The sequence below is a fragment of the Sorex araneus genome, chromosome 1 (assembly GCF_027595985.1).
Source record: "Sorex araneus isolate mSorAra2 chromosome 1, mSorAra2.pri, whole genome shotgun sequence".
Lineage (NCBI taxonomy): Eukaryota > Metazoa > Chordata > Mammalia > Eulipotyphla > Soricidae > Sorex > Sorex araneus.
In genome coordinates this window covers 272,954,977-273,027,065 of record NC_073302.1, presented here as the reverse complement: position 1 = coordinate 273,027,065, position 72,089 = coordinate 272,954,977, and the positions used below count along the sequence as shown (strand labels likewise).

General features: G+C 40.6%; 1 protein-coding gene across 1 annotated transcript; it reads left to right on the top strand.

Moving 5' to 3' along the window:
• The first annotated feature begins 17,811 nt into the window (after positions 1-17,811).
• EDNRB (endothelin receptor type B) lies at positions 17,812-42,239 on the top strand. The gene is made up of 8 exons (XM_055132090.1): positions 17,812-18,125; positions 18,963-19,488; positions 34,559-34,671; positions 34,791-34,995; positions 36,121-36,270; positions 36,901-37,034; positions 37,745-37,853; positions 39,496-42,239. Exons 2-8 carry the CDS (start codon positions 19,024-19,026, stop codon positions 39,628-39,630), a joined length of 1,311 nt encoding a protein of 436 aa, XP_054988065.1. The 5' UTR covers positions 17,812-18,125; positions 18,963-19,023; the 3' UTR covers positions 39,631-42,239.
• Positions 42,240-72,089: the final 29,850 nt, after the last annotated feature.

Genomic DNA, 72,089 nt, shown 5'->3' with positions numbered 1-72,089 from the left:
GCTCCTTTTCAAAAGCAGCATCTGGAAGTTGATTTTCTGTTTCTCTTTGGCTTGCAAAACTCATTTTGTTGCTAAACATAGGCCTATGTATAATACACATTTAGAGTTTGGGTCTTTTCCTTATAAGGTAAAAGTAGGTGTGGAAGTGTCATAAAATAGATAGTGCTACAAATTCCACTGGCACCAGTAACAAGTCCCAGCTGTGCCTGCTAAACTCTTCAAAGACCAAAATTCAAGCCCTGCATGAATTCAGCCAATTCTCATTATTTTTCTGAACATTTCAAGTTTGCTAAAAGTTCTATTTGGGCACATAACCGATGTATCAATAAGCGGTAGATTTTTCAAACTATTCACACATGTTATGAACTGAAATTATTGCCCTATCACAACAGATAACTGAGAAAAACCAAGCAAAGAATGAAAAAAATCAGGTATGATCATTTGTGGCACCATCTAATCAATAAATACAATTAAATATAAAAATTGTTAAGTATTCTAAAATATTTTTTTTAATGTCCTCTTCAAACATAGCTTACTGGTAGAGCAATTCTTTTGTGAAGCTGTCTCTTTTTTATTTTTGATTTTGGTGCCACGCCCATCTAGGTTCAGGGCTAATTCCTGTCTCTGTGCTAAAGGATCATTCTTGGCAGTGCTCGGGGAACCATATGTGGTGCTGGGCTTCAAACTTGGATTGGCCACATGCAAGGCCAGAGCCTTACCCCCATACTACCTCTCTGTTCCTTTAAAAATCTTTAAAGGAATTGTTAAAATCTCTGTCACTGATAGATCTTCTTTATACATAGATAATTTTCACTGCTTTCAGTTTCTTGGTTTTTTTTTTTTGTTTTCATTTTTTGTCTCTTTACTATTGAATTGGTCATGCAGACATTGATCATGTCTCAGAGGAGCCATGAAACAATCACTGAACTGGCAAGTCTTGCTTACTCTGGTCATCACAGAGTTGACAGGTACAGGAGGCAATCCAGCCCAGGAGCCAGTACCCGTTGAACATTTTTTGTTATTAGTCAATATCCATATTAGAGACAAGTCCTTGATAAACACCATCACTCAGACTGATGGTGTTTCCACCTTTTAGTGTTTACCTTCCAAGAGCCAGAGAACATATTAATAAAAGTAATCTGATATTTTCTAAGTAGTTACTTTATACCAAGCACTTTATTGGGCATTTTAGAAACTTTATCAAATACCAATTTTATAATGGAATTACCCTTCTTATTCTTTCTTTTATCTTTCTTTTATCCAGCCATGCTGGAGGCTCCTCTCTACACGTTCAAACAGGCCTCATACATGAAGGTACCAGCAGAGGAACCCAGGTGTGTGTGATCCCATCAACGGCCAACATTCAGAGAAATGTAAAAGCAAGCTCTCAGGAGAGAGTGATGCAGAAAGTCTCTTGCCCGCACGCCTGGCTGTCTTCCCCAGGGCCCCTGGGAGGAGATGGGCTCCAGCTTCCCTCCCCACCCTGAGCAGAGCTCCCGGCGGCCGAAGATCACCAGAACCTAGCTGTAGCCATGCTGGAGGCCCCTCTCCACACGTTCAGACAGGCCTCATGCATGAAGGTATGGGCAGAGGAACCCACGTGTGTGTGATTCCATCAACAGCCAACATCCAGAGAGAGACTTAAAAGCAAGCTCTCAGAAGCGATATCTTGTAGCCTGCCCCCATGGGACAGCCTTGCAAGCTTCCCATGGTGTATTCATATGCAAAATCCAGTAATAAGCTGGATCTCATTCCCCTGACCCTGAAGAGCCCCCAGTGCAACATCCTTAGGAGGGCCAAGTCGAAACAGACTTCTAAGATCTCAGGGAAAGGACAAAATGAGATGTTACTGAGCCTGCCCAAGAAATCGGTGATTAAAGGGATATTGTGATTGTGTGTGTGATCTAAAAGATATATTGAACTAAAATCATTCACTCATATAAAATCTTCAAGTTGGGTAAATTCAGAGTTGCTGAGGTTCACCTCTTCTCTTTTCCTATCTTATTTCCCTTGCAAAGGGGCTTATTTTTTTTAATTCTACTGTAGAGATTTACAAGAAAGGCTGTTACAGTGAAGCATAGGAAAATGTGTCTGTCATGAGCAAACCAGTCTCCAGGGTCTTGAAAAGTATTTAACCAACATAAGAACTGATATTTCATATTTCATTGGTCTAAAGCAGGTTTTAGCCCTCCAAATAATATATCCATTTATCACAAAAGGGACATTTTATTATAGCTTTTATACCAAAGAAGGGTTACCCAAAGAGAATAGAAATTACATCAAAAGGAAGCAAATAAAACTCTCTTTCAGAGACAGACATAGAAAGATCGCACTCATCTGTGGAATATAAAATAACAGAGTGGAAGACTAACACCCAAGAGTAGTAGAGATAAGGACCAAGAGGTCTGCCCCACAGCTTGGAAATTGGCCTCACATGCTGGAAAAAAAGGCAGCTGAGATAGAGAAGGGAACAGCAAGGAGAGGATGTTGGGAGGACGCATTCGGGTTGGAATATGCGAACTGAAAATAGACTATAGACTGAACATGAAGGCCACTCAATACCTCTATTGCAAACTACAGCACCCAAAAGGAAAGAGAACAAAAGGGAATGCCCTGCCACAGAGGCAGGGGTGGAGGTGGGATCATTGGTGGTGGTGAATGGGCACTGGTGGAGGGATGGGTAAATGATGACTGTATAAGTGAAATGCAAACACGAACATTCATAAGTTTGTAACTGCACATCACAGTGATTCTCTAATAAAATTTTTTTAATTCTCTTTCAAATTTCATCCATTAACATATTGAATGATGAAAAGGTACCAGGACCAGACCTTTGCTAACCCTCTTTCTCCTCCATCATATTTGTGACGGGAACGACAGTGTCTTGTATGCTTTGGTCTCCTCGCTCATATGCTTTGAGGTTTCTAATAATGAAAACAATCCTCGTTGTTGGGCATTACCTCATAGTAGCACATGTCACATAAACAAGACCTTTGCATGATGATTTCCATTCTCAGTCATTTCCAGAAATCTATTGTGACAAGCTGTGGAGTGACAAGGACAGGAAATGAATCAAGGGCCTTTTGACTTTTACCAATACCTACAACTAAAATTTAGGGCTGATACATGATTAAAATTAACAGAGGTTCTTAGCTGAACCTTCAATTGAATCATCCTTTATTGCTTTGGATCCTACCTTGTCTTTTGCTAATGTCCTTGTTTCCAAGTAAATTAGATGCTTGCAGAACTTAATTTCAAAGTTGGTTTGGGGAGATGAAGGTTAATTTTACTTTTTTCCCCCTGACCCATCTTCCCAGTGATGATTAGTTTAAAAGTGTGCATTAGAAATATTTTTAAAGACTTAAATTTTTATTAAATGATTTGGTTAAAATATTATGAAAATAACATTTTCCTTTTGTTTCTCATTCTTACAGCAAATTAAACTTTTCCCTAGAATATGACAACAGCATTGTTTTCAGACCTGATCTTTGCCTGACTTCTAGAAGCAGTGTTATGTCTGGGTTTCCAAAGGGAAAAAGGCCATTTTTGTTTTTTAGTCAAATCTTTTGTATTTATACTTCCAGATTAAATAACTTAAATGTGTTTTTCAAGCTAGTTTTAAACCAACACATTGTGGATGGTTACAGTGGTAAACATTTTCAGGAAAAGACATTCATTCCTTTTGAAAACAAAGTTCCTTAAAATATCATGTGCTGTAGCTAATTTTACACGGAAAACACTGTCATAAAAAATATATAAAATATTTGGTAACAATACAAAACCACCCTGTGGTAAACAGAAAGGAATGAGATATTTCTTCAGTGCATTTCTTTGGTATAAAGGAGGCCCACCAAAAATCAGGTCACTTGGTTTCCCTGACATAAGAAAGTACTGGTAATGACAATTTTGAAAATAGGATGATATATTAATGTGGAATATTAAACCCACATATGTATTGACAATAAAAGTTGTGATATCATCTGAAATTTTATAAGACAAAAGATATAAATATTTGATTGCATACACAAGATTGAATATACAAAATAAAGTATCACTTTTTCCTACAAATACTTGACACCTTTATAAGATATGGATTATTCATTATTAAAATATAGAGGAATAGATAAAAGTGAAAGTGAAACGAAATTGTAAACCTCTAAAAATGCTATAGCTCTTTCTCAGGATAAATTTTATCCAAAGCATCCTGGTGATAATAATCTTTCACTGAAGCCAGGAAGATATCACAACATCCTAGAGTGTATGTTTGCATGCTAGAGCCTTGGGTATGATTTTCCACACCTGCAGGAACAACCCTCAAGCCAGAAGCAGTTCCTGAGCACCTCCAGGTGTGGCTCCAAACCAAAAACTGCTTATGCTGTTATCATCAGTGTTAACATCATCTTTCATCTACTTTGTCAGTTTCTTGAATTTGTGGTGTTTTTGTTGTTTGTTTTTAGGGGTACTTTTTTTTAACATCTAAAATTTTTAATTCAGACCAGTATACTAGAGAAATTCTATTTTACTTTTTACTTAAGGTAATAGTTGTCTATATGACTATATGTTTGAAGGATTCAATCTCACAAATATGATAAAAATATTTTATGCAGTGTCTGAAAATGTAAAAGCCAGGCTACTCTCTTTAGAAACTGTCAAAAGAGAATTTGTACTCAATGTCTCTGGATCAGCTCCTCTCCCTCTTTTTGACCTTTGACAAAGTTCCTAGACTCAGATTTCCCGGATTGCCACACCCTACCCCCCGCCTCCCTTCTTGCTCAATTTTGGACCATGTATTTCCTGCACCAATTCAGAACCATGCAGGTTATAGTTCAAAGGCTGAACCCTCAACTTACCTCAACTTGAGTAGGACTGAACTCATCCTGGCCAAACAAGAAAACAGAACCAGATGCTTCCATCCTGATCCTTGAATCTTAGATTTCTTCCATCAGGAATGGGGAAGTAGATAATTCAGAATGACCTTTCTGGGCTGGAAATGTGGTTATGTTGTGTGAAGCCCTGGGTTCAATCCCATGCACAAAAACAAAACAATAACAAAAAAAAAAAGCAGAAAGTTGGTGACAAGTAGCTACTGGAGGTGTTCAGGGAATCATACATTGGGTCAGGGATCACACTTGGGTTGGCTGCCTGCAAGGCGAAGAGCTTAGCTACTGGCCACCAACTTTCTGCTGGTCTTACAGAGCTAAGATGATAAGACACTATGAATGGGGGTTCCAATAAGTGTTTTCCATGTTGGTCTGTGATGCAAAAGTGTTGTCTCTTTAGAGTAAAGGCAGGTCAGAAGGAAATGAGTTCCCAGCCAGATGGAAACTCAGGCACCACCAACGGGGCTCCCAAGTTCTGGAAACTTTCCGTCGTGTTGAGTACGTGGCTCCTCCTCACCAACCTTGCTCTAGAGTTATCTGTTCAACAGATCCAATTTGTGTTTCCATCCATGCCAGCCTCAGCTGGGTAGGATGCTTCCTCTCCTTAGCCTACAATTGTGGGTCAACTCTGACCCAGAAAACTTAGTAGTGCTAAACTTTATTAGCAGCCAGATAGTTCCAACCCCAGCTTAGGGGAAGGAACCTTCTTTCTAAATTCTTTCCTGTCTGTCCCACAGGTTCTCCACTATTCCTGGTTTGGTTTGTTGGTTTGGTTTGTGGCTACACCTAGCTGTGCTCTGGCATTGCTCCTGGCTCTCTATACCAGATATCATTCCTGGTAGTGCTCAGTGGACTGTATGTGGCGCCAGGTACCAAACCCAGGGTGGCCATGGGCAAGGTAAGTGCCTTAACCCTTGTGCTATCTTTCTGGCCCATAGAGTACTTTTAAGGGAAATCACATGGCGATTTCCAAAACAATCCTGAATCTATCTACCTCCTAGTCTTTAAACTCCTATTAAATCTCCTTCCCTGGAGCCTAGGCTGGACTCTAATGATTAGAATATGGCAAAAGTGATGGGAAGGCACTTCCAAAATGAACTGATAGTGCTTTGCAGGTTAGATACTCTCTCTCACTCTCTCGCTTGGACTTTCATGTATTTGGTGGCAAGTAGTGCCCATAAATTGGCCAGTGATGACGTGGGGCTGCCAGCCATCACATGTGACTACAAAGAGGGTCTTCTGAGTGAGCTGCAAGAACGTTCTCCTCCATTAAAGTCTTTAGATAACAACAGTTCCAACTGACATCTCATTGCAGCTCATTTGGACCACCCTCAGGTTCACCTCTAATATATTCATCTCATCTGCCAGGTACTTGAAGCCAATTACTGAAGCATTTCTCTCAAACAACATTTCTTATCACCCACAGCATCTTATCACTTAACTGTTGTTAGTCTCCAGAGTGAGTGCAATTCTCTCTGGCCTGACCCACTCTGGTAATTTCTTAATTTCCCAATAGGAAAAGGGGCCTGAACCTATTAATTTGAGTATATATATATACTCAAATATATATATATAACAATATATATATATATATATATAACAATCATAGAAGAAGGAATTTCAACCAGAGGGAAAGGTAAGCATAAGGGTAGCAGCAAGAAGTAATAAGACTTCTTGGAAGTTCTGAGATCTTCACGTATTATAAAATCATTAACACTGGGCATTGTCCAAGTGATAATCCCTTCCCATTGCTACAACCAAAGGCCTTTCCCTTCTCATGTAGAATCCAGAAGCAAAGGATCAAAGTATATGTGGCAATTTGCATTAGAAAGAAGACATTTATTTGTTTGTTCAGTTTAGAGCCTCTCTATTTTATAGGGGTTAAAAACAAAGGATAAAAATAAAAGAAATCAATACATATTGATTCCAATACCAACACATATGTAGACAAATAAAAGACTTTTGATAATTTGACTTTTCATCTTTTTGAATGCAAAGATATTATGAACTATCTTCTGAAAACTCACTTTCAAATGTAACTAGTTGAATATATATGTCCAATATCATGATTATAAAATGGTATCACTGCTATGGAAAATAGTATGCTGGTTCCTCAACATTAAAAGTATAAATGCTATAATAATTTCGAGCAACTACTTCACAGTATATAGTTGAAAGAATTAAAAACAAGGTCTAAAAAAATGTTTGCATATCCATGTTTGGAAACTGCAATAAAAATACCAGAGGCTTAAACAGCAAACACCTACTTCTCACAGTTTCAGAGATAGGAAGTTAAAGATCAGTGGCAGGTTGGTGAGAACCTGCAAGGTGGGGTTAGTCTTCCTGAATTTTGTCATCTAGGCAGATAGGCAAGAGAGCAATCTGGGATCTTTTACCAAGTCCCTGACTGCCTCTCTAGGACTGTGTACCTCACAGTGACTCCTCCTCCAAGTACCATCATACTGGGGATTAAGTTTCAAATAGGAATGTGGAGGATACAAAATTATTCAGTCTGTATCACATGTTCTTAGTCATAGGTGGAATCAATCCAAAATGTCTATGAACAGATGTACAGATACATGAAGTGTGGAATACATATAAATATAATAGAATATTATAAAATATTATTCAGCTTTAAAAATAGAGAAAACTAAGCCAACTGCTACACCTGGCTGACCCTTGAGGATATTGTGTCAAATAAAATAGCCAGTCACAAAAGTTAACGCAAACACTGAGGCTGCACTAACAGGAGACAGTAAACATAGTCAAACAGAATGGGGCTCCCAGGGCCAGTGGGAAGCAGAATTGTTTTCACTGGGTATAGTTTTCAGTTTTGCAAAATAAAAAAGTTATGAGACTCTAGTGCACAACAATATGGAAAATACCCAACATCACTGAGCTATATAAATTATTAAGCTGGTAAGTTTTAAATTGTGTTTCTTATGCCACTCCCCAACTGACACACATAAGCAATGTAGATATCCAAAGAATTATTACCATTTTCTGGATTCCCTACTACTATCTTCCCACCTACTTCTCTGCCTGCTATGTGGTATCCACCATCTCTATTGAATCCTTTCCAATACCACTCTGGCACTGCCTGGCTGCCTTGTAGGAAGCGTATTTCCTGGGAGAGTAGGTGATTGGCCTCATATGGTAAACTTATAACTGATACAGCTTTTCAAAACTCTTGTCTCCACGGTTAGCAATAATGATTCTTCCAAAGAGGCCTAAAACAGAATTAGCACTTTTCTTTTTACCCCAACTGTGTGTGTTTGTGTGTGTGTGTGTGTGTGATCCTAGTAAAATTGGCCATAGATTTAAAATTTTCATTCTTAAAAAATATATAAAACAACTTATTTTGATATGATATATCTTGTAGCCTGCTTCTCCCTCTGGGAGAAACTGGCAAGCTTCTGAGAGTTTCCTGCGCACATGGGACAGCCTTGCAAGCTTCCCATGGTGCATTCATATGCTAAATCCAGTAACAAGCTGGATCTCATTCCCCTGACCCTGAAAGAGCCTCCAGTGTGACATCTTTGGGAGGGCCGAGTAGAGAGAGAGACTTCTTAGATCTCAGGGAAAGGACGAATGGAGAGGTTACTGAGCCTGCTCGAGAAATTGATGATTAACGGGATTTTGTGATTCATGATTTTGATATAAAAGTGATTTGTTATATCACTTCTCTTTCTTCTCTCTAACTTCCTTTGACTGTCTTCCATCTCTTTTATACAGTCAGTAGGCTATTAAAAGAATGGAGATAAAGAAAGATGAAAACTAAAGAAAATACACTTGGAGTTAGAGGAGAGATATAAAAATTCATCAGCAACTGGACCCCATATAAAATAATAGCTACCCAAACAATTTCTTAAATATGATTCCATTGTTTGAATACAAGTAATGAGAGAGCTTCCTCTATGACTAAATCACATCAAGAATGCATTGACAAGGGACTGGAGTGATGGTACAGCTGGTAGCATGCTTGCTTTGCACATGGCCAACCCAATTTTCGCCCTGGAAATCCTATATAGTCCTCTGAGCACAGCCAGGAGTAATTCCTAAGTGCAGAGCCAGGAGTAACTCCTGAGCATCACTGGGTGTGGTGGCAAAACAAAACCAAACAAACAAAAATAAGAATATATTGACAAATATATTTGACGAGGACAATTTACTCAAGCGGGCATCAGTAACGTCTCTATTACACTCAACCCTGAGATTTTAGCAGCTTCTCCTTACTCATCTTTCCTAATGATTGAAGGATTTTTCAGGGTTAGGGGAATGAGACCTATCATTACTGTTTTTGACATATCGAGTACTCCATGGGTAGCTTGCCAGGCTCTGCGGTGAGGGTGGGATACACTCGGTAGCTTGCCAAGCTCTCCGACAGGGATGAATGGAGACATTACTGGTGCCTGCTTGAACAAATAGACAAACAACAGGATGACAAGTGATACAAGTGATTGACAAAATAAGAAAGCACAGATTTTATTGTTTTTTTTATCTAAATTTACTTATTTATTTTTTTAATTTAACCACAGTGAGATACATGGTTAAAAAGTTGCTCACAATTGGATCGCAATCATATAATGTTCCCACACTCATCCCTACACCAGTCACCAGTGCACATTTCCCATTACCAATGTCTCCACTCCAGTTTCCCTCCTACCCCCACAGCCTCTTCTGTGTCAGGTTCTCAGTTCTCTCTCTCTCTCTCCATTTTTTTTTAAATTTGAAAGGTGGGCCACACCCTGTGGTGCTCAAGTGCTCTTGGATCTGTGCTCAGAAGTGCTCCCTGGAAGTTCTCAGGAGACCATATGTGGTGTGGGGGATTTAACAGGGTTAATTGCATGCAAGGCAAATGTCTTATCACGGTACTATCTCTTTAATCCATTTCTCTTGCCCATTATTTTTCATTTTTATTGAAGTACAGAGAATATGGTTATAATAGTGTAAAGGTTTATGGTTTTGATGTACAAAATTTCTGCATCTTCACCATCATCAAAGTGTCTCATTACAGATCTTATGTCACTTCTAGTCCTTCTCTTTCTATCTGCATACACCCCATCTCCCATCCTACTACTTAGTAATCTCAGTTTTGTAATACAAAGTCAAAGATTTATCATATTCAATATTGTCTATTTCCTTCTCTGATTTCTCTATATGCAATGGATGTGAAGGATCACTCAATGGTAATTCTCTACCTTCTGATTTATTTTGCTAAATATCATATTCTCAAGTTCCCTTCAGTTCAGAAAGTTGCAAATTTTTATTTTTTTTTTATAACCACGCAGTAGCATTCCATTTTGTATATACACCACAATTTCTTTGCCTACTCATCTGTCATTGTAATTTCAGGTTGTTTCTATATCCCGGGTATTGTATTTAGCACTGCAATGAACATAGGTGTTCTTGTATTTTTTTCAAATCATTGTTTTTTGCGTTTTGGGCGACGGCTGCCAAAAAGTAGAATTGCTGGATTACATGGAAGTTCTAGTCTTATTTTTCTTGGAAGTCTTCAAAATGTAAGAAAACACAACTTTTTAACTTCCACTTAGATAGGAAGTTCTGATACTTTTTAGGGTTATGCCAAAGAGTTCTTGTGAATGGTTTTGGTAGTTTATAAGCCAGGTAACAGTTTTCTTTTACTGATGTACTATAACAAGTCAAGATATGCTGTCTTGAGACATGAGCAAGACAGTATATCTTTTAATTAAACTTCTTTCATTAAAGTATAGTATAGCCTAAAATCACAGAAGAGCAAGTTTCCCATGGTTTAGTCAATATGCCAAATACAGTAACAATAACAGTCTCATTCCCATTACCCTGAAAAGAGCCTCCAATCATTAGGAAAAACAAGTAAGGAGAGGCTGCTAAAATCTCAGGGCTGGGACAAACAAAGATATTATTTGTGCCTGCTCAAGTAAACTGATGAACAACGGGATGACAGTGATACAGTGATACAGTGATAGCCCAAAATATCTGAACTATACAAAAGTCAGATCAAAATGGATTAAAGACCTCAACATTAGACCACAAACCATAAGGTACATTGAAGACAAGGTCGGCAAAACCCTCCACGATATTGAAGATAAAGGTATCTTCAAACGTGACACGGAACTAAGCAATCTAGTAAAAACAGAGATCAACAAATGGGACTACATTAAACTAAAAAGCTTCTGCACCGCAAGATATACAGTGACCAGAATACAAAGACTATCCACAGAATGGGAAAGGATATTTACACAATACCCATCAGATAAGGGGTTGATATCAATGGTATATAAAGCACTGGTTGAACTCTACAAAAAGAAAACATCCAACCCCATCAAAAAATGGGGCGAAGAAATGAACAGAAACTTTACCAAGGAAGAAATACGAATGGCCAAAAGGCACATGAAAAAGTGCTCTGCATCACTAATCATCAGAGAGATGCAGATCAAAACAACCATGAGATACCACCTCACACCACAGAGACTGGCAAACATCCAAAAGAACAAAAGCAACCGCTGTTGGAGAGGATGTGGGGAGAAAGGGACCCTTCTACACTGCTGGTGGGAATGCCGGCTAGTTCAGCCCTTTTGGAAAACAGTATGGACGATTCTCAGAAAACTAGAGGTTGAGCTCCCATTTGACCCAGCAATACCACTGCTGGGAATATATCCCAGAGAGGCAAAAAAGTACAATCGAAACAACATCTGCACATGTATGTTCATCGCAGCACTGTTTACAATAGCCAGAATCTGGAAAAAACCCGAATGCCCCAGAACGGATGACTGGTTGAGGAAACTTTGGTACATCTATACAATGGAATACTATGCATCGGTTAGAAAAAAGGAAGTCAAGAATTTTGTAGTTAAGTGGATGGGCATGAAAAGTTTCATGTTGAGTGAAATGAGTCAGAAAGAGAGAGACAGACATAGAAAGACTGCCCTCATCTATGGTATATAGAATATCAGAGTGGGAGACTAATACCCAAGAACTGTAGAAATAAGTACCAGGAGGTTGACCCCATGGCTTCGCGGCTGGCCTCACGTTCCGGGGAAAGGGCAACTCAGAGAAGCGATCACCAACTACATTGTAGTTGAAGGCCATGTGGGGGAAGGGAGTTGCGGGCTGAATGAGGGCTAGAGACTGAGCACAGCGGCCACTGAACACCTTTATTGCAAACCACAACAGCTAATTAGAGAGAGAGAACAGAAGGGAATGCCCTGCCACAGTGGCAGGGTGGGGTGGGGGGGAGATGGGATTGGGGAGGGTGGGAGGGACGCCGGGTTTACGGGTGGTGGAGAATGGGAACTGGTGAAGGGATGGGTTCCCGAACTTTGTATGAGGGAAGTATAAGCACAAAAGTGTATAAATCTGTAACTGTACCCTCACGGTGATTCTCTAATTAAAAATAAATAAATTATAAAAATTAAAAAAATAAATAAATAAAACTAAATATTTATATTAAAAAAATATATCTGAACTATATTGATTTTCTCAAACAGAAAAAAAAGGAACTGTTGTCTCCCTGTTTCTCATATTTGCTGTAAGCAGAAAAGAACAGATAAGAACAGATAATTTCTAGCTACTACAAACCTCTCAAATTTTTCTCTTTTTCTAAGAGCATGAACTGAAATTAGACACTATGAAGTTATCACTGGTAATATTTCAAATCCTAGATTTTTTCATCATAAGTACACCTCCATTTATGAATGATTTTCAGTTATGGAAGATAGTCATATAAATAAGTTGATATGAGGAAGAAGCAAGATCTTTGGAAAAAATAATAAAAATTGTGTCCTAGTGCAATATATTCCAATTTTACTCTAAGAATAAATGCATTTTCAAAAAACACTATTGAGGAGACAGCATGTAGAGTACTTCCATACTTGCCCGCATGCAGCCAAACCAGTCTGAATTCTGACCAATACTGCCAGGAGTGATCCCTGAGCACAGTGTCAAAATGAGCTCTGAACACCACCCAGTGTGGCCCAATGCCCTCTCCCCCCTACAAAAAAATTATGTATGGGTCACAGAGTTGTGCATAGTTGCTAATCCCCTTCCAACTATGCACTTAAGCCCTGTAGATTTAGCAAAATATTAATTATAAGTTGATTTTAAAGGGAAAGAATTCTTAATTCCAAGTCTCAAATACCTTTAGTCATTTAATATAAAAGGTAGGGGAGAGAGAATTAGAAATGTTCAAGGAGTTGGCTATTGATTTGTGCAGTCACCTTCAATCTTCTTGAAGCTCCTACTTCAGCCACTGTTTGGTGAGTGGATGTGTCCCTAAGGGACTTGATGGGGAGAAGCACTGAACTGCTCTTTGCTGTGTTCTTCACACACCTTGTCCCTTAGCATTCATGATATCGGAATCACGAGTTAGGTTTTTGAAGAATACATTCACATCAAGGGGATTACATGAAAGTATTAGCCCTTTTTTGTGGCTGAAAGGGCTTTTCTTTGCTCTTCTACCCAGGAAAAGAGATTGCTTTGGGCAATCTCCCCCTGGCAAACCTCTTTGAGGTGTGAATTCTGCAGGGCATTCAACCCTATCTTCAGGACCTTCTAGTTAAGGCATTTAAAGAGATGGCTGGACAGTGTCCTTTGCAATACTTTCTGTCTTTGAAAAGTGATTTTAGTCAATGTGGAATTTTTATATACACTCTGGGGAACTTCAAAAACTGTCTTTATTAAAGTAAACTTTAAATGATTTCACACTTATTAATTTTTTAATTCTTCACAAATTCTAAATAAAAATTGATGAAAACTAAAAACTTAGAGGGAAAGAGTCTTAATATGAGACACTGTTTTGCTCCTAGTTACAAATGAAATGTACACAATTTTTACTGGTACATCTATAAAGTTTTTCAATAAGAAATTTAAAGTTACAGGTAAAAAGATTTATGTTAATACATTATTGTTCAATGGTGGCACAAAGAAAGATACAAGAAAAAAGAAGTCGGGCATAAGATCTGTTCTAAACCATTTTTCATTTGGCTTATTAGTATGTTTGCCAGACTGTCTTAGTAGAGCAAGAAGTTGAGTAGAGACCATCTCTTCCTCTTTACCAAAAAGAAAGATGAGACTCAATTTCTTATGACTTAAGATTACTAATTAGGATCAAAATAAATCTTTCACAATGTTACTTTTACATATTCACTCAATTTATGGTTTAACTTTAAGTACATCAATCTGATTTCTAAAACACTGCTTTTTCAAAATAGAAGAAGTAGGAGGAGGAGGAGGAAGAGGAGAAGAAGGTGGAGGAGGAGGAAGAGGAGAAGAGAAGAAGAAGAAGAAGAAGAAGAAGAAGAAGAAGAAGAAGAAGAAGAAGAAGAAGAAGAAGAAGAAGAAGAAGAAGAAGAAGGAGGAGGAGGAGGAGGAGGAGGAGAAGGAGAAGAAGAAGAAGAAGAGGAGGAAGAAGAAGAAGAAGGAGGAGGAGGAGGAGAAGAAGAAGAAGAAGAAGAAGAGAGGAAGAAGAAGAAGAAGAGGAGGAAGAAGAAGAAGAGGAGGAAGAAGAAGAAGAAGAGGAGGAGGAAGAGGAGGAAGAAGAGGAAGAAGACGCGGAAGAGGAAGAAGACGAGGAAGAGGAAGAAGAAAAAGAAGAAGACAAAGGAGAAGGAGAAGAAGAAGAAGAAGAAGAGGAAGAAGAGAGGAAGAAGAAGAAGAAGAGGAAGAGGAAGAAGAAGAGGAAGGAAGAAGAAGGAGAAGAAGAAGAAGAAGAAGAAGAGGAGGAGGAGGAGGAAGAAGAAGAAGAAGAGGAAGAAGGAGAAGAAGAAGAGGAAGGAGGATGAGAAGAAGAGGAAGAAGAAGAAGAAGAAGAAGAAGAAGAAGAGGAAGAAGAAGAAGAAGAAGAAGAAGAAGAAGAAGAAGAAGAAGAAGAAGAAGAAGAAGAAGAAGAAGAAGAAGAAGAAGAAGAAGAAGAAGGAGAAGGAGAAGGAGAAGGAGAAGAAGGAGAAGAAGGCGAAGAAGAGGAAGAAGAGGAAGAGGAAGAGGAAGAAGAAGAAAATCATCATCATCTACTTTGACTCCATTTGGCTGTTCAAAAGTGCAGTGTATGGATCAGAGTCTGGGATTCAAAACCTGGTTCCAAATCCTAGTCCTATGACCAATTAGCCTCGTGTCCATGAGAGTGAATTTCTAAGATGCTGTTTTATGCCCTACCAAATCATAAAGACAAGTTATAAGGCACTCAGATTCTTGTCTGCAATAAGTCAGGACTGCAAGCAGGAGACAACCCAAAATGAATTTAGAAACAGTTTTACTTAGAAGAGAAAGAAAGGGAAAAAATCGTGCTTAGCACCCCAATCTTGCTAAGCAGAATTCCAGAGAAAGGCAGAATAAACTTTTAAGTACCTTCTTAACTAGGGGGGTGAGCAAACACTTTTCATTGGATTTAAAATTGGGATGAGGGATTGGGAAGAGCAGAAAATATTGCCATGGGAAAGAGCCTTGGATACTTGATGGCTTTGCATATTCTCATCAAGACCATTCATTTGGTCTCCCTAGAAAGTTTACCTTTTCTGAGGGATCCACCCTTCTCTGGGTGGTGCCTCAGTTCCCCTTTACCCACCCAAGCAGCCCAGCATTTGAATTTCAAAGGGATGTGCCCTTCATGTCTCAGGCTACTTCAGGTTTGCCACTTCACTTAAAAATTTTGCCACTTCACTTAAAAACATTTTGCATTTATTACTAAAACCATGTTCTGGGAGACTCCCAACACTTATTTCAAAGGTGGCTGTAAATGAATAAATGAGATTCTGAAATTAGATGCCCAATATACATGGAAGTCTTATAGTAGGCAGCCAGCATTTGATTTTATTTTATGTTATTCTTTGGAAGGGGAGGAATTGTCGGACCTAGTACTGTTCAGGGTCTACAGGGCTACTTCTACTTCTGTGCTCAAGACTCACTCCCTGCAAAGCTTCAGTGACCACCAGGTAGTGGAGATCAGACCAGGGTCAACCACATGCAAGGCCAGTGCCTTAGCCCCTGTGCTTTCTCTTTGGCCCTAAACCGTATTTTAGATTCCAGATGAGGAATGGATGGCATGTTAACCTTAACATTATTTGGTTTTGTTCCTGAGTCCTATGATTAAAGCTATAAAATGTAATTAACATAAGATATAATTATCAAAACTATTAAAAAATTTTTTCCTTGAGCTCAACCTGTCAGGTCATATGATGGTGCAGAAATAAGAAATGGGCCCCTGAAAAAGAAACGAATTCCATGAAGCGGTTGTGACCCATGAAATCCTGTGTGATCCAGTCCTCAGTTACATTTAACCGTCACAACGAGTAGCGAGAAAAGGGAGTAGACAATTCTAGGGAGGCTTAGAGCAGACACCCAGAACTGGGTGAAGGAAGTTAGGAATGAACAAATGAAAGTGGTGGTAGACATGAAGAATGAAAGGGGAGGGAGGGAGGAGGAGAGAGAGGGGTGAGGCAGAAAGAGACAGAGTAATAGAGAGAGAGCTTTATCTGTATGTATGATGGGAAGATCATGGGAAGAAGACTTGTGCATAAGGGTTCAGAACTAAACTGAACTATATGTAGTATAGTCACACTACACATGCTTTGATAGGATTCCCTATTCACATAAGGTTTGTCTCAGCTACGGAGCAATTAAATGTTGACCTTATTTTTACTGAGACAGGGAGGATAAGTACCATGTTCAAAATAGACCATTTGGAATTAGCGCTCACAATCCTAGACCATATTTCTCATTCCTGCAGCCTTACTCCTCAACCATACTCCGTCAGGCCATATTTCACACTTAAATTCACCTTTTAAAATATAAATGGAGTTTTCTACTTCTACTTCTCTCTGAAAGTGTGCCATACATAAGTGACTATAAATTCAAGTTGTTTGTCCTATCTATGCCTTTAACTTGTTTTGAAGCCAAACAAGCACCTCTTTTCTATCCCCCAGGTCTCCAGAAACAATTGCTAGGTGGGAAATAAATGTCACAGATCCAACAGAAATAGATTTAGCTGGCGGACTGTCTTGGACTCAGTGTATACCACTTGGCACTAACTTGTGACTAATTTCGTACAATCTTCAGGTGAAACTGCTGACCACGATGAACTCACTCTTGAAGGGCTGAGAAACAGTACAGGAATTAAGGGTCTTGCTAGATATGGACCTGGGGGCCATCTCCCGTCCCCCATGATCACTACCAGGAGTGACCCTTGAGCACCGAGCCAGGAGCAAGCCCTGACCACTGCCAGGTGTGGCTCTAACTTTCTCCCTCATCCCAAATTGAGTTCTAGATGGGCTTGGATGTTGGATGTATTTATTTTATGGCTTTGTCTAAGAAATCTTCTAGATCTAATGGCTGTCTTCCTCATCATTTTCATGGCCCCTGATACCTATCAAATCCTCCTCCCCCCCACCCCCAGCCCCTAGAAAAATCGCTGAGCAATTGCGGGAGATGTGGCTCAGCTATAGAACATTTGCCTTGCAAGTGTGAAGCCCTGGGTTCACACCTGGGTATCTAACCCGGCACCCCAAAATAAATAAATCTCTGGCATGGCCTAACACTTTAGAACCTAGTAGATAAGAACTACTTTAAACACTGTTTTTCAAAATTTCTCCCTGCGCAGTGATAGGACTTGAAAATCTAAAGGGTCTGGCTTCTTTTTTCCAAGAGGGATCCGAGTTGAACTTAAAACTTTCAGGGCAAAACAACATCTTTTTAAAAAAGGAGCAGCACCCGCAACCCAGTTGGGTCTTAGAGATTGTCGCGGGAATCTTTAATAATCCGGAAAGGAAAGACACCCCGAGGCACTAAAGTCCAGAGTTGCGAGAGACGCAACAAGCTGGCGCTGGGTCGTGCTGGCTGGCTTTCGGGGGAGAGCTGAGAACTATGACAAAGGCACAGCCTCCAGGGACTCGTGGACTGCCGGGGACTGCCCTCTCCCGCGGGCAGCGCCTGCTGACGCTATCCAGGCATCGCCCCCGGGGAAAGGTTGCGGCTCGGTCGCAGGGCGCGGGAGGAGCCTGGCAGTGATTGATGGGGAAGGGACGCCTGAATAAAAGTTCTTGTCAAGGGACTGCAGAGACCATGAGCCAGCCGCGGTGGAGGCTACTCCGTCTGGAATTCTCCCAGCGTTTCGTCAGCGTCAGACCCGCCTGCAGCTGAAGGGAGGCGTGCTCTGCCTCCCGAGCAGGCTGCAAGCCAGCCGCCAGCCGCGCGCCCCGGGAACCAGGGTCCCCCAGCTCAGCGCACAGCCCCGCGCTGCTTCCGATCCGCCAGGTAAACGTCCTGACTCGGGAGGGTGGAACCCAGATCCGTCACTGGACCTTGTCCTGGAGCTGCTTCTGGAATGCCTTAGTTTGGGAAACTTTTCTTCTTCTTCTTCTTTTTTAAAATAAAAACGGGTAGATGCTGCGAATTGAGTGGTAAAGGAGCGAGCACGCGTGTGGGAGCCTTTTGGAGGCGGGGGGGGGGTGGGGAATAGACGATCCTGAGTTAAGACGGACGGTTTCCCAAGTCTGACCGACTCTGGTTTATTTCCCGAGCACTGGTAGGGGGACCGGGAGAGCCGGGCGCAGGCTTTCAGAAAAATAGGGGCTTTCACCGTGCGGGGCGCGGGGGAGTCTTGGCGGGCGGCCTGCAGACACCGGTTCCTGGCTCTCTACGTGCAGATCTTGACGTCTACCCTGGGGATCCAGTTGCTCTGATTTACCCCCGTGCCTACGCGCCTTTGACCAGGTCATCCTGGTTTAGCTCCAGGCACAGCGAAGAGGCTCAGACCTTTGTCTTCTTTGATTCGCATCTTTCCCTCCTGGCCGGACCCACCCCTTCCAGGCTGCCCCGCCCCATCTCACTGCGAGTCTTTGAACCCTAGCTGGGGGGCGGGCGGGAAAGACGCTAGAGGAATAAATTACATATACACGAGGAAAGCTGGTGGTGGAAGGACAGAGCCAGGGCGCAGACGGGTCCCAAACGCCAGCGTCCCCCGACCGGCGCGCTTCCTTGAGTTACTTTTGCAAGTCGGGCCGTTGCGGAGCGGCCGCGCTCCGAGCTAGCGGTCTGCAGGGGCGTGTCTGGGGGAGCCGAGACCAGTGTCCCGTCTTCCTCTCCCTGCAGATTGCCCAGGCGCCGAAAGCTGCTGAGCGGCCACCCGGAGCCCACCAGAGCAGGCAGCAGCATGCGACCTCGGCCGTGCCTGTGCCCACGCGCCGCCGTGGTGGCGCTAATCCTGGTGTGCGGCGTGGCGGCGGGCCAAGGGGCAGCAAGGGGCTTCCCGCCGGCCGCGACCGCTTCGCCACCTCTGGGAACCGGAGAGATGATGACGCTGCCCGCCAATGCCAGCCTGCTTGGATCCTCCACACCTCCCAAGGTGCCTCCAGGAGGGAGGTTTGGGGGAGCCCCACCGCGCAGGCAGTCTCCTCCCCCCTGCGAAGGAACCATCGAGATCAAGGAGACGTTCAAGTACATCAACACCGTGGTGTCCTGCCTCGTGTTCGTGCTGGGCATCATCGGAAACTCCACGCTGCTGAGGATCATTTACAAGAACAAGTGCATGCGCAATGGCCCGAACATCCTGATAGCTAGCCTGGCCCTAGGAGACTTGCTGCACATCATCATCGACATCCCCATCAACGTCTACAAGGTAAAGGGCGCCCGGCACTGCTGCAGGCTCGTGGGAGGGGGAGCGGTTAGCAAGTTGGCCTTGGAAAGGCGCTTACTCCCCAAGAGGCAGTTCCCTCCTGTCTTAGATCCCCCTCAAGCTTAGAAACATTGCAGTTCCTCCAGTTGGGATGGGAGATGCCTGCGGAAAGTAGATAATGGACCAAACATGATAACCTCTCAGTGTCTGTGTTGCAAGCCATCATGCCCAAAAGTAGAGAGAGAGTATGGGGAATATTGTCTGCCATAGAGGCAAGGGGAGGGTGGGAAATATACCCAGGATATCGGTGGTGGGGAATGTGCACCGGTGGAGGGATGGGTGTTTGATCATTGTGAGATTGTAACCCAAACATGAAAGCTTGTAACTATCTCACAGTGGTTCAATAAAATTTAAAAGAAAAGAAAAGAAAGAAACATTGCAGTTCCCAGACCAACAGCATCAATGGCACCTTTTGGGAAACCTGTTGGAAATGAAATCGTATGGCCCCTTGTCAGACTACCGGATAGAGGAACTCTAGGGAGGAGCAGTAAGTTGTACTTTAATGAGCCGGACAGGCAAGTTTGAGACTTTCTAGTCGGAAGGATCTAGTCCTTTCAATCCAGCTAAATGGATCATCCTCTTTTCTGATTGTGGTCCACTAGGGTTGAAAACACCTGGGGGGTTGTTAGAAATGCAAGACCACCCCACACTTACTGAGAATGTGTGTTTTAAGAGGCCAGGGGATGCATATGCAAACCACCCTGGGGAAGTATTGTCTAGGAAGACCAGGAAAGTAGAGGGGCTGAAATAAGATTTGGGGGAATAAATAAATGGCCTAGAAGACACTCTGGGCCTGCTGAGTAGGGCAACAGTTCACCTGCTGTGAATGACTTTCTCTTTCTTTCTTAATCCTTTTATTGAATGACTTCAGGGGGCAAACGCTCAGACTGGTGTGTTACTTCCCTTTACTCCTTCCCTATTGCCCCAAAGCAGATGTTGCTCCATTTTATAGATGATTCATTGAGTGTTCAAGTTCTCTTAAGAAGGTGAAGGTGGGAGATAGAGGAGGGGATCAGGCTGGAGCTCCAGAGTTTTGGTTTTTTGTCCACGCCCAGCAGTGCTCAGGGGTTACTCCTGCCTCTGCACTACTCAGGAGTCACTCTTGGCAGTACTCAGGAACCATTTAGGGTACTAGGGATCGAACCCAGGTCGGCAGTGTGGAAGGCAAGTTTCGGCATATTCTTGAGTTCTAAGTGCAATCTCTACTTCATCTAGCACATTGTGGGTCAGACCAAGAGCACCCATTTATAATTTCCATTTAAATCTGGAGCAATAGCACAGCGGGTAGGGCATTTGCCTTGCATGTGGCTGACCCAGGTTCGAGTCCTCCATCCCTCTCAGAGAGCCCGGCAAGCTTCCGAGAGTTTCCGCCCGCAAGGCAGTGCCTGGGAAGCTACCCATGGTGTATTTGGTATGCCAAAAACAGTAACAACAAGTCTCACAATGGAGACATTGCTAGTGCTTGCTCGAGCAAATCAATGAACAACGAGACGACAGTGCTACAGTGCAATAATTCCAGGAGTTTGCACCATCTTGTGATTGTTATCGGTATCAGAAAAAACCAGGCCTGGAAAGTTGGAAAGTGAGCAAGGGCAAGATCTAAACTGCCACACTGTTGGGCTCCAGGCTGCTTTGGGACTCTGTATGCAGCCCAATAGGTTAGGTCTTTGGTAGTGAGTGCTCACCTACTGGCATTTTATGATAGTTAAGGAAAAAAATGCAAGTGAAATCAAAAGAAAAATTTAAAGAAGTGCCTATGTATAAAAAGGCTTCACTATCATGAAAAGAATTGAAAATCACACATCAAAACACAACCAACGTGTATGGGAATAGGAAAGTGCTTTGGGGATTTGCTGAAAGCTGATGCTGGTACTGGTATAAAGAAAGATGGGGCTGGGAAGAACATTATATGGGATGCTTAGTCTATCCCAGGATGTCACTGTAAGAAGTGACTTTAAATTGTCCCTTGTCAATCTCTGGAAAACCTATTCCAAAAAGCTATGCTTTCAGGGAACTGTAGAGTTTACTGAGGTTTGAAGCTGGGATTTATTTATTTATTTATTTGCTTTTTGGGTCACACCTGGCGATGCACAGGGGTCACTCCTGGCTCTGCACGCAGGAATTACCCCTAGCAGTGCTCAGGGGACCATATGGGATGCTGGGAATCAAACCTCGGTCGGACATGCAAGGCAAACGCCCTACCCTCTGTGCTATCACAGCCCTGAAAATGGGATTTAGACAAAAATAAAAACAAACAAAAAACAGACCCTAGAGGGAAACACCTATAGAAATGAGAAGGGAAAAGGAGAATCCTAAGATCCTGCTTGGCAACTGGACCTTATGAACTCTGTGTGTATTCTGGGAGCAGCGCAAACTGAAATGGGCTCCTTAATTGAACTCACGGTTTCATTAAGGTCACAAATGACCTTTTTTCTGAAGAAATTTCTGAAGAAATAGTCAAGTCATACCCTGACTATTCAAATCCTCAAACCTGGTTTGAGAAACTTTAGAGCGCAAGTAAGGTGCTGTAGGAATTTTAAAAATAAGTAAAATCAGTTCCCCCTCAAATGGGAGATTATAATCTAGTTTTCTTAGATGGGCACAGGATTTTGTAAATTTGGGGAAATGCTCAGAACCTTCTTGTGGACAGCCAAGTTAGAAACTTTCTGAGATTAATATGATGGGGTAATAGAGATGTTTACTGTCCCTAAGAACCAATCAGAACACTAACTTGTAGTTCTATCAATGTCAAAACTGGTTAGGAAGCAAAAGAGCCGAGTGTACTTGTGAATGCTGGAAAAGGGTTTACAATATTGATTGATTAGTTAGTTGGTTTTCTTTAAGGTGATATTTAAAAGAACTTGGTTGGGGGCCTAAGTGATAGCACAGTGGGTAGGGCACTTGCCTTGTACTTAACCAGTCTAGGTGCCATCCCAGGGACCCCATAGGATTCTCTCAAACCTACCAGGAGTGATCCTGAGTGTAGAGCCAGGAGGAAGACTGAGTGTCAACCAACCATGGCCCACCATTCTCCCAAAACAAACGAAAGATTTGGCTGCAAGCTGGGAAAAAGTTAAAAACTCTTAAGACAATAAAGACTCTTAAAATAAATTCAGCATTTTATTTAATCATTTAACACTCTTTGTCACACGCCCACCTATAAATGAGTTAACGTAGTTAATTATCTAATATAATTGACTTGGGTTCTGTTAAGCTAGTTACATTTATAGACAAATCTGTGAATAAAATGATAAGATAAATATTGATATAACGTTCAGTTAGATGAGGGTCAAAGTACAACCAGATGCCCACTGTTTTTTGAGACAGGTGATCCACAGGAGTGCCTTCAAGATGCTTTTTCTTTTAAAACCATGTCAGCTACTCTTAAAGGCAGGCAAACTGATCTTTAATGTTTAACTAGTGAAGGCGGGCCTTCTCTGACATTAAAATTCCGGCTTGTCAAAATGGGGCATTGCTTCACTGCACCCACAAATTAGTTTTCAGTAAAGTGACTTTGTTAGGTAATTAGACATTTTCTGCTTGTGCCCCTATCAAATGATCAGAATAAAATCACCTTTCTCACTCTCTGATCCTAGACTCCCTCTGGTATTATAACAAGTTTAGTATAATCAAAGGATTTCCTAGTTAGAAGTAAAAGTTAATGGAATACCACCCAACTGAACATTTGAGGTTAGAATTTTCCAGTCAGTACACAGATGTTCTTACATGTATAAGCAATACCTGATATAAAGGAACCATTGCAAGGGTGGCTGCTTTCTCCCAAAATAATAGCAGTGCTCTTATCACCAGTTAAGAAACTGTGATACCTTAGCATCAGAAGTGTTTTAAGCCAAAGAGATAACAAATTTAAAGAAAAATGTTTAAGCAAATTTAAAAATTAAGTTTAAAATGCACTAACGACAAATGAGCTCTGACCCAGGTCCAATCAACAAAACTAATACACCTAGATCTGCCTAAAGGCATCCCTTTACCAGTTTATAACAGAAAAATGCTTATTGACAGTAGATATACATATGATAGGAGGAAAGTAGGGTTTTTTTTTTTTAATACGCTTGTGTTTTTATAACTATCCAAATGAGAAGAAAGGGGAAAAGTTTGATCCCAGTTCAGAAAAAGATAATGATAGTAAATGCTAATGATAGAAAGTACCCCGTTCAGTAAAAGAATTCAAAAATTCACAAACTCAAAACTTGGTATTTTCAGTTGACTGTTTCATATGTTCGGCATAAATTCATAAGGAGGAAAAATGGTTGGCCGGTGCTTGGCCCTGGACAATGAAAAGTTCTCCAGGTAGACTGGATGGTTTCTTGTGTTTTCTTCTATCTGGCACTTGGTCACTCCATAAATCCAAGCATCTTAAATGTCAAGGCAGTGTTTTCAGCATGGCAAGGCTCATGTATCAAAAGCTTTATATTTTTTTCCTTAGCTCACTTTAAACAAGTTGTTCAAGACTAAAGATATTTCCAAAGTCTTTTATAAAAAAAGGCTACTCTAGCCAAGACCCTGTTGTGTGAATGCCAAAGAGCCATGTCCATCTCCCCAAGAAACCATATAAGGTTATCTCGGTGTGGCTAATATGCTATAGTTGATTATTTTTGAAGAAACATGCCAAATGTTAATAAATGATTAAGTGTTTTATTGGGTGTTGACAGAGAAAGCCTAAGCTGAAATAAGATTCAAGATGTAATTTATGATGTGAAACATTCTCTTTTTGGACTTAGCAAAGTTAAGTTGGTTATGTTTGGGAGATGGCTGAGTGTGGTATATGCTATACAATTTGTGTAATCGTAGACTTCTTTCTTTCCAGTGCTTTTATTTTGGAGATTTATTACTTCTCTTTTCCTATACATCCTTTGTTGAAATTACAGAAGAAAAGGAATATAGTAAAAATGTGGAATCAAAGAGATCACAGAGGTTTAGGTGCTTGCCATGTATGCAGCTGACCCTGGTTTTATCTCTGGCACTGAATATGGTTCCCCAAGCACTACCAGAATGACACTTGAGCGCAGAGCCAGGGGTAAGACCTGAGCACCATTGGGTGTGATCCACTACCTTTTCTATCCCCAAATGTCATGATAGAAGAAACAGTGGGGAGGGAGGAAAAATGGAAGGAGAAAATAAAAAGGAGGGAGGCCAAAAAAGAGACAGGGAGAAATAGAAAAAAAGAGAGAGAAACAAAGAAACAGAAAAATAGAGAGAAATAGAGACAGAGAATGACTCAGACTTGAGTCAGAAATGTTTTAGCAAAGTTAACTGAAACATTTCTCAAGTCATTGTATCTCCCTGAGTTTCATCCATTCTCATGCCTCCTGATTTATGTCCCCTTCCTCCTTCTCTCCTAGAGCTCCACAGTAGATTCTAGAAAGGGAAAGAATCATTCTCTAGATATTAACATTGTACAATTCTTCCCCTTCACTTAGTTTTCTTAAACCATTAAAAGGGCTTTTGGATTCCATAGTAATCAGTCCCTTTAGATATCTATAACTACAGTTAGGTTTAAATAAGATATCAAGTTTACTTCATAGGGTTTGTTGGATTCATTAAGTAGGAAAATCTCTTTCTTAGCCAAGAGACCATTATGCTATAATTTTCAGCTTCTTCAGATGTCAAGGTCATCTTAGAAGATCCAGTTCAAATAAGTGATTCTAATAATAGGCTAGGTTTACAAATAGCTTTCTTAATTTTCTTAGTTGGATACTTTTTAAAATATGTAATGTATCAACAAAAGATTTAAAGCACAAGCTATGGATAAATTTTCAAGGCTAGAAAATAGAGGATAAAAATCCATTTCTTTATTGACCTATTATAGAAATCTCCCTCTACTAGGGAAATCTATTTAAGGTGAATTTGAATTTCTCCTAAGAAATAATATTGTTTTCTCTGCTTTTAGAAATTTTGTTTCAAGAAAGTTAATCTCCTTCTTATGAATCAATCTTTATGGAATTAGCATTCCCTTTTACCAAGGCATAAGAATCTTTTCACAGCTATGGGGTGCCCTCTGTTTTGTGTGTATTCACACAACAGATTCTGAGAAACAGAAACTCTCCCTTGCACAACTCCAGAAGACAATATTCATTATGGCGTATACAAATAGTGCCACTAGAAATAGATTGACATTATTTCTGACCCACGCATGTTCGTTACAAACAGTCTAAATATCTATGGGAATAAAGTCCATGTATGTCAAGAAAATGCTTTCTGTGCACTTCACCAGAAGCTTACCTAAAATTAGGTATGAAAGAAAAGGAAGTTCCAACATGAAAACGCTTGAATGAGGATGCCTTATCCTATTTGACACACTAGTTCAAACAAAAAAACTGCTCTTATCTGTTACAGGAAACCAAGATAAAAAGAGAATAGTATCCCCATCCCAAAGTTGTGAAATACAGCCACCCCTTTATTTCCCTCTTTTGACTCTGTAAAAACATTTCTCTGCTACCAGATGTTTAGAGTACATCACAAGATGGAACAGACAGTAATCTTTGAAAGTTACCATGTTTATCCTCTTGAATATGTTATTTATCTGTCCTCTTTGGTAATCTCACGCAGAGTTCCAGCCTCACTGCCTCCTTCTTCACTAGTTTACAACTAAGACTTCTGGTAGAATCCCATTTGATACTGAGAAACAGTAGGTTCTGTTTTATATCAGTCATTTCCTTGACAGATTTGAAGAGACAGAGGGTGGGAGAGGAATTTGTGCTTTTCACCTTTTCTGGCCTCTTTGAAGGCAGAACTCCAAGAGAAGAGCCAAGTGAGCTGCTGTGATTCCCAAGGTCTTGGTCGCATATGTTAAGACGATCCCATCACCTGGGAAAACACAGCACGTGGACAGCCAAAGCAGTGTTCAGTCATCTCAACTCTCAAAACTCTTTCTTTCAAATATAAGAACTAAAACAGTCATGCTGAGGGTATTTTGTTTTTGTTTCATGCAGAGAGGCACATTGGCTCATGTAGTGCTAGGGCTCGAACCTGAAGCTCCAATTACAAACATGTGCTTCATTCCCTTGAGCCTTCGCCTGACCTTCATGACAAAAGCTTCATCATATGATTTTTGTATTATATCAGTTCCTTTATTCATCCATATGTGCATTTACTATTATCGATCAGTACACATTTAATGAGTGACGTCTATGTGCCACAAACTGTGATATACTTGTGTATAATGCTGTGGAATATTCAGTAATAGTAGGTAAAGCTCAGTATATATTCAATAAAAAATAGAAAAAGAAAATTACCGGTATGGTTAATGAGGCTGTAAACCACTTGTTGGTGCAAGATGGCTAATTTTGGAATTTTCTAAAATTATGGGGCTGATTCCTTTGGGCATTAACACAGGTGTATATTACCAGTTGTCTCCATTTAATTTCTCAAGAATGTAATTTGATTCAAAAAGAAAAATGAGAAAGGTGAATTCCCCCTGCAATTGGAAAGATATTGCATGACTCACTTTAAATTAACTTCAAAAAAAGATACATATTTCATATTCACAATATTTACCCCTGTAGAAATTTACATTTAAAAGTAAATAATACAAAAGCAACTTTATGTTTTAGACAAGTAATTTATTTGGACCCTGTTCAATTTTTTCCTTTTCAAACAATTTTATATTCTAACATAAAGTTTATGAAATCTGGTCATCCATAAGTAGAAACATTATAATCATAGTGCCATGTCTTTTAATCAGTCTAATATTTATTTGTGTTATTCATACTAAAGAAATGAAGTAAGGAAGCAGAGAATTGGATCAGCATAAACCTTTGAGGCAAAGGTCAACACAAGCAAATCTTTGCTCTATTACACGAAAACTACGTTGCTCCTATAGGACTGTAGCACTATTGTTCCATTGTTCATTGATTTGCTCGAGCAGGCACCAGTAATGTCTCCATTGTGAGACTTGTTACTATTGTTGGCATATCAAATACGCCACAGGGAGCTTGCTCAGGCTCTGCTGTGCGGGCAGGATACTCTCGGTAGCTTGCCAGGCTCTCCATGAAGGACGGAGGAATCGAACTCGGGTCGGCAGCATGCAAGGCAAACGCCCTTGCATCACTACCCGCTGTGCTATCACTCCAGTCCACGTTGCTCCTAGGACCTAACATCCTTTGAAGAAGCCATTATAATGTGAATATCAGTGACATTTATGAGATTATTTTCTGACTCACTCTTCATAAATAATAGGCCACATGTATCCAAACTTAATTTTTTTTCTTTTTTTTTTTTTTGGCTTTGAGACCACCCTCAGCTGCTCTCGGGGCTTCCTCCAAGTTCTGTGCTCAGGGATCATTCCTGGGGGAATTCAGGGAACCATATGGGGTGCTGGGCCAGCCACATACTACCACTCTTGCCCTATGTAAACATTCTTTCACCAGTTGTTTTTTTTTTAAATATATATACAGATAGCATCTGGAATTGAAGCAACTTTGTCTTAAAATTTATTCATTTCCCACTACCCAGGGATTCATAGTTAAATGAGGAATGTCTGTATTATTATTATTATTATTATTATTATTATTATTATTTTGCTTTTTGGGTCACACCCGGTGATGCACAGGGGTGACTCCTGGCTTTGTACTCAGGAATTAATCCTGGCGGTGCTCAGGGACCATATGGGATGCTAGGAATTGAACCTGAGTCAGCCACATGCAAGGCAAACGCCCTACCCGCTGTGCTATCACTCCAGCCCCTCTATTTTAAATAAGGTTTAGGCACAAGGTGTCCAGAGGCTTGCTGGAGGCCCTCTAGGCAAGGCAAGGTGAGTGAGAATGGGGAGCATGATTTCTGTCATGAATTAATTGTGTTTCTCTGTGCTTCCACAAAGCATTCTGAGAGGGGCAGAGGCTGCCAAGGTCATCTTTCTCACACCAAAACACCAGAGCTAGTTAGCCTGGTGTCCCCTCACTTCTGTGACTCTTCAGGACCAGTGGCATCCAGGCCTGACCCTTCAGTCTGAAATACTGGAAGCTGATGAAGGTTGACCCTCCTTAGCTCACAGCTCCTTCCCCTGAGGATCGGAGATCAGAAAGCCGTAATCACTTGGCTATGATTAAGTTTCTGTGTTCTGTGCTGAGCTTCTAGAAAACTGTTCGAGTTGTCTGCTTGTGTTTCCCTGTCGACTGTGATAACCTGGGTCAGAGGTTGGGCTGCAGGCTTCACAGCGCTGTGAAGAGCAATAATCCACTTTCCACGAAGAGCCAAAAACAATAGCAACCGCAAAACAGGGCCTCGGCTCAGTACAGAGCTCATTTTCCCGGGCCGGTCTGCTTTCCCGTCAGTGGCCGGCACGTGCATTCGTTTTGGTTCATCTGGTGGCTGTATCTATGTGGTTAATAAAATGTGGGGAGTGGAGGTAGAACCACTGTCAGGTTCCAATCCTGATTCTATGCTCAGGAGTGGCCCCTGGTGGTGCTCAGGGGACCATATGTGGTGCTGCAAATTTGAGAGAGAGTTACCCTGATTACCCTGTATTATCACTCCAGTAATTAGAAGAAAGTTTTACTCTGTAGATTCTTTACAGTTGGTTGGAGTGTAGCGATGAGTTTCAAATTCTATTTGATATCATTCTAGGCTGTGTGTGTGTGTGTGTGTGTGTGTGTGTGTGTGTGTGTGTGTGTTACATTAACTTCTTCAATAAACTGTCATTGTTACTGTCATCCAGTTGCTCAACGATTTGCTCGAGCAGGCACCAGTAACATCTCCACCATGAGACTTGCTGTTAACTGTTTTTGGCATATCAAATATGCCACGGGTAGCTTGCCAGGCTCTGCCGTGCAGGCAAGACACTCTCAGTAGCTTGCCGGGCTGTCCAAGAGGGGCAGAGGAATCGAACCCAGGTCAGCCGCATGAAAGGCAAACGCCTTACTGCTTTGCTATCGCTCCAGCCCCTTCAATACATGTAGACTCTAAAATTAACTATCTAGATTCAAATGTGAATCTAAACTTAAGTGATTGACCAAGGACACACACACATGTATCGTTACATGTTGTTTAATGGTGAGTAGCAAATGATACCAAATATAATACCTTAACAGTACATATGTATTATCCACACAGTGTCTCTGGGTCAGGAATTTTGGATTTGCTCAGCTGGGTAATTGATTCAGGATCTCCCATGAAGATATATCAATATATTGTGTGTGGAGTGAGGGCTGCTATTATCTGAAGGTTTGCCTAAGCCCGGAGAATCCTCTCACAGCTGGAAAATTCATTCCAGCTACTTTCAAGGAGGCCTTAATTCCATGCCATGTTGGTTTTGTCATAGAGGTCTTAGTTGCAAAGTGGTAAAGAGGGATACACTGAAGCTGCGAAGTCTGTGGGAGATCACCCAAGAGGGCTGATAAATAACATGTTCAAGAGATGCTTGAGTGAGTGTCCTCACGACATGTTGGCCTGTCCCTCTAGAATGACTGATCTAAGAGAGAACATGGAGGAAGACATTTCACACCTTTTATGAACTAACCTCAAATATCATAGCTCATCACTCTTGCCACATACTGTTCCCTAATTTTTTTAAAAATTATTCCTTAATACCTTGTAACAAGTTTACAATATTATTAATGCTTATGGTACTGATGAAGTTACTACACCCCACCCTACCTTCACTACTGCTGCCCTTATGTCACCTCCAGTCCACCTTTTTATTCCCTCCCTACCCATCCTCCTACTCCTTGATAGTTTTGTAATCCAAGACGAGGGTGTATTATCATTCAATACCGTGTAGTTCCATGTTTTGTTCCTCTGTATGCTCAGTGAAGTGAGATCATCCTGTATTTTTCCTTCTCCTTCTGACTTACTTTGCTTGACCAATATCCTTCAGTTCTCATACAAATTGCATTATTTTACTTTTTCTTATGTCTGCATAGTACCCATTGTGGACCTGTACTGCGTCTTCTTTATCCTTCCATCTCTGACTGGACATTTGGTTTTTTTCCATATCCTAGCTAATATACTAAGTGCCATAATGTACACAGGCATGCATTTCCTTTCTGAATTAATGTTTTAGTAATTTTGGGATTAGATGCCAAGCAATGGAATTGTTGGGTGACATGGGAGTTCATACTACTTTGAGAATTCACATAATTGTTATCCATAATGGATGATCCAAATGACAGTCCACCAAAAAGTGAATAAGGGTTCCTTTAACAATGCATTCCTGCCAATACTGGTTGTTTGCAGTCATTTTTACTTATGCAAATTTCACTGGTGTGAAAAAGTCATTTTAATTTACATTTCCCTGATAAGCAATGGATAAACCCTTTATCATTCGCCTACTGGTCATCAGTATGTCTTCTTTTGGGAAGTGCCAATTCATCTGTCCCCATTTTTAGACAGGGTTATTTTTTGTTGTTGGGTTTTGTGGATTTTATATATTTCAGATACTAGCCCTTTAATTGCTGTCCTGTGCATAACTATTTTCTCTCATTCAATAGAATGTATCTTTATTTTCACCTGCCGTTCTTTTGTCATGCAGGAACTTTTTTCTATTATCTTTTGTTTTTTAAAAGCAAATTATGAGAATCATAAATCATCCCCATTCATGTAGATAGAAACAAAACTTCACTTTTTTTTGTTTTGTTTTTGTTTGGAGGCCATACCTGGTGGTGCTCAGGGCCTGTGTCTGATTCTGTGCTCTGAGGTCACTTCTGGCGATACTTAGGGGACCGAATGTGGTACCAGGGATAGAACCAGACTTGGCTGAATGCAAGGCAAGTGCCTTACCCTATACTATCTTTCTGGCCCCATGAAGTTTCACCTTTTGAAGGGAGGATCACCAAAGAATACGTGAACACATCTGAAACTGACATAGAAAATTAATAAAGTTTTAAGTTCCTTGATTTTGTTTTCTTTCTGGTTTGGTTTTATGGTACTGTGTATTAAAACCAGGACCTTTCTATTGCAAGGCAAGTGCTTTCTCTATTGCTTATCTACATCCCTCACCATGCCTCAGTTTTCTTATCTATGGAATGGGAATACTGGTGTCTTCTAGGATTCTGTTGAGACTCAGTAATAATTTATTAGGTCTAAATAGTTAGAATAGTGCATCCTGTGTGCCCTATTGTGAGATATGTGTGACTTTTCCTTTGCTACCCTTAGTACATCTGGGGACAATCAGAGTGATTAGGCAGAGTCCTTTTACGATAGCTGAAAACTGGGTCTGGTAGAATTCTTGTAACTGGTTGGAATGTTTTTAAAAAGTAAATAGATGTTTTCAGGAGTAATTTGCAATTCTTCTTCTTCTTTTTTTTTTTTTTTTTTTTTTTTGCTTTTTGGGTCACACCTGGCGACGCACAGGATTACTCCTGGATCTGCACTCAGGAATCACCCCTGGCAGTGCTCAGGGGACCATATGGGATGCTGGGAATCAAACCCAGGTCAGCCACATGGAAGGCAAATGCCCTACCGGCTGGGCTATTGCTCCAGCCCCTAATTTATAATTCTTTTGTTTTGTAATTTTTTTTTTTAATTTGGGGGCTTCCAAGCAATGGCTCATGATGTCCAGAGTTTCTCACCAGCAATGTTCAGCCCAGCGGGATTGGTATTTAGATGCAAGGGCCTGAGGATGCCATGCAGCTGAGGCCCTGCCTTGTGCTGGCAATTCCTTTTTGCTGGTGTTTGTTTGGGGGGCCTCCCCTAGCAGTACTGAGGGATCACTCATCACTCCTGGTAGTGCTCAGGGGACCCTGTGCAAGGCAAGTGCCTTACCTATGGTACTATCTCTCCGGCCCCAATCATTATACTTGTTTTTCTTTTTTTTAGTTTGAGAGTACACACCACAGTGGTACTCAGGCCTCTCTTCTGGCTCTGAGCTCAGGGCTCACATTTGGTGGCTCTCGGAGGCCCATATGGAATGCCTGAGATCAAGCCTAAGGTGCCTTATACTAGGCCAACCCCCTAGCCACCGTCCATTGCTCCATCCTCTGTTCTTACATTTATTTTCCACTTGCCCTTGTAGGCTGTTAGGACCCCAATGTAAACATATTTTTGTTTAGTCTACCAACGCGTGTCCTATATGTCATTATTATAACTTTTCACATCTAATTTAGAAGTGAAATTAGTTCCACTTTGAACTAGAAGTCACAATCATACACGACACAAATTTCAGCTCAAGTGCAGTGCTGGTCAGAGAACAATCACCTAGCTTACCAACTTCATAGAACAAACACTCACTGGTGAAAAGACGGAAGGACTCAATTGTGTTTCAAAATAGCTTTCACTTTGGTTGGGAAGGTTATTTTTTAAAACTGTTTTTAAGCATAGATTTGAAATATTTTTCTTTATTTTCTAAACCTCATGAACATTTGCTCCAGATGTTCACCTAACGTGATTCATTTGCCCATGTGGGGCACACCCATTTGTACTAAGAAAGGAAAGAACAGTGCTTAACAATAGATGGGGACATAGTCTGAAGTTTCTATTTTTTTGGGACTCCAAGTGTCAGCTCTGTGTCTGAAATTGTCTTAGACTGCAGAGCTTCTATTCTCTCTCAGATTCTAGGATGCTAGACAGTAAAATCCAAACAAATGAAATCTTTAAGTAAAGGTTTATTGGGGGCTGGAATGATAGTATAGTGGGTAGAAAACTTGACTAGCATGCAGTTGATCTAGTTTCAATCTTTCAGTCTCTGGCATCACACACAGTCCCCAAGCCCCACCAGGAATGACCTGTGAGGTCAGAACCAGGAGTAAGCCCTGAGCACTGCTGGGTGTGGAGGAAAGACGGGAGGGAAGGAGAAAGGGAATGAAGGAACAGAGGAAGAGAGGAAGGGAGCAAGAGGGGAAGGGAGAAAGGGAGAAAGAAGGAAGTGAGGAAGGGGAGGCAGAGTGATCGTATAGCAGGTAGGGCATTTGCCTTGCTCGTGGCCAGCCCAGATTCAATTCCGAGCATCCCATATGGTCCCCCGATCACCACCAGGAGTAATTCCTGAGTGTAGAACCAGCAGTAGTAACCCCTGAGCATAGCTGAGTGTGACCCAAAAAAGCAAAAAAAAAAAAAGAAGTGAGGAAGGAAGGAAAGATGCTTTAAGGCAGTTGCGTACCTGGAGTTCTATACTTGATCTTAGCCAAAAGGCCGAGAAGCAATGTACCTGGAGTGCTAAGGACCATGAGTTGATTCTGGCTGAGTTACTCTGCTGACATCAAAATTTGATTCTAGTGAAAAACAAGAATAATACTGGCTAAGCACCCTAATCTCCCTAGCTAAAGACCATTTTCCATTTATTCTGTTTGTTTGTGGGGTACACCTGTCTTCCTTCTGATTATGTGCTTAGGGATCACTCCTGGCTTTGCTTGGGCAACCAGGGGTGGAAAGTGGGTCAGCTGCATGCAGCAAGTGTCCTGCCTGATCAAGTGGCCCCTTTTCATGTCTTTTTAATTAAGGATTAACTGTAACCTGCGTATTACAGAGCACCGTGCTAGCGTCAGAGAGGTTTTCAACACTTCAAACTCAGTTTTGTAAGAAGAATTAGGCAATGCACTTCCATGGCGAGTCTCACACCCCTGACTACTGTATACACATGACAGATTCCCACCAGTTGGCCTTCTCATATTCCCAGTATACCTTTCTGTTTCATATATGGAACACTGGTGTTTTCCAAAGGAGGAGTCCAGGGGGAACAAATTAAAACTGGGATTTATTATCTTACTCTGCATGTTGGGACTGGAGCGATAGCACAGCGGGTAAGGCGTTTACCTTGCACGCAGCCGACCCGGGTTTGATTCCTCCATCCCTCTCAGAGAGCCTGGCAAGCTATTGAGAGTATCCCGCCCGCATGGCAGAGCCTAGCAAGCTACCCGTGGTGTATTCGATATGCCAAAAACAGTAACAACAAGTCTCACAATGGAGACGTTACTGGCACTCGCTGGAGCAAATCGATGAACAATGAGATGACAGTGCTACAGTGCTACTCTGCATGTTGATGGTTTTCCTTGCCCTGAGTTAGGTTGCATAGAGACCCCTTGTGAAAACCTCGCTCATACTCCCCCTCCCCTCCACACAGCTGCTGGCAGAGGACTGGCCCTTCGGAGTAGAGATGTGTAAGCTGGTACCTTTCATCCAGAAGGCTTCTGTGGGAATCACGGTGCTGAGCCTGTGTGCTCTGAGTATCGACAGGTAAGAGCTTCTTGAGCCTGCCTTCTATCTGTTCCACTGCTTACTAAGTTACTGAGAAAGCACTGCGTCATTCAGTGCAACCAGGCTTCACCAGTTGACAATCCTATTTTCCTCTTCAGATACCGAGCTGTGGCTTCTTGGAGTCGAATTAAAGGAATTGGTGTTCCAAAGTGGACAGCAGTAGAAATTGTGTTAATTTGGCTGGTCTCAGTGGTTTTGGCTGTCCCAGAAGCTATGGGTTTTGATCTGATTACCATTGACTACAAAGGGAGTTCTCTGAGAATCTGCTTGCTTCATCCTACCCAGAAAACAGCCTTCATGCAGGTATGTTTTACTTTTTTTTCCCCGGTCTGTCCTTATAAATATGTAGCTTTTTTATGCCAGGGTCTCCCCTTCCTAGAAACATTGATTTATGACTGTCATTGGTGTGTATGTGTGTATGTGTGTGTGTGTTTGTGTGTGTTTGTGTGTGTTTGTGTGTGTGTGGGTGTGTATACACACATATATAAATAGTGATGAATGACTCAAGCTGCAAGAAGCTGGATCACTATTGGTCCACAAATCCTTGGCTCTCTGGGATACATATAGACCAAGTTCACAAAAGAACTGGCCAGAATTTATAGCTACTGTACAGAAACTCCCCAAGAGGCTTTTAAGTATTGCATATCCTGTATTAGAATAGGACAAGGAAGATGGTATTGGGGGTAAGGTGCTTGCCTGCTTGCAGCAACATATGGCGATCCAACCACAACCAAGAGTAAGTCATCAACATAGCCAGGTATAGTACTCAGCTCCCACAAAGGGGAGACGTGAGTGTGTGTGTATGTGTGTGTGTGTGTGTGTGTGCTCGCACATTTGCGCGGTGTACTCATAGCAGTGATGAGAGGGAGTGGATGGTTCAGGAAAGGATCAGGCAGAAGTCACACTGGGATGGATGACTCAGTGGCAATTTTGCTCTCTTAAAAGAAAAGCTACCAAGAACTTTTTATCTTAGTTACCTATTAAAGGACATTGAATCAAGCAGTAGGAAAGAATCCTGATGCTCATCCTTAGAAAATAGGTCTTTGATGTAAAAGGGTAGATTAAGAAAATAAATGGTAGGGGCAGGAGAGATAGTACAGCTAGTAAGGCACTTGCCTTGCATGTAGCTGGCCTGGATTCATTCCCCAGCACCCAATGTGGTTCTTGAGCCTGCTGGGAAGAACTGAATCTTTTAGGAAGGATTTGATTCATTTATTGTAAGTATTCAGTATCAGTAGATATGTTCAGTAGATGTATAGATTCACTTCAATGGATGTGGTCTAAAAGAGTTTCTGTAGTATTTGCTAAATGGACCTACTTTAAAAGATAATTATTATTTGATGCTATGTTGTATATATTACTTTAACATTTGATATATAAAATTTCATTACTGTGTAATACTGACCTAAAATTCTCTCTTCCTCATAGTTTTACAAGATGGCTAAAGATTGGTGGTTATTTAGCTTCTATTTTTGCTTGCCATTGGCCATCACTGCATTTTTCTATACCCTGATGACATGTGAAATGTTGAGAAAGAAAAGTGGCATGCAAATTGCTTTAAATGACCATCTAAAGCAGGTAAGAATTGCTGACTCATGATTATAATTCACTGTATCACTGTATCACTATCATCCCATTGCTCATCAATTTGCTCAAGCGGGCACCAGTAACGTCTCCATTATGAGACTTGTTACTGTTTTTGGCATATTGAATATGCCACGGGGAGCTTGCCAGGCTCTGTTGTGCGGGCGAGATACTCTTGGTAGCTTGCCAGTCTCTCCGAGAGGGACAGAGGAATCAAACCCAGGTCAGCCTCGTGCAAGGCAAATGCCCTACCCGCTGTGCTATCGCTCCAGCCCATGATTATAATTATTAATATAAAAATTATAAAGAAGAACTATTTCATTCTAGTGCATAATTCCTTTTTCTTTGTATATTTTAATATGCAAAGAACAATTTAAAGTGACCTGACAAGAGATACTCTACATAATCTAACAGGGTCTAGAAAAATGACCTTACTTTTTAAAGATGAATTTCTAGGTGTTTAAGTTCCAACTCTTATTAAATATTCCATTTAAAACTTAGTATCCTGAATTCTTGCAAATACCATGGCTTTTTGTAAAGTATATTAAATATTCTGATAGGAAGGGAGAATGATGTGATGATAATGAGTCATCTTCTCAGGGTCTGACTATGGTTTTATTTCAGAGACGGGAAGTGGCCAAAACAGTCTTTTGCCTGGTCCTTGTCTTTGCCTTATGTTGGCTTCCGCTCCACCTCAGCAGGATTTTGAAGCTCACTCTTTATGACCAGAATGATCCGAATCGATGCGAACTTTTGAGGTAAGGAAGATTAAAAAAAAGAAATACTTTTATAAATAAATGTCATGCAGAAGTCTCTCCATCATTTCTTTTCGTGAACAGAAAGAATCATCTTCTAATTCTTTTTTTTTCTTTTTGGGTCACACCTGGTGATGCACAGGGATTATTCCTGGCTCTGCACTTAGGAATTACTCCTGGCGGTGCTCAGGGGACCATATGGGATGCTGGGGATCGAACCCGGGTCAGCCGCATGCAAGGCAAACGCCCTACCCGCTGTGCTATCGCTCCAGCCCCTCATCTTCTAATTCTTGATACGCAATTATGACTTTATTTTTTTAATCTCGACTCTATTTTAGAGGACGAAATAAAGGCAACCTAAGGGGACATTGGGAATGGGAAACCAGAGTTGTACAAAGGATTAGAGAGAAACACTTGAACATATCAAGTCTGCTTGTCCTTTGAACTTCATTAATCTTTCCTTGTCAGACAGCCTTAGCACTTCCTAATGAGATTTAATTCCAAAAGAGAGAATTGGGCATGGGGGGGGGGGGTGTTGATGACAGAAAGCGAGATCACTATGAGCAAAGAAAGTGTTCAAGTTAAAACCAGCATATTGGGTTTTTTTGTTTTTATTTCTCATCACTAAAAATGCAAAAGTCTGCAAAGAATACATTGTTCAAGTACAGCATGTTGTTTTTTTTTTCATGGGCATGATTTGCTTTATTTCACAGCTTTTTGTTGGTACTGGACTACATCGGCATCAACATGGCCTCTCTGAATTCCTGCATCAATCCAATTGCTTTGTATTTGGTGAGCAAAAGATTCAAAAACTGCTTTAAGGTAAGAGGATATTTCAAAATAAAAGCTTCTTGTGGCTACCATATATGATCCCCTGAGCCCTGCCAGGAGTTTGAGCCATTTGAGCTCAGGGATTACATCATTACACTTACTGAGAAAACTTATTCTCTTATTACCTTTATTACAGCTTATTAAATTATTACCTCCTCTACTGATTGTGGAATATATGTAATTTCCCATTTGGGCTATTTGTATCATAATATCCATGCAATATTATTTACTCCTTTAGCAAACTAACATGAAATAAAATATCTCCTCATATGAAAATAATCCATTTATTGATTTTAGTTGAACCAATTGTTTCAACCTGTTGTAATGAGCCAACTTATAGTTCATTATTGGAAAGTCAAGAGCCTGGCTTTTCTATAATATCTATGATAACCTATAAAATTATTTGCCCAGTTATATATTCATAATCTTATAGAGTTGGAAGAAAACTTTTATCACAATCAGTTCCATCATTTTACAGAATGAAAGCAATGGACCACTCATTTATATAGAGAGAGGCAGGCAATTAGATATTCTTAGAGAAAAAAAAAACAGAATGAAGAACTAGAAAAAGAAGGCACGGCAACAAACAGGATGAATAACACCTGTGCTTTAAAAAAAAATTCCAATAAAACTAAAACACCTAAATACCTTCCAGCCTTATATTATTGCAAAAGTTTTTAAGTAAGCTACTAGAATAATATGTGGCTTACAAATGGCAAAGTAGGCCAGAGCAGGTAGGGCATTTGTCTTGCATGTGGCTGAGTCAGGTTTGATCCCTGGCATCTCATATGGTCCCCCAAAGCACCTCCAGGAGTAATTTCTGAGTACAGAGTCAGGAGTAAACCCTGAGCATCACCAGGTGTGACCTCAAACCAAAAAACAATAGCAACAAAAAGAATGACAATGTAATATTAAATTCATTGATATACAAAGACATTTTTTGACACTTGTCAAGTAAGAACAAGCAGATTATGGTATGGTTTGGAATATCAGGATCTTCTAAAGAAAAAGCATACACACACATTTGTAAGTCATCTGTGTATGTGTGCATGATAGATGTCTATTTGCATAAAAAGTATTTAGTTACCTATTCATCAACTCTTAAAAGTACTTCCTAGTAATCAAGAGTAAATAATAAGGGATCATAATGATAACACAGTGGATAGGGTGCTTGCCTTGCAAGTGGTTGACCCAGGCTTGGTCCCTGGCACTGTATATGGTCCCTAAGCACTGTCAGGAGTGATCCCTCAGCATATGGCTAGAAGTATGCCCTGGGTACTGCTGGGTATGGCAGAAAACAAATAAAAGTAAATAACAAAAATCTGCAGTGAATTTACCTCTTGGTAAAGGATTTGAATTACATGTATGTTTTCTTACATTTTCTACTTCAAAATTAGCATGTATTATTTAATGTGATTATATATGTGTATATGTATGTGTATGTATATATATGTATGTATGTGTGTGTATATATATATACACCCCCTATATATATAAAGAGGTAATATAAAAGCATAGAAATAAGCATGACCTAAGTATTCTGGATGTGCAAAGAAAGCCAAAATGTTAGAGATTAAGATTGGTGACAATGTGATGGATCTAAGCACATAATGAGTTACTTTGTTTTGTACAGTCATGCTTATGCTGCTGGTGCCAGTCATTTGAAGAGAAACAGTCCATGGAGGAAAAGCAGTCATGCCTAAAGTTCAAAGCTAATGATCACGGATATGACAACTTCCGTTCCAGTAATAAATACAGCTCATCCTGAAGAAAGAATATTCACTTAATTCCATAGTTCTTTATTTCGGACAGAAGTCATTAAAACAATGAAGCATTTGCCAAAACAAAACAAAACAGCTGTGTGTTTGCACAATGTAAAAATGTAAGAGTGATTGTTTTCTTAGCACTCATGGCTACACATGACATTTTACCGGCTGGGTCCAGCAAGAGAAGCAGAGCAGGGAGAACTGAGACAGCTTCATTGTGAAAGCACTTAATGTTTTACAGAGAGCACTTCCACGGGGCTCTTAATAACTTCCAGTATATTTACATACAACTCAAGTTTAAAATGAGATCACTTAGAATTCCTGCTAAAGGTTTTCTTTGTAATGAATGTGAATCCTAGACAAAGGAAAAATGTGTAATTGCAAAATACTTTTAAATGAAATTGAAATTTCTCAATTTGAAAATTTTTCAATCTCCTAAGAATAACTTATTCATAGTGTCGTACCTGTGGTTGGACAAAACTGAGATATAAAATGTGAAAACAGTATAGCTGATGTATTTTAGAGACATCAGAAACATTCAAATAGCCCAAAGTGGTGAGTCAGAAAGAGAGATTAAGGTGTGTGTTGTTGTTTTTTCTTTTAATCATTAAACCTATTATATTCATCTATGACATAAGGTCACCAACAGGGAGAGAGGGGTTGGAATGCCATCTCACCTGAGTGCTTTGAAATCTCCCACTCATATATTCTACAAAGAAAATACTACCTACAATGTTTTTAGGATTATTAAAACATGTCTTCTTGTTTCACGATTGTCATTGAAATGCTCTTTGTTTGGTTCTGTCCTCTGTAAATACTCAGCTACAAGACATTATTCCATGTAGATGATTAAACAGCGGGCGGGCCCCTGTGTTTATACCTTTTTGGAGGAGAGATGTCAGTTACCCCATCACGGACAGAATGTGAGTTGCCTGGAGCAGTTGTCCACATGACAGACAAGGCATCGCCTCCCCCACGCTGCAGTGAGAATGCCTCTGGCACTTGTACCATAGGATAGTTACAATAGCCTTATTTTTAAAGATCACACAGAGTAGCCCATTTACCCACAACCTGTAAAACATATTACTAACTTTGATCTCCCTTTTGTAAATAGCTAATGGAAAAGACTTCTTGCATTGGTGCTTTTCTATCAAAGGCCAAATTGCTCTTCTAGAGGGTAAAAACAAAAAAAAAAATCCTCTTGCCCCACGCATACCGGCCTAATTCTTTTAATGCCCTTGACAAAGTGCTTTAGGTTAGTTCAGGATGAGATGTGTGTGAAAGTGTGTATAAGATAAAACGGAAGGGAGAGGAAGTGACAGGAGGGTGGGAGCAAACCCAAGGGGACAGTTTCCCATTCTTAGCCAGACATTCATCATTGGCCTGTCACATCAATGTAAAAGGTCCTGATTCTGTTCCAGCCAAACACAGTGCAATGTTCTCAGAGTGAGTTCAGGAACAAATTGGGCCCACGATCTTTAACTCTGTCTTAAAATATAACAGAGTTCCGACTGATTTGTTTTTTCCTTTTAGTAACTTGGGGACACATATTGTAAATAAGCAGCGACGCTGCTTTCGGCCAGCATCCAGTGTGATGATACTGTAAACCAGAATCCAACAATGCGGCCGAAAACAAAGGACAATAATTAATTCACATGCCAGATGGATTCTATTTACAAATCACCGGTCTTGTTTATTAATTTCTTCCCAATCACTATTTCAGATGTCTGTCCTCACAAAAGGCTTCAAACTTTGGATTCCAAATTACTTTGGGTCACTAATATTTTCAGTTTGTTAATATATTTTAAGTCCTGTTTTAAGTGTGAGCTCATTTTTGTCACCATGCACTAGGATTTGTTGTTTCCCTCCTTTTTTCCATCTTATTAGTCTTTCCTTCTCCACATCAGTATCATGATCTGAATTCATCTACCCAAAGTTTTGTATGCTCACAAGGAATCTGTCTGTACATAATAATAAAGTCGCATTCTGTAGCTTTTCTAAAGAGGTTTGACCAAAAATTTAACATACTGGTAACATTCGATGAGTAACACACATGATTTCTTGGCATCAATAAGGCCTAGGCAGAAAAAAATAAGAAAGGTGCTACTGTTTATTTTCAAAACATGGTTCCTAATATCAAAACTTTAATATAGCAAAAGATAAAAGTCGTGCTAATAGAGATGTTAAGCACATAAAACATATAAGCAATTTTAACCTATTTTCTCCTTTCCACTACTGACATGAGTATCTGTTCAAGCACCAATTAGTATTAACATCTTACATATAGCCAAAGAAATACACTTTATAACAAAACATGGGCGTGCTGTAGCTAACTTTATAAGATGTAATATAACCATGTAAAATAATGTTATATTTTGTTTGTCTGTGGTCACTTAAAGTGGCAGCTACTATAGTTGCTGAATCTTCATGTCAATAAAATCAATAAAATTGTAAATTAAGAGGACCTCCTTATTTTTCACAATACATGCAAGAATGATTAGATACTCCTTGTTTAAAGGAAATACAAATGTTGCAGGTGGACATTATTTATGTAAAACCGAATTATCAAGGAAATATGAGACATTAAATTAAAATTCCAAGTTGCTTTTGTCTCTTGGCTCTGTTATGTTTCATGATTGTGAGGAACCAGTTATACATACAGATATTTAGCTTTCTGAAGTTGCTGATCGAACTTGATAGCTTTCGGTGTACCCCATCCCTGCTCCCCATCTTTCTGTCTCTGGCTCTCTGCTTTTTAGGCAGTTAATTGTTTCATTGTAACTGAGCCACAGACTGAAAGTCAAAGATTGAAGTACAATTCGTTAGTTATTCTATTTTTATGGGCTTCTTTTGAATCTTCACTCTGTACTAGGTGTGACAAAGTTAATAAAGAACTCTATTTGATAGTGAGCAGAAATGAAACAAGGTAAACAGAAATAAGTACTAATACCTGCATGCTGGCAGCTCAGGTGTCTTTGTTTCTTAGCACGGGATCCCTTCCTTCACCTGCTAAAAATAATCAAGAATTAGCTTTTACTCCCTTTGCATATATTAAACCCAGCCTAGGGCTCTAGATGTTTGTTTGATTTGTCCCTGACCTTTGCTGGAATCCAGCTCCCTAATCTCCGCTGAGGTCTTGGAAATAAAGGTGTTGTAAATTCCAGGGGCTATGTGTGAGAAGTTGGGGTGAGGGGTGAGGGGTGTGGGGGGGAGGCAGTAACTTTATATTGCCACCAAAAAGAGCCCACTTTCTCTGGAAAGAAGCTGTCAGCTCAATAATCATCATCGGCATAATGCCTGCACAATTCATTATGGAAAGGGTAGACACAGAGTAGAATAAATATACTTTTTATTCTTGAAATAAACGTGGCAGCCTTAAGCAGAGGGGACAAAAGTCCAAATAGTGTAGAGGCCAAGCCATGAGCAATGACTCTGAACTGACTTGCTCCAACCATTAGTCAGCTCTGAAGTGACATTCGATAATCCACAGATCCAGTGAGAATTCCCAAACTGGAAAATCTCATGGGTCACTTCCAGGATTCAAGATTCACTCATGCACAGGGAATAACCCAATCATATTAGGAAGGCAGCCTCACAGTGGGAAAAAAGCACCCAAACTGCTAATAACTAGATGATTTCTTCATTTTTGCAATCACATCAGTTTATTCATAGAAGCAATATCCCCAACCCAATTTGAATGTTGAATCAACAAAATTTAGTGGGCTCACTAAAAAATTTTAGTTTACATTCTAAAATAAGGTTCTAGACAAGTGAAGAAGATATGGTCCCTGCTTTCCCGAAGCCCACAATCTAATAGAAGAGATGAAAAAATAATGAAAGCAATATAGATGAATATGGCTAGGTACATGGCAATAACTGGTAGGCAATAACTGAGTTGGTCCTTGAGCTGAGCTTCAAAGGAATTACATTGAGCTCACAAAGGAGTTAATGGCATCATTAATGAAATGGGACTGGAACGATAGCATAGCGGGTAGGGCATTTGCCTTGCATGTGGACAACCCGGGTTCGATTCCTCCATCCCTCTCAGAGAGCCTGGCAAGCTACTGAGAGTATCCTGCCCGCATGGCAGAGCTTGGCAAGTTACCTTTGGCATATTTGATATGCCAAAAACAGTAACAACAAGTCTCACAATAGAGACGTTACTGGTGCCCGCTTGAGCAAATTGATGAACAATGGGATAACAGTGCTACAGTGCTATTGATGAAATGACTATATTGTAGGAGAACTGAAAGGTAATCAGTATGGCCATTCAGGAAAGAGCTGAACCCCAAGATCAGGGAAGTAGACACTAAAAATAGGTAGGGGCAAAGAGATTTCAAGTCAGAGTCCCTGTGTTGTACATCAAGAGTAGAGGTTTCATGCATCTCATGGTTATTCATTAAAATTAAAAAAAAAAGAGTAGAGGTTTCCCTTTCCCAAGAGTCTGTTTCTCAAATATATGACAACTATATGCTGCTGAGTCAGCTGGGAGATTTGTTTAAAAATGCAGATTCCTGGTTTCTGTCTTTGATTTACACAATCAGATCCTTTGTGTGGCTCTCAAAGTATTTAAATTAACGAAGATTTTCAGGTGTTTATATGCACCTAGAATTGGAAAAGCTCTGCAGTAGGAACTTGCAAGACTGAGTTTGCAATCAAGAAAGGTGCTATGCCTTATAGCCAAAAATCAACTGACAAATTAAGGGCTACAGAAGGACAAAACAGAAGAATTAACTCCAAGTCGAAGAGGAGAGATTTCAGCATTCATCATCAGCTGGCTGTTCCCCTTGTCACTAAAACACAAGTGACTTAGTTTTAGCAGAGGTACCAGAACACAGCTGAAGATAAAAATGAGGGTCCCTGATAAGAATCAAAAGGATTTGCTTATAAATGGATCAATATGAAGAGAATCATAGTGAGTCAGAGGAAACGGGCAGGCATAAAATGATTGCAGTCATTTGTGGGAGCAAACAAAACAAAACAAAACAAACAAACGTAGTATGAGAGTAACACCTAAGGACAGAAGATACAAGGGCCAGGAGGATCAGATCAGTCCACAGTTGAAGCCTGCCTCAAGTGCTGGGGGAGAGGGCAGTTGGGATAGAGAAGGGACCACTATGCAATGATGGTAGGAAATGATTACTCTAGAGAAGAACTGGATGTTGAAAGGAAGTAAAGGAACAAACATGATAACTTCTCAGTACCTGTGTTGTAAGCCTAATACCTGTATAAAAATAAAAAGAAAAGGCGCGGGCGAGGGAAGGGACGCCTCACCGCACCGAGCCAGGCACAGGGCCTAGGGCAGCAGCCGTCTCTCCCGCCACCCGAGTTCGGTAGCCTCCGGCCACTTCCCCCACCCCGGGGAGGTTGATGGCGAAGATGTGGCAGGCGAAGGAAGGAACGGAGCCAAGATGGTTGGTCTCACTTGCAGTTTATTCCAGTCTTCCCTCTATACACTCTAAGTCCTCTCTACACCTTTCCGCCCTCTATCCACTTTCCGCGCCCCCTCACCTTCTCTCTGAACCCCTTTTATTGATCATGGCCCTTCCAAAGGGCGCAATACATTGATGTCACCAAAGGCACCAAAAGATCTTACAGGAAGAACGTTGAGGCAACATAATTCTCTTGTATCTGCAGGCCCCCTGGAAAGAAGATACAAAACCAAAACCGAAGCCTTCTTTGGGCTGAAAGCACTCGGATTTACATCCCAAAGACCAGGCTGGGCCGCAGCCTGGAATCTACAATGTCAAATCAAGCCTGGCTAGCACCTTAGATCTGCTGGTCAAAGATCAGCTAGGTTTCTGTGACAAAAGGTTTCTGTGACAAAACTCCAGAAGGCAGCTGGAAAAGGGGAAATATTCCAACAAATACCCAAAAGGAGAAAGAGAGAGAAAGAAGAAAAGTGCCTGCCACAGAGGCAGGCTGGAGTGGGAAGTGTGGGGAGAGCATGTTGGGAGGGATACTGGGGACTCTGGTGGTGGGATAATGTACACTGGTGGAGCAATGGGTGTTGTAATACTGTGTGACTGAAACCCGATCATGAACAGCTTTGTAGTTGTATCTCATTAAATTTATATATTATATTATCTTATAATATATAAATTTAATATTTTAAGCTCTTTTGTATGCTAGTGACATAAGCTTAACTAAATTTCCAAAAGAAGGGGGAATTCTTGACTCAGGCAATTGGCAAGTACAAGGGGTGATGGTTTGGAGCACAATTTCATCTCTGTAGCAGAAAACTTGAAGTCTTAATAATGCATTTTTACCCCCTACTTAGGCAGACTATTTCCATAAGTAGAAATAAAGTAACTGAAGTTTCATAATCAAATGATCGATCAAGTTCTGTAAGAAAAACAATTTTTTTCTCTATAGTTTACTGCACTGTGGGGAGGGTACTGATTGGCCAATTCTTAGTTGTGTGCCCATTCATTTTTTAAAAAGAATGTTTTAATTTAATTAAAGACTATAAAACAACACTGCTCCTGGAATGCGAATGCGAATGTGGCATCACGACCTCTTATAGCCTAGTTCTCCCTCTCAGAGAACGTGGCAAGGTACCGAGACAATCCATGGTGTATTCGATATGACAATTACAGTAACAGTGATGAGTCTCATTCCCCTTACTCTGAAAGAGCCTCCAATGCAGCACCGCTGGGAAGAATGAGTAAAGAGAGGCTGCTAAAATCTCAGGGCTAGGACAAAAGGAGATGTTACTAGCACCTGCTAGAGAAAATCGATGACAGTGATACAGTGACAGTGACAGTGAATTAAAGAACCATGATTTACAAGGCCATTGATAGTTGAGTTTTAGGCATATACTATTTCAGTACAAACCCATCACCAGTGTCAACTTCCCATATTCCCTCTCCCCTGTCACGTTGACAGGCATAGTTGCAAAGTTTCAGTGGTTGCAGCTTAGATCTCCTGTTCTCAGTGTGGTTGAGTTTGTGTATTGAATATATGGCCATACCACTCTCCCACATCACAAGTATCAGCAAAGCCCTGACCCTTTTTCCTGTTCATCCACTGCTTCTCTTTCTCTTCCTTTTCCCTTGATTTCTTTCCTTCTCTGTCTTTCTTTTTTAAACTCTGGGTCAAAGATGATCTAGGCACCCCTGCTCTTTACTAAGATTCATGTGCTCATTCTTCAACTAACCAGCATGACCAGGGAGTTGAAGCTCTTTGATTATACAAATCTTTATTATTTGTCTTTACGACTATGGGCAGTGTCATAATGAATATCTGATAGGATGAATTCAACCAGAAACAAGTACCTCTCCACATTCAAAAGAACAAAAGCAACCTGTGTTGGCGTGGATGTGGGGAAAAAGGGATGCTCCTTCACTGTTGGTGGGAATGCCCACTATTCCAGCCTTTCTGGAAAACAATTTGGACAGTCCTTCAAAAACTAGAAATGAAGCTTCCATATGACCCCGCAATACCACTTCTGGGAATATATCCTGTGTAATCCCATCAATGGCCAACATCCAGAGAGAGACTTAAAAGCAAGCTCTCAGAAGAGAGTAATGCAGAGAGGCTCTTGCCCGCACGCCTGGCTGTCTTCCCCGGGGCCCCTCGGAGGGGATGGGCTCCAGCTTCCCTCCCCACCCTGAGCAGAGCTCCCAGCAGCCGAAGACCACCAGAACCTAGCCACAGCCATGCTCGAGGCCCCTCTCCACACGTTCAGACAGGCCTCATGCATGAAGGTACTGGCAGAGGAACCCAGGTGTGTGTAATCCCATCAACGGCCAACATCAGAGAGAGAATTAAAAGCAAGCTCTCAGAAGCACCCGGCCACAAAGTGGCCGTGTGATATCTTGTAGCCTACTTCTCCTTCTGGGAGAAACTGGCAAGCTTCTGAGAGTTTCCTGCCCACATGGGACAGCCTTGCAAGCTTCCCATGGTGTATTCATATGCTAAATCCAGTAACAAGCTGGATCTCATTCCCCTGACCCTGAAAGAGCCCCCAGTGCAACATCGTTGAGAGGGCCGAGTCGAGATAGACTTCTAAGATCTCAGGGAAAGGATGAAATGAGATGTTACTGAGCCCGCCGGAGAAATTGGTGATTAATGGGATTTTGTGATCGTGATCATGATTATTATATATATATGTGTATATATATACATATATGGTTATATATGTGTGTGTATAAATGTGTGTATGTATGTAAGGATTCAACACAAACTTTTCTGAAGAGAGTGACAACTTAGCTTCTATCTCTATCTCCAACTAGATAGCCAGATGAGTGTGTCCAGGCAAGAATTACAAAATTCTGTTCTAAGGAATTAACCAGTACAACACACACGGGTGCGTGCACAAACATACACACACACACACACAATCCCTCAGATAACACTTTGGGGGAGAGGGGGAGGAGCAGTGAGGTGGTGAGGAAGATTCTCACTGAAATGGTGAGAATTGTTTCTTTTTTTCTCCATATGCATGGACCTGGTAATTTGCTTCTTCATGCTTCACTGTATAAGCAGACAGGGAGGCTGGAACTATAGTACAGCAAGTACCTTGCATGCAGCCAACCTAGGGTCAATTCTCAGCACGACACATGGTCTCCCAAGCCCTCCAGGAGTTATCCCAGAGTGTAGAACCAGGAGTAAGCCCTGCGCATCATCAGGGCTTATTGCAAAGCAAAACAAGACCAATAAAAGCAGGCAAGGGTGGAGAGATAGATTAGATGTAAGGCACTTGCCTTGTATGCATTCAACCCGGTTTTGGTTCCCAGGCACAACATATGGTTTCCTGACCACTACCAGTAGTGATCCTTGGATTCACAGAGCCAAGAGAGTATTTGAGGCCACACTGCTGCATATGGCCTCAAAACCAGATAAATAAATGGAGGCAAAGATGCAAAGTCTCTTTAAGGAAAATCCTCCCAAGTCAAAGACAAAACTTGAAGTTAACAGGGAAAAAAAAAGCAAGGGAATTGGGAGAAAGAAAAAGTACAGGAAATATAGCACTGAAGAATAAGCATGGTCCCGTTGTTCATCGATTTGCTCAAGTGGGCACCAGTAACGTCTCCATCGTGAGACTTGTTGTTACTGTTTTTGGCATGTTGAATACGCCATTGGTAGCTTGCCAGGCTCTGCTGTGCAGGCAGGATAATCTTGGTTAGCTTGCCAGGCTCTCTGAGAGGGATGGAGGAATTGAACCTGGGTTGGCTGCGTGCAAGGCAAACGAGGGAAAAAAATGCAGTACGATTATATTTTCCCAGAGCAAAAAAAAAAAAAAAAACCCAAGAAGCAAAAAAAGAAAGAGTTACCTGGATAAAAGGAGCCTTCAAAGAAAGTTTTCTTGGGAATTGAAAATGTGTTAGGAGAAAGTAAATAAAATTCTCCAAGAATGTAAAAGTTGTGTTGAGGAAAAGTACACTATAAAATTACTCTCCTGAATCTACTAAAGCCAAACTAAGGAAGGAAATGAAAGAGTCCAGGAAACAGGTGAATCTTAGACAGGAAAGACTTAAGAATGGTTCTCAAGATTCTCAAGATGATAGTGAAGAGAGGCGGGGCATACTTTTCCACCTGTCTGTGAAGCCATCAATTACTTTGGTTGCCAGCGGAAGAGGAACAGAATGTTATCTCCAGGAAAAAAATAAAACAGAATGTGTCAGTTCTATTTGCCCATATTTATGGGAGTCTGTAATTTCATAAAAGTAATTAGGATACTTGAAAGACACTATCTTCAGATGGTAGAAATGTATCAAAATGTGGTTCTCTTCTGAATCCCCTCCTTGACTTTTTCTTGAAGAAAAGATATATAATTATAGATAAATTACTTGGATACAAGAAAATTCACCATAGAACTATAAACATACACTGAAGATTATTTTAGTAATTATCAGTGATAAATCTCAAATTCTCTTTCTTTGGTTTTACTTGCTTTATTTATTTATTTAGCTTTTTGTGTCACACCTATCAATGCACAGGGATTACTCCTGGCTCTGCACTCAGAAATTACTCCTGGTGGTACTCGAGGGACCACATGAGATCCTAAAAATCTTAACCCAGGTCAGCCGTGTGCAAGGCAAACTCCCTACCTGCTGTACTATTGCTCCAACCCCTTACTTGCTATTTTTGAGATATCAGAATTCTGATATGGAAGAGATCTATGGAAAGGTCACCTGACTCTGAAGAGTTTTTATTACTTATATTATAATCTATTGTTAATGTATAGCTATAATGTGTGCAATTATACAGGCTAACATGTAGAAAAATGTAAAATAACCATATATGAATATCATATACTATGTAACATATATGTGTGTACATACAGTGCAAACTGCATATATTAATTTCGAATTAAAATGCATGTATACATGTTTTATAATATATTGTGTTACAAAATAAAGCTATATATGTAATTTTATAGTATATAATTGGTACCATTTTTATATATGTCTCATACTTAATTTATATGCTATTAAATGTAATAATTATTTCTTCAAAGATATTTATCTTATGTCCTTTTGTCTATGTGTTGTATTTAATATTTTTTAAAAATTAAAGTCCATAGAAAACATCTGAGTGATGTTTCCAAAAATCAAGAAGTAGCCATAAATTCTTGTTATTTAGAAATATGAAGGGAATGGCCTCAAAATGGAAGAGAGAAAAAAGAAGAAAATGATTGCCTAAGGGAGTGGAAGTTTGGAGAAAAGGAGGAAACTGATATTTTGCATTATAAGCCCCACTACAATAAACCTGATACTTATACTAGTTTATCACTGTATCACTGTATCACTGTCATCCCATTGCTCATCGATTTGCTCCAGCGGGCACCAGTAACGTCTCCATTGTGAGACTTGTCATTACTTTTTCCGGCATATCAAATACACCACGGGTAGCTTGCCAGGCTCTGCCATGCGAGCAGGATATTCTTAGTAGCTTGCCGGACTCTCGAGAGGGATGGAGGAATCGAATCCGGGTTGGCCGTGTGCAAGGAAAATGTCATACCCGCTGTGCTATTGCCCCAGTCCATACTAATTTAATCATATAAATATTAATTTTATATGAAATCACAGTAAAATAAGACAAAAAAGAAAGAGGCAGAGCAATTCTCAGTTCACCTTAGTTTAAGCCTGCTTTCATATCTTGCTGTTCCTAAAACACGACCAGGATATACAGCATCATATGTTAACAAGACACATATTAAAATCCTGGAATAAATTATGTTTATGTCCTTGACTTACAGTATGCCTTCCTTACCATGGCAAACCAGGCCAGGGACAAGAACTTTGTTCAGATTATTATGCGCGGGTCAGGAGATGGTTCAATGGGCTGGACAGCGTGCTTTGCATGGAAAGAACAGGCATCTCTGGCATCACTAGGTGCAATCCTCCCCCAACCACCACCACCCCAAAGAAAATATGATTAACGGAAGAGAAAGTCGCTTCAGTGTTGGTTGCATGCTTGATGTTCAGCTGCACAGTCCTTGAAGGCGTGTCACTGTGTCTGCGCTCCATCTCTTCTGGTCCTGTTCTCCGGAGTCTTTCTGGACACCTTGTATGAGGTTTCCTCACATGGTTCATGCTGAACACCAACTTGCCATCAAATGCAGATGTAATTTTTTTGCTTAAGATGATTCAAGATAATTGCATTCATTTTTTGTATATAATATATATACATATATACACGTGTGTATATATATATATATGTATCCACAGCTAGGGAAAACAGGAAGTAGGACTAGAACTAGTCAATGGTTGGAGTCAACAAGTGTGTGTGGGGCGGAGGGTAGGTAGGATAGAGAAGTGAACAGCATGACAATAATAGCTGGAAATGATCATGTTCAACAAGAACTGAATCCTGAAAGTAGGCAAGTAGGTAAAGGGATCTACAGAGTCCCAAGAAGGGGGGAGGGAGAGGGAGAAAAGGAGGAAGGAGAGAGAGAGAGAGAGAGAGAGAGAGAGAGAGAGAGAGAGAGAGAGAGAGAGAGAGAGAGAGAGAGAGAGAGAGAAAGCCTGCCATAGAGGTACATGAGATGATAGGAATAGAACCCAGTAAGCCTGGGACGGGATGATGGGAGGGAACCTGGGGACACTGGTGCAGGGAAATGTACACTGGTGGAGCGATGGGTGTTGGAACACTGTATGACTGAAAACTAATCTTGAACAGCTTTGTGAGTGATTCAACAAAAAAAATTTTTTCTTAAATAAGATGACTCAAGAAATTCAAGTTCACAAAAATAAAAGTATAAGCACTGCCTGGAAAGAGAAATTTCTCTTTCAAAGTTCTTGGAGTGCACAGAGCAGCAGCTACTGGAGGGTTCTGCCCACTGCCTCCCTGCTCCTGCAGATGGTTTATGGAATAAACCATCACACACTGTTTGGTCAGGTGGGTCATTCTCAGTAGAGGAAAAATTTTCATTTGAAATAATGGAAGAGATAAATCATTTGGCATAGTGGTAATTCCCAGCATTCTGGTAAGACAAGAGAGAAATACACTGGGACATTGAGACATTTGAACATCGGAAATTTGGACCTAAGGCAGGAAACATTCTAAGTGTGAGGAAATGCAAATCAAGAATGAACAATTCATCATTGGATTGCTCGAATGAACCCATTCTGGCCTCACAGTTGTTATAAATGAGTCTATTTTAAGATGATCTCCAACGCAGAGGTCCTCAAGTTTTCATTTAATTTGGATCACCCGGGGAGCTTTCCATATTCCTAAAGTCTTTGTCATACTCCTTATTTCAGGGCCAAACCACAGCCATGGCACATCAGAATCATTTCTGAGGGTGGGAGATAGGTTTCAGGATTTTTAAGTCTGTTAGGTTAATTCCAATGTGCAAGCAACACTGAGAATCATTAATCTCATCAAGGGACAAGAATGGAGACGGACCTGTCCAGGCTGCTATGGGGCTTCCCAGCAAAAAAAGATGAAAGCGATTATTTCCTCTTTATGCTATCTGAAAGGACCTCTGCAAAATTCACCCCCTGTCTCATAGCCCAAATCTCACTCTATGAGAGGAAAATGCAGGTGTTGATTATGATGGCAAATTTTAAGTTCTAGTTCAAAGGACAAGATATCCATGATAGTTAGGCTACCCACAGGGCATTCCAAGTTCCGAACAGCCTGGAGATTCTTTCCTGCTGACTTTACCTTTCTATTATGGTGCCAGTTTCCTGTGAAGCTCCTGCTTTTTCTATGTGGTGGTCCCTGTTGGGCTCTCCACATAGCTGTCCAAGAGACACAGGAAAACAGACATATATATATATATATATATATATTATTATTTTTTGCATTTTGGGTCACACCTGACAATGCACAGGAATTACTCCTGGCTTTGCACTCAGGAATTACTCCTGGCGGTGCTCAGGGGACTATATGGGATGCTGGGAATCGGACCCAGGTTGGCCTCGTGCAAGACAAACGCCCTACAGGCTGTGCTATCGCTCCAGCCCCTATATATTTTTAAAATATGTCTGTCTTTCTTGTTTTCTTTTTCCACTAAACCTTTTTTCCATCCCCTCTCTCAGCATGTTTTTGTTCAGCCAAAGGATACCAACTAGCCTTCCAGAATTCAACTCAAAATAGAAACTTGAATCTTTCCTTTTCTTTACTTCTATGTTCAATGCACTTGGATGTTCTATGAACGGTACTTCAGCACCTCTCTCTGATCAGTTCTCGCTTCTCCTTCCCTGTCTTTGCCTCAGTTACCCTATCTGGACAGGGTAACTGGGCCCTGACTGGATTCTTTGTTACTGGAAACTCAAACTCAAATGTTACTGGGATGTGGATTTGTGTGTCAGTTCTTGACTCGCCTTTCTCTCTCTCTCTCTCTCTCTCTCTCTCTCTCTCTCTCTCTCTGTCTCTTTGTCTCTGTCTCTCTGACTTTCTGTCTGTCTCTGTCTCTGTCTCTCTCTCACTCACTCAACAAACCTCAGGACAGGAGAGAGTGACAGGAATTTTACTGGGAAAAGTGAAAGACAAGAAAGTACTGTCCAGAGACACTAGAGCAGGCTGGCACGAGAAAGGACGAGCCAGGCATAATGGGTTTTATGTGCCTATCTCTTTCTTTATTCACATTCCTGGGCGTTTCCCCTAGCTTTCCCGCCTTTGCATAACTTCCTGGGTGGGAAAGCCTCAGTGCCAGGTGGTCTGACCTCTCAGGGTATACTAATCACAGGAATTCTGACTCTTTGGCATTCTTGGCGATTGCACTTCCCTGAGCAATCTGATTCCTGGCAGTTTTCCCGACTGGGTCATTCCAAGGCTCTGGGCTCTGACTCTGACTACTTGAGCAACCCCCACGCCCCTGTGGCTGGCACCAGCTCATGTCTGACTCAACTGGCTACATGAACATCTCCACTTCCATATTTGTAAAATTATATGGCTTTCATTTGTTTTTGTTTTTTGGTCTGGGAGCTACAATTGACTGTGCTTGCTTCTGGCTCTGTGCTCAGGAATCACTCCTTACAGTGCTGGAGGCAGGATATATGTGGTGGGAGGGATGAAATCTGAGTTTGCAACAAGTCAGGTAAGTGCCTTAACCCCTGTATTATCTCTCCGGCCCCGTACACACTACTTAAAAAATATGCTTTTCAGATTGAACCCTGTTGTACTTCAGTTTAACATCTCATTAAATTCTCCTTGCTCTAATGGAATAAAGTCTGAAATCATTAATATGATCTTTTTGACTTTCTGTCTTCTAGGCAAGGAGGTCCTGCTAAAGGTTCTCAAAAGCTAACATCACCTTCCTGTCTCAGGGCCTTTGCACAGAGCCAGGGTATTTACAACAGTGTTTCTTGGCCTTTTTAATTCTCTTTCTCTCCCCTTTTTTCTCTCTCTCTCCTCTCTCTTCTTTATCTCCTCTTTCTCTCTCTCTGTCTGTCTCTCTGTCTCCGTCCCTGTCCCTGTCTCTGTCTCTGTCTCTGTCTCTCTCTCTCCAGATGCCAGTACAGGAGAGAGTCTTTGTCTCTCCCCCCCTCTCTCTCTTCATTCCTCTTATTCTCCCCCACTCCCCCCATCTCTGGGGGCAGGCAGTGTGATAGCTAACTATGCCAGCTACTTTGCTTGCTCAGAGGACACCTCCTGGCTCTGAATCTCTCAGGGGACTCCCCCACAGTTCTGGAGAGGTGTCATGTGGGAAACAGAAAACACAGCAAAGTGCCAGGGCCTTCCCAAAAACCCATGGGATGTGCACACACAATACCCAAGAGCTTGTCTCCATGGTCCCACTGTTGTCCCTTAGTGTCACATCCATGGGCTCTGGCCCACAGTCCTGCTGTGTTCTCCAAACCAAGGACCCTCTATTTCTAGTGTCCGGCAAAATACATTTGTGACATCACACATACTCAAGGACTCCTTCCCATTCTGGTCCTCTAAAATGTGCAATCAGGCACTTATCCCCTTTAGTCCAAAGGCCCAACTGTGCTACAAAACTGCAGAGATAAACCTAGAACATCTTCATTTGCCCTATACGGGTAAGGAAGAGCTTTCTTGGCAATAAGCCAACACTCCTTACTATCAAATCTAAATAAAATAAGGCTTAGGTTTAGAGGGGGGTTGGATAAACTAGGCATAAACTGTCCTTATCTTTAGGCCTTCAGACAGAACCCAGTTCACCCTTCGCAAGATTCCTTCATGGCCTTTGTCCACCTCTTCTCTGTCCTCTCCTCTCCCCTCCCCTCCCATGCTTTCTTGCGTGTTCACAAAATATGTGTGGGCTCTGTCACCATGTGCATTCAGTGGCCATGAGCCACTTCGCCTCCTGGCCTTCAGATGCATGAAGGAGGGAACTCCTGAGCACCCCATTGCAGTCTCACACTGCCCTCATTCCCATCTCCTACTTTCCCCATGCTAGTCTCCCCACACCCAGTCTCACTATCTTAGTCAAGAGCCCAACTTCCAAAGACAGGGGTATCAATTACACATACGTGAGATAGCACAGCCAACATATGAAAGCCCTTCCTTCTGGGAAGCTCTACTTCAGTTTCCTTTTAGGAAGCTCTACTTCCTGTCTACAGGAAGACAAAGATGTCATCCGGCTAGGAGATCGATTCAAGGACTGAATTTTATCTAAGGTTATACTTATCTTACCTTAGTCCATAAACAATCATCTTTGATATATTTCTTAAGAATCTTTCTAGTCATTTTGTATGGACACAGTAAGAGATACATTAAGCTTAAAGGGTGGCTCTCCTGGGGACATCACGCTATAAATCCAAGATTACAGTCCTCAAGCCAGATTAGTCCTTCCTAACCCTAGCAGGGTCCTTGTCCAGTCACTTCTCTTTGGGCCATGACAAAATCTGTCCATGATCAATCTCTTATTATAAATTTTATGGCACTTTTGGAGTTGGATTTGGAGTCAATTAACTTCCAAGTTACAAAAGCATAGCATTAACTGTCTTCTTGTGTCTATACAAAAAAGACATTGCTCTAAAGTTAACTATGCAAAGGACATAAGAGAAAGAGAAAAGCAATATTTCCCTTACAAATACAAAATCCAAAGTCCTCAGAAGCATCTGACCTTACAAGGCACAGGTCTGATTTGGGGATATAGGTGATTAACAGACAGGGGAAGCAGAACATAAAGAAGTTATAGATTAACATAAAGGTGCCTGGAGAGCACTGTGATGTGTGTCCTAAACCTAGGCAAGGGGAAAAGGACAAACCAATGTTACCTTATACTCTCTTCTCTCTTCTTCCTCTCACTTTTGTACACTTAGCACAAGTGCTGACACAGTGTTCATTGAATGATGAAGCACTACCTATAAAAAGCACTTTTTGCAATAATTATAAAGAATTGTTTATAAAATTTAAATTTTTCTTCTGTAGTAGATACTTTAACTATTCAAAACCTTTTCTATTTGTCTTTATAAATAAATTTCTTGGTTTTGTGTCTCATTCCTGAGTTTAATTATGTTATCTCATTCATTTAGCCTGACTACAAAATGCAAAAGAATAAAAAAAGAAGAAATGTTCACATGAACCTAGTAGACTGGTTTTGCTTTTATTTTTAAAAAAAAAGTCTTGGGGCTGGAGCAATAGCACAGCGGGTAGGGCGTCTGCCTTGCACACAGTCGACCCGGGTTCGATTCCTAGCATCCCATATGATCCCCTGAACACCGCCAGGAGTAATTCCTGAGTGCAGAGCCAGGAGTAAACCCTGTGCATCGCCAGGTGTGACCCAAAAAGAAAAAATAAAGTCTTAGCAAAGGGGTTAGAGCGATAGCACAGTGGTAGGGCATTTGCCTTGCACTCATCGAACCCGGATTTGATTCCCAGCATCCCATATGGTCCCCCAAGCACCACCAGGAGTAATTCCTGAGTGCATGAGCCAGGAGTAACCCCTGTGCATCACTGGGTGTGACACAAAAAGCAAAAAAAAAAAGGTGTTATCAAAGATGTGGAGAAGTTAGAACTCTTATACATTGATGATGGGGAGCAAAATAACAGAGATACTTTAGAAAATATACTGGCAGATCCATAAAATATTGCTAATCTGAGATATTAATTTATTGTTAAGTACATTAATATATCACAAGACTAAGTCCCATTCAAAGTATCTATTACCTCAAGAGAAATGAACACTCCTACCTACATCAAGGCTTGTATTCAGGGCCAGAGTGATAGTAGGCTCAGTAGGGTGCTTGCCTTGCACATAGCTGACCTGGGTTTGCTCCCCAGCACCCCATATGGTCCTTCAAGTCTGCCAGGAGTGATGTTTGAGCACAGAATCAGGAATAAGTCCTGAGCACTGCAAAAAAAAAAAAAGATGTATGCAAACATTCATAAATAGGTACTCTACACATAATATCCCCACACTGAAAAGCTGAAAAGAGAAAAAAATGTCCATCTATAGTGAGTGACAAAAATGTGGTATATTCATAGAATGATATTGCATGTATCAATAAAGGGAACAAAATACTGGTGTTATACCATAGATGAGTCTCGGCAACATTATACTAAGTCAAAGAGAAAAAAAAAACTCAGATGTAAAGACTAGTCACTGCTTAATGACATTTATACTATTTGTCTAGAAAAAGTAAGTCTATACAGACAAAAAGGCAGATTGATGATGTTCAGCCTGAGATTGGAAGAGAAGACTAAGTATAAACATGCTCTTGAATTCTTCTGGGATGATAGGGATATTCTAAACCTGCACTGAGATGATGGTTGCAGAATTCTGTATAATTACTGAAATGTCAGTAAATTATAGACTTAGAAAAATTTTATATTATATAATCAATATCACCTTAACGTGTTTTTCAAAAAGAAGTAAACACTCAGTAGGAATTAATGAAGTGTGTAGAGAGATACCACCTGAATAATTTTTTAAACCAGAATCTGAATTAATTTAACACTGTTGGCTCCTGTGTATCATGCACAAGAGTTGTGTATAAATAAAATTTGATCCTGGCCTGCAATCACTCTTCATGTGGAACTTCTTTCACTGTAGCACATCCACACTTAATGCGAACTCTGCCCAGCGCAAAGGTGATGCATGGCACGGAGGGAAGCGAATCCCCTTTGTTCTCTTTTTGTGCAATTTTGGCCTACTGTTGAGAAGCCTGTCAACTCACCTTCTTGAACAGGCACCTACATCTGCACTGCAACCACTTCCCTTATCAAGCCTTTAGCTCTGGGTTGTTAAAAGATATCCTTCATCGCCTTAGACCAGGTACTCAATAACCAGCAATAGCCCCTCCACCCTGAGTCTGATTGGCCAATCCACGGGCCTTCTGGATACATTTGCCTTGGTAAATTGTCCAATCCCTGCCACACACACACACACACACACACACACACACACACACACACACACACACACACACACTGAGCTCTCCCTCTGTCCCTGTTCAACCCCTTGGATAGCACTGCCTGAGGGCCTTCTGTCTTTCTTTCAAAGCTCTAAATAATAGAGCTCTGTTTTTCATCTGCTTTTTGTCTATCCAAGTGCCATGTGCTGTGACCTGTCATCAAAAAGATCTTTAAATATTAATTTTGAAAAAAAAGGCGGGGGGGGGGGAAAGGAGATCACCACAGGGGGCCATAGATCCCCAGGACTTTCAAGCTTACCTCCCTAGACTTCTCATTTAGAATAAGTCTAACAGGTAGGAGAGCGAATATTTTGTTTTTTCCTTGGAAATCTCCTAGGTTAAGGGATGAAAAAAGCTCTCAATTACATCCTGCTTATTTGTTTATTCTCAAACAAATGCAACCACAGAAATAATTTTAACAATGTGTCTAATAATGTGTGGTTTTAGTTTTCATAAGGTCACTCTATACTTTCTGAAGATTGTTCTGACATCCTCGATTTTCTGTATATTTGCTGCCGAAGCAAGCACCATCCTTGATTTCTGATAGGACAAAAAAATCATTGATCTTTCAAGCAGTTCTGCTTACCTCCTCCCTCACAGATTTGGAAAAACAACACTTTCCTGCTGAAACAATTTTTTTTTTTTGCTTTTTGGGTCACACCCAGCGATGCTCAGGGGTTACTCCTGGCTTTGCACTCAGGAATTACTCCTGGCAGTGCTTGGGGGACCATATGGGATGCCGGGGATCGACCCGGGTCGGCCGCGTGCAAGGCAAACGCCCTACCCGCTGTGCTATCGCTCCGGCCCCTCTGCTGCAACAATTTTAAACGGAGCTAAAGACTCATAGGAAGGCAAATATCATTGTCTCTTTCATGACTGACTGGACCATCAGTGATTTGAAGGGATTTGGGATCATTTAAAATACTCCTCATCTTGTTGCTCTCTCAGTGTTATGGTTACAAGGTACTGGTTGAGCAAGTAGCATTTAGTGGTTCCAGATTTTCTTTGGTAAGCTCTTACATGCAAAAAATCAGCAGTGTGACGTACTTTAATGAAGAGGAATGCGTTGTTTACTCTCTTTTTCAAGTTTGCCCAGGAGATAACATCACTCTCCTCTTTCAGAAGGTTGGTGCTTCTGAGTGCTCACTGTTGTGGGAGATGAAACAGACCCAGCACAAGATGTTTGTCCCTTCACTCATCAGTCCTCCTACTTTCTACTAGTTGATCTGGCATTGTTCTTAACTACTTTCCGGCGAGCTTTCAGAACACTCACATTCAGTGAAGGAATAGGGATTGTAAAGAAGATCCAGTGCCTCTCCAATAGCTAAGAAGACCCAAAAGTAAAAGGTGTTACAGCCCATTCAAGTAAGAATTAAGGCTGCAGAAATGTATCTCCAAACCCTCAGACAAAAAATAATTTTTATCCTTGAGTGTAGTTTTTGCCTCCAGAATGTCCTTGTCATTAGATACTACCCTCAAATAAAATATAGCATTAGCATAGGGCAGAGCACTAGCACAGCGGGGAGGGTGTTTGCCTTGCACCCAGCCGACCGGGGTTCCATTATTCCATCTCTCTGTATTCGATATGCCAAAAATAGCAACAACAAGCCTCACAGTGGAAATGTTACTGGTGCCCCCACGAGCAAATCAGTGAACAATGGGAAGACAGTGCTACAGTGCTATTAGCATAGTTAGGTTTATTTTTTTCATTGTGACAGAGACCAAATCTTGAAACAATATGGTCCAGTCCCGTCTGGTTATCCTAAAAACATTAATCACAAAATATGAGTCTCTTTACTGAGAACTGATCTGCTACAGACAAAAATTTGGTATAAATCAGTCATACCTTTGCATAGACCATGAAGAAGTCATAATTATTTCATTTATATCAAATTCATTTCCAAATGAAACTTAAGGCACTGCATAAAAAATAATGAGTTTATAAAAAATATATATATCTTATAAAGTTAGAAGTAGAAGCATATAAAAAGTTTTCAGGGGGCTGGAGCAATAGCATAGCGGGTAGGGCGTTTGCCTTGCACGCGGCCGACCCGGGTTCAAGTCCCAGCATTCCATATGGTCCCCTGAGCACCGCCAGGGGTGACTCCTGAGTGCAGAGCCAGGAGTAACCCCCGTGCATCGCCGGGTATGACCCAAAAAAAAAAAGTTTTCAGAAAGCCAAACAACAATAGCAACAAGAATCAATCTAGATCTGTGTTTTTTTTCAATCAAGGAATATAATTGATTATGAGCAGGCTATATCCTGATATAATATGTTTTGTTATCAAAAATCTTGAGTTTTCATCAGGAAATAAAAGTTTCCATAGATCCTAAACTATAAAAGTTTTTTTTATATAAATTGAACAAATCACTGAGTAACACAGAGGACAAATCTGAAATAATCAAAGAGCACAAAACAGAAGCTCACACATAGCATCAGGCACTGATCCCTGAGATACGGCTCCCCAATATTTATAAAAGAAATCCCCAAAAGTACCAACATCCTGAATGAAAGGAGACAAAATAGAATACCTATGTGCATGTTCCCACTCCCCCAAAATATAAGTGCAGGTGCCGGAGTGACAGTCCTGTGGGTAGGACATTTGCCTTCCATGTGGCTGGCCCATGTTCAATCCCCACCACCCTATATGGCCCCTGTGTCCCTCCAGAACTGGTCCCTGAGGGGAAAACCAGGAGAAAACCCTGAGAACTAATGGGCTTGACCCTAAAGACCAGTGTATTTGTGTGTGTGTGTGTGTGCAAATTACATGATATTTAAATTATACTTCACCAAAGCAATATGCTTAAAAATGAATTACTGTGATTATGCCTGAAAGATGTACAGGAGATAAGGTACTTGTGTAGCACAAGCTGCAGAGGCCAAAATCCTTGTTAAAATCCCCAGCACCATGGATGGTTCTCCAAGGGTCACTCCTGAGCACAGAGACCCAGGAATAGACACTGAGCAAGACCTGTCCTCCACACCAAATACACACACACATACACACACACACACACACATACACACACACACACACACTGAATTCTGAGGCATCCATATATATAGCCATATATATGTTTATATATATATTCACACACATATAATTCACACATATATAATTATGATTAACTACAAATTTTACTTGAGTTAGCATTTATACCATTGGGGCTTTAAGTCCTCCTTCCACAGGGAAATTAATGGAAATTTGTCATGCACAAAGATAAAATCAAAGTCATAGACTTAAGACTTTGCAGTCTATTGTTTAGCATGATTAAGCCGTTATAGAATCCTCTCCGAGAAATAGCACTGTAATCTGACTAATCTGTATGAGGATGACATCAGAGGAAGTAACTAGCAGGTCTCTCACTGGCAGTAACTCATTGAACAGTGTTACTGAAAGTGATGTAAAATAGAACTTTTCTCGAAACATCCCCTTCACTTTAAAAGTGATTTTTATCTTTTTTTCCTATCAAGTTTCAGTGTTATCCTGATTTCAGGTGAAATCATTAGTTATGTGTTTCATATTAAGAAGCCCAAGTTTTAAGCTTTAGGCAATAGAAGTTCACATTTTATCCAGCTGCCTTCTGCATATTTGAGTCATAATCATTTACCTATTTTGTTTCAGACAGTCTTTGCAATCCTCTGTTACAAAAGGGTTTATTTAGTCTTTTGAGCCAAAACATAAAGGTTCAATGAAAATTAGAATGAATTCGTAGTTTCCTTTCCATTCATTTTTGCAAAAATATAAAGCTGAAATTGTTTATATGACTTTTTTTTGTGTTTGGGGGAAGCGGGAGGTGGCCATATCCGGCCATGCACAGGTTTCCTCCTAGATCTGCACTCAGGATCACTCCTGGCCCTGCTCCAGGGACCATATATGATGACAAACACATATATAGTAATTGGATCCAAGGCGCTGTATGCAAGGCAAATAAATGCCTTACACACCATTCTACCTCTCCAAACCCATCTATTTTCATCTATTTCATTAAAAATTGCTTTTAAGCTTTTCATTATGACATTCTATTGCAAATATACATGGAAAAGCTCAACTTCAATACATACATGTTCAAAATATATACATATATAAGTGTATGTGTATATATGTATACTTATAATACATATTAATATAGTTCATATAATAATCACCCTAGGAAACAAAAGCATAAGCTGGTGAAAATCATGAGGCTCAAATGAGGCATACAAGGCCTGTGGGTTTTGTTGTACGATTATTTGTTCAAGACTATAACATACATAAGTTCAAGAACTTGACAAGTTTAAATCTCTGATAAACACTAGTCAATGATGATTGGAGGTATACTTCAGGATGGGAGATGTGTGCTGAAAGTAGATAAAGGACCAAACCTGATAGACTCTTATAATGGCCAAAAGTAGAGAGAGAGTATGGGGAAAATTGTTTTCCATGGAGGCAGGGGGAGGAGTGCAATGGGAAAGGGGATTTCTTGTATCACTTGCCATCCCATAGCTCATCAATTTGCTCGAACGGGTGCCAGTAACGTCTCCATTCATCCCTGTCATGTGCTAGTGTAGCCCAATGGCGTCTTCTCGCTCAAGAAACACAAAGAACCTCTAACTGTTCGTTCAGGATCTTTACAAAAAAGTCTGACCATCTCGTAGGTGGGTGGCCACACGGTCTTTTGATGTCCTGGGGAAGCCAGTCAGTAACTGCTCTACTTTAGTGGTGGTCTCCAAATCACATTACATGTCTGGCCCCTCTGATTTTCAATGCCTTGGCAAGCAAGACAGCATCCCTGATTCCCTATCGTTGATGGAGGTCAGAATTCCAGATTCCTTCTCTCACTTGAGTGAAACATGATATTCCAAGCATAGCTCTTTCGACTCCTCTTTGGGAGACCCAAATAGTGTTCTCATCCTGTTTTCGTAGGGCCCAGGTCTCTGAGGCATATGTTAGCGCAGGAAGAATGGTGGAGTCAAAAAGATGTGCCTGGAGCCAGAGGTTCTTCGTCCTCTTAACAACTTCTTCGATGCTCTTGAAGGCGTTTCACACTGCTCTCTTCCTCCTGCACGCTCATGTGCCAGGTCGTTCATCATTTGAGTTCTCAACCTTAGTACACATAACTGCTGCATTTGGAGATGTTCATTCTATTGAGAGCAAATGGAACTTTAGGAACTAGTCCATTTCTCATGAACATTGTCTTGGTGAGATTCAGCTGCAGTCCGATCTTTCCACTCTCATGGTCGAAGTTGGCCAGCATTTGTGCCACTTGGCTAATGTTTGTTGTTATTAAAACCGTGTCATCAGCGAGGCAGAGGTGGTATAGTTGCCAACCATCTATCTCCACTGCCATTCCTTCCCATTCTAGTCGTCGCATGATGTTCTCGAGGGTGGCACCGAAGAGTTTTGGTGAAATGGTGTCACCCTGATGGACCGCTCTCTTTATGTTGATGATCACTTCCTTGTAGAATGGTGACATCCTGGTGGTGAATCCGTAATACAGCTCACGGAAGATCCTGATGTAAGGAAGGGGGATACTGAGGACATTAGTGGTGGAAAATTCACATTGGGAGAGGGATGGGTGTTTAATCATTGTATGACTAAAAGTCAAACATGAATGCTTTGTAACTGTATCTCATGGTGATTCAGTAAGACTAAATGAATAAATAAATCTCATAAAAGTTCTGACTCCTGATAGAAAATGCACACTGGTGGAGGGATGGGTGTTCAATCATTATACGATTGAAACTCAATCATGAAAGCTTTGCAACTGTATCTCATGGTGATTCCATAAAAAACAATTTAAAAAGAATTCTGACTCCATTTGTAGGTTTTTCGCCAGAAAAGCAAAAATGAGAGTGGATCATTTTTAAAAAGCAGAAATAAGAGTGATCCTGTGGATCATTACTAAAGGTTTAAATCAATTGACACCTATTCAATATGGCTCCCCTTGAGTCTGCACAGAACACCTGCGCTGCAAAACTCAGAGTGAGAGTTCAACTGCAGTCACCATCTGATCACGTTTCCAAATCTCTGACCATTGAAAAGAAATTTGTGACATAGATAATTCTGGCATCATTTAGTCTCTGTGCCCTTCCCAACCTCTGTCCTCAGATACCAACAGTCTGCTTATTCTTGGCCCTTTTTCCTTTGGTTCAGAGACTCACTCTGAATTCCCAGGCATCTAGTCCCAGTGGGATGCATCACAGATACTGTTAGTCTTTCTTCCATGATGATTAAAAAAAAGAAAAAAACCACATCACTCTCCACAAATCCCAATTTAAACTTTTTCCCCAGTCCAATTTCTAGCATATGCGCATTGTGCATGCATATTCTATTCTTTTTCCCCTTCTCTCCCTCCTCCCTCCCTCCCCTTCTCTTCCAGTCTCTCACTCTCTCTCTCTCTCTCTCACTCTCCTTCTCTTTCTCTCCCCCACCTATCATTTCTTCTTCTTCTTTTTCCTTTAAGTGACTCATCCCATCCGGAGATAACGGAAAGGTTCGGTGAATCCAGGAAGGAGCATTCTCAAGAATTACCCCATCTGCCACTTCTCATGGCAGCTCTGCTCAGCAGGTCAACAGCTGTTGCCCTTGCACTCGGGCCTGGTGGTTTCCTCCTTCTCCCAGCTGTTCATAGGAAGACAGAGCTTCAGCAGCTGTCTCCCTGCAGTGGCTCTTGTCAGCACTCAGGATTTTGAATTTCTCAGTTTCTTCAGCTGTCTCAAGAGTTGATTCCTCCAGTACCATCTCAGTACCAAACACCTTTACTGGGGTTCAGAGTGTGGTATCTGTGCCAGGAGGAATTACAGTGTTACGGTTCTGTTCTAGAGAAAGGGTTTATTTCAGACATAGTTGATCGTAGAGTTTTGCTATGCCTTGATGCATTTCATCATTTCCAGAAAAATTCTAGTGACAGTGGGAAAGAGAGGATGTGTGACTGATGCCAGAGATTTTGAGTCTTCACATTAAGTTGCAGTTAATGAAATTTTACAAGCACAGTTTCTGACTCACTATTAGCCTCAAAGTACATGGATGCTCTAACATTTATTTTGTTAGTAAATTTATGAAATCCAGAAAGTTGTCTGGAAAAGATTCAGAGAGGGTACAATAGTGACTGGGCAATCAAAGTATTAGCAAGAAAGCTACTTAGGAACAGAACTCAGGAATGTCAAAATAAATTTTTGTAATATTCCCCTCCCTAACTCTTACATAGTTTGGACATATCTCAAAATGCTAGCTGGAAGTTATTTTAAGAATAAATTTCCTTTCTGGTACCAATAGATCAGATCATCTATATTAATTTCTCTATTACTAGAGTCATGTCCTAGAGTATAGGTGCTCCAGGAAGATTTAGTGTCACTCTCTTTATGGCCACTCATATCCCTTTTATTTACACTGCAGCACTGGGCTCAGTCCCTCCCAGGTAGCCTTTCACTCCAAAGCTGCTCATTCTACTCTCATCAGCATCCCTTCCTTCCCACTCCGCTGGAAATAGCTACAAATAGCCAAGATCTCTTCTTGTTCTCTCCAAGGAGCTGGGATGCCTGTGCAAATCTCAATGCAGAAACAGTCCTGGCCCCTCTATGACTCCCAGGCTAGACAAGCACACAAATTCTTTTTTATTATTATTATTATTTTTTATTTTAATGAATCATAGTGAGATACATTTACAGACTTACAGACTTTCATGATTGTCTTTCAGTCAAACAATGTTCAAGTATCCACCCCTCCACCAGTGCCCATTCCCCACCCCCAATGTTCCCATTATCCCTCCCTCCACCCCCACCCCTTCCCACCTCCTGCCTCTGTGGCAGGCACAATCCCTCTTACTCTCTCTCTGTCCCTTGGAGTGTCATGGTTTACAATACAGGTAACAAGCAGCCATCATATTTGGCTCATAATGTACTTTCAACATGACGGGCACACTAATTCCAATGAGGTGACCAGGTTTCATTTAAACTAGATTAATAATAAAAGACCTTTCTCTGTCAGCAATGAGACCTTCTTCCTTGCTTCTTTAGCTGCCCAAAAATTTCTTCACAGGCCCATTTTAACTATCCTGCCTCTCAGTCCATTATAGGGCCCTACAAGAACTATTCATGGGAGCAACATTTAAAAGGCTGTGATGGAAACTCTAACCATTATTCAATACCTTCCATGAAGACCTACTTTTAAAAAAATTCTTTTTTAAAAATTTCATTCCAGAAATGTCATCTCTTTAGGGAATAAAAGGAGAAAAAGAGAGTTTGCCATACTTTATGTGAAAATAGAGCTTTTTGGGGGTTTGTTTCTGTTTTGAATCAGTTGCCAGGAATTTGGACTCAATTTAATCATTCAAATGAGGTTATATGTTTATTTCAGGTGTTTGAGAGCATCTATTTGAATGCTGAAGTTTTTGCTTCAGCAGTTCTCAAGTATAGCAGCACATTAGAATCTTTTGTATTAAAAATTCTGCATGTCAAGGGTGGAGTTTGGCCTGATCTTAGCATGGGAGCCAGGTACTAGGATATTTCAAATGCTCTCTAAGATGAGTCCTATGTGGAGGAGGAGTTAAGAACCATTTTAATAGATGCTCATTTTTTTGTTTGCTTGTCTTAAATTCATCAACCATATAATCTTGAGTATGTCTACATATCACCTATATTTCTTAGTCTAGAATATCCATCAGTATCACCTGGAGATTTGCTAAAAGGTAAGATGCTCAGATCATGCTCCCATATCAACAAAGAACTATGTCTGAGGATGATACTGAGACACTGTTCATTTTCACAGACCCTCAGATATTCCATTTCCAAGCTAAACTTCCCTGGATTTGTGGCACCTATATCATACTTCCTAACACAAACCTGCTCCACTATGGACATTTCATTCCATCCTGGATCCCTTCTCATTGAACTTGCTCCAAACACATAAAAAGTGGGTGCTCTGCCAGTCTGTCAAAGTCAGATTAGCTAAGTGCAATGATACCCACTTAGAGAGAAAACACTGCTCATCCAAATAAGTAAAAAGAACAATACATTTCCCATGTCTTCTCTTTCTGATTTTATTTTTCCCACAAAATAAAATAATCCTTCTAATACACTCTTGAGAGCTCTAGATACTCCTTCCAGTTAACTAAAGCTTTAATTGACTAATTAAATCTGCTATTAAATTCCTTTGCAAACTTCTTTATTAATTGGTTACTCAAATTTATTTTGCAATGGTGGGGGGCACACCAAGCTCTTTTCAGGGATTATTCCTGGGTCTCACTCAGGGATCATTCCTGATGGGCTCAGGGGACCATATGTGGTGCCAGGGATCAAACCCAGGTCAGCCACATACAAAGCAAACACCCTACCTACTGTACTCTCTATCCCCTCCTATAGATTAAGAAAATTGGCAGTTAATACCAGTTAGTTCATATAATGAAATCCAATGTACAACATGGTCTCACACATACCCTTCCAAAAAAAAATTCATCTTGGAAAAGGAAGATAATATCCCATAAGCTGGAGTGATAGCACAGCGGGTAGGGCGTTTGCCTTGCACGCAGCTGACCCAGGTTCAATTCCTTCACCCCTCTCAGAGAGCTCGGCAAGGTACTGAGAGTATCTTGTGCACACAGCAGAGTCTGGCAAGCTACCCATAGTGTATTTGATATGCCAAAAACAGTAACAAGTCTCACAATGGAGATGTTACTGGTGCCCACTCAAGCAAATCGATGAGCAACGGGCTGACAGTGATACAGTGATACAGAACAAAAAACTGGGACAAAAAATAAGAAACTCATTCTTTTGTTGCAAGCATAGAAAATACCTTGAGGATAGTATAGGCCTAATGGATTAAACATTCATTTGACAAAATCAACTATTTTTAAACTATTTCCAATCAGAATCAGACTTTTTCTATCATAACCTCCCTCTTGGATCCTCAGGACCTTGAGAAACAAGTTAGGACAAAACAAAGATTATTGAAAATGTGTCACATCAAATGTTTATCTTCCGAGTCACTTGCTCAGTATTTCTTCTACCTGACCAATTTGGAAATAAACAACCGCATTCTGGGGAGGGGGAGTAGTGGAAACAGATGCACACAAAAGACTTTGACACTGAAACTATCTTTCATCGTGCTTGCACTTTGTTTTCCCAGAATGTAATATGGACTTTCGTCACTGAATTACTCTGTTATTTTCTCAACATTGAGACTCTGCCCAAGTCCCCAGAAAAATTATGATATATACCAGAAACAGTATACATCATCCACAGGCTTATTTTATGTTGTTATATTTCTTCACAGTTGAAAGGTAGGAATTGCAAACCATAAAAGAAAGTAATGAATATTAAAATATTTTTAAAACAACATAACACATATTTTCATTATTAAATTTGTTTGCCTCTAAAAATGTCGATTTCCTTCACTTAAATAAAAAAGAAGCTGAAGATCTAGGTTCTTATGCTAAGCATTTAATAAAATGAGAGGAAAGGGATGAAACCTTTAAGTAACACTGCAAAAATAAGGAGAGACAGAAATTACAAGCCAGATGTACCTGCTGTGATTTTTACTATACTGCTCAGAATAATGGCTAAAACATACAATGCTACTTCTTTTCCATAGAATTACAAGTTCATTTTCATCTGAGATATTTAATGTTATTTTGATTCCTATTATACCAAAACTATCCATATGATATATTGATATGGCAGGTTATTGCTATAATTTCAATTTACTGATGGTTACCACAGAACTGGATAAAGAAAACGTATCCAAAAACAAATAACCACCCACTTCTAAATTTACAGAAGAATGAATAATGTTGCCAACAATTTTAACTCTTTATAAGAAAAGATGAGCTTACAATTAAGTAAATAAGCTTACTATTTTTAGAGAGAGAGTTTTACTGTGAAAAAGGCATAATGAAAGTAATATATCTGTTTTGGAAATACCACAGATCACAAATTACCTCTAAGGAAAATAATCAAAACAATTCTATATAAAAATGTCTCTATCTCATTGTTTTAGGATTATTCTGGCTTTTGACAAGTCCAAAATGATCGGTGTGTCCATTTCTTCAGTTCTAAAATATAAAATAACATTTTAAATTTACCTTCCAATAAATTGCAGTTATTTATATCATGAGACAATCAACAAGTGACCAAAACATTCAAAAATGGTACTGAAAACTACATTACAAAAACTTACCATGAAGAACCAATATTATCTTCCATGACACAGCATATTGTTTATATTAAAATAATTTTACAATTCAACTGCCTACGCTAATGAGACTTTGCAATTCCAGCAAACTCTTGCCCAGAAGAATGAAGTTCAAATAATGCAGTTGTTATGGGAATAACTTTCTAGAAATGCATTTGTTCCAATAATAGACCACTCAATTAGCCATCTTCAGAGTAAATACCCCTTCTAAGGACACTGGATAACTCTAACAGTCTCCTCAGTCATTTACTCGTCAAGAATTATTTTGAAATCTCTGTTATTTCCAATTCTTAATCCTTTTTATTACAAACTTTTGTCAGTCCTTGTCCTTACCCCATATTGAACAACGCACAAACCAGAACTCTCAAAATCTTCTAAATCTTCTCTTTCTCTAGAAGCAAAAAAAGAGATTCAAGGAATCTTATATTCTCGGTAAAAGAGAGTGAAGTCATTAAAGAATTGACTTAGTCAACAGGTTACTATAGGCAGTCTTTGGAGGGAAAATCATGAAATTAGCAATTGACATATAAACATCAAATAACCTACTTTATATTAAAAAATCCATGATATTAAAAATGTCCAGGGCTGGGCATGTGTCTTGGAAGATAGAGCCTATGGTATTCCCTGAGTTTGACCCAACACCACCTCCTGTGGCTTCAGAAGTTACCACATTGAAACAATTACCATTTCTTTAATTTATGTGCTATATTTATAACAGCTCCCCAGTAAAGAGTTTTTGGGGAGAGTGCAAAGGGAGATATTGAGTGGAAACAGCTAACATAGAAGCTTAAAAAGAGACTACATAAAAAGTCTCATCAAATTACCTTATTACAGTATATAGAGTATGCCAAAAACTCACTGGAGTTTACAGAGTTATTTAATGAAACCGTAACACCTACAGTCTCTTCATGGGTGCTTTCGATTCAGAAGTAACCTGCATCCCAGCACTGGGTGCAGAATTTCTCTTCCTTATCTTTAAAAAGGATTCTCTTTTTATTCTCACCAGAAAATTCTTTTTTTTTAAATTTTATTTTATTGAATCACCGTAAGATAGTTACAAGCTTTCCTGTTTGGGTTATAATCTCACAATGATCAAACACCCATCCCTCCACCAGTGCACATTCCCCACCACCGATATCCCGGGTATACCCTCCCTTTCGAACCCTCCCCCTGCCTCCGTGGCAGACAATACTCCCCATAATCTCTCTCTACTTTTGGGTATTATGGCCTGAACACAGACACTGAGAGGTCATCATATTTGTTCCATTGTCTAATTTCAGCATGCATCTCCCATCCCAACTAGTTCCTCCAGCTATCATTTTCTTAGTGATCCCTTCTCTAGTCCATCTGCCTTCTCCCCTCCACTCATGAAGCAGGCTTACAGCTCTGGGGCAATCCTCCTTCTCACCAGAAAATTCTTGGACAATTTGACTCCTCTATCCCCTTCTAAAAGATGGTCTTGAATCCATACTTTAGTCCTTCATTTCTCCTGAACCTTGCTCTTGATACTAAAAATAAAACTTTACTAGTCAACAACCTGGTGTCTATCAAAAATCCCTGTAAACCAAAAGGGAGACTTCAAAACTGTTTTCTCTGCTTTTAATATGTTATTTTAAAACTAAAGAGGATCCAACTATTAATTACTTTTTGTTATCTCCTACAGTTCTTGGAATACACCCCAAGATAACAGACACTTCTGTTGGCCAAGGAGGACCTTTATGTACAAGGAAGTTAAGATTTTATCCTAGTACTAAATAGGATTTAAGTAATATACCCAACTTGAACATTTGAAAGACTAGAGCAATAGCTTAGTGGGTAGAGCGTTTGCCTTGCATGTGGCTGATCCGGGTTCAATTTCTCTGTCCCTCTCAGAGAACCCAGCAAGCTACAGAGAGTATCCCGCCCGCATGGCAGAGCCTGGCAAATTACCTATGGTGTATTCAATATGCCAAAAACAGTAACAACAAGTCTCACAATGGAGACATTACTGGTGCCTGATCGAACAAATCGATGAGCAATGGGATGACAGTGCGACATTGATACAGTGAACATTTGTAAAGCTTGCGTTTTTTTTTTCCTGTGTGTCTGCAGTTTCTTAATGATAGACAGATATCGATGTAGATAAAATGTCAACTCTAGGCTCAATTTTTTAAGTAGTTTAAATCTGGAAGTATTACTGGAACTACTGTTTGTAAGTTAGGTATCTGAAGACCAGTTTGAATCCTAATATTACCTTGGAACTATTACTCCCAATAGTAACAGCTGTAATTAAAAAGTAAAAACTGCTCCAACTTTGAATTGCCTATCTAAGGCAGTTTGTGCAAAACAGTAAGGTAAAACAGGAAGATGGAGTTTACAGTTTCAGGGAGTCACAGCTGTTCGCTATCCTGGGAAGGGAGTTGAGGACAAAACACAAACTTTTGTTGGCCCTTCGTGCAAGCAGATGAGATAAATGAGTCACTTCATTTTTAAGTAAACTTTGTAGTTGTGGCCCCTTCAGTACTG

Coding starts and splice junctions, on each gene's coding strand:
- EDNRB (XM_055132090.1), top strand. CDS start 19,024: ATGCGACCTCGGCCGTGCCTGTGCCCACGCGCCGCCGTGGTGGCGCTA. Junction 34,996..36,120: donor AGAAAACAGCCTTCATGCAG/GTATGTTTTACT, acceptor TCTTCCTCATAG/TTTTACAAGATGGCTAAAGA. Junction 37,035..37,744: donor AATCGATGCGAACTTTTGAG/GTAAGGAAGATT, acceptor TTTATTTCACAG/CTTTTTGTTGGTACTGGACT.